Genomic DNA, 63,768 nt, shown 5'->3' on the forward strand with positions numbered 1-63,768 from the left:
TCACACAATTTCCCCAGAAATTGTAGCTTTTCTAGTTGTTACTGATATTTCGGATACGCAAAATACAGGAGATGTAGCGCAGGTAATGTAATTGTCCACAGAGGACACCGTCTAGGGAAAAAGTACTCTGGATGTCACAGATATTTTTAGGTTGTGCACACGTTAGACAGGAGATGTAGCGCAGGTTGCACTCAAAATATATATTGCTGCCAGATACAACTATAGTCCTTAAAGAGGACCTTTCATGGGTCCGAACATTTTAAGATAACTATCTAGACATGTGTAGAGCGTTGGCCCCTGTGGCCCCGTTACCTTCTCCCGCGCTGTATGGTAATTGCTACTATCAGTAAACCAGGGAGGAGGTTTCTCCCTGGCTGTAGCGCTGTCCAATAGCTACACAGAGCTCACATCTAAATAACATCCACATAACAGCGGCCCCTACTATTCTCCCCTAGCCTCAGTCATTTATTTGCCTTGCCACGTGCCACCGGTCACATGACCCCCTCTAAACCAATTGGTTGCAGATCGAGGTCGGGACACTGTAAGAAAAGCGCTCGGCGATCCGCTAGTGCGGCCTGGACCTCGGCGGGGCTCGTTCTTTCCTATCACGTGACACACACGCTCTGTCACATGAATCCGGCTGTCACCAGGAGTCTCAAGATGGCGGCTCATCTTTCCTGCGGCCGGGTGAATCTAAACGTTTTGAGGGAGGCGATGCGCATTGAGCTGCGGGAGTTCCTGGATAAATGTGCGGGGAGTAAGGTGCGGACCGTGCGTGTGTCTGATGGATGTAGCCATAGAGCCTCTTTTTTCCCTGTTCTGTTCTCTCTCGCTTCCTTCAGTCTCTGCCTATAGATCCAGAGCAGTAATAGCATAGAACTGGCCTCACATCCTCTGCTGCTTGTCAGATGGTCTGCGGCTCCTCATAATGTTTTCTTCTATTTCTGGAGCAGCCCTTAAAGGGGGCGGTTGAGCTAATCACAGAAGTGGATCCAAAAAGAAAAAAGTTAAAGGAAAGATTGATCGGTGTCGTTCCTTTAATATCTACTTTTGTGTTTGACTAGAAAACTGCTGGGTGTCATTCTAGCCTGACCTCAGCACATGAACCTCGTGACCTCTCCATTGGTAACCGTGGGGCCCCAGCATTGAGACCTCTACTAATCGCACATTCATGACAAATCTCATTTACATGTCGTAATATTTTTTGGACCAGTCATTGATAACTCTAGTTCACACTTCCCGTGTTCCCATTCACACGTCCGCAATTTCGGAACGGAATTGCGGACCCGTTCATTCACCCGCACTTCTGGGTTCTCATTTCCGTTCCCGAAAAAAAAAAAATAGAACATGTCCTATTCTTGTTTGCAATTGCTGACAAGAATAGGCATATTCTATTAGTTCTGGCAATGTGCGGTCCGCAAAATGCAGAACGCGTATTGCCGCTATCCGTGTTTTGCGGATCTGCAAAACACGCTACGGACGTGTGAATGGGGCCTTAGGCTCCTTTCACACTAGCGTTCGCTGGTCCGCTCGTGAGCTCTGTTTGAAGGGGCTCACGAGCGGACCCGAACGCAGCCGTCCAGCCCTGATGCAGTCTGAATGGAGCGGATCCGCTCAGACTGCATCAGTCTGGCGGCGTTCAGCCTCCGCTCCGCTCGCCTCCGCACGGACAGGCGGACAGCTGAACGCTGCTTGCCGCGTTCGGGTGTCCGCCTGGCCGTGCGGATCCGTGCGGATCCGTCCAGACTTACAATGTAAGTCAATGGGGACGGATCCGTTTGAAGATGCCACAATGTGGCTCAATCTTCAAGCGGATCCGTCCCCCATTGACTTTACATTGAAAGTCTGGACGGATCCGTCCGAGGCTATTTTCACACTTAGCTTTTTTTAGCTAATATAATGCAGACGGATCCGTTCTGAACGGAGCCTCCGTCTGCATTATTATGAGCGGATCCGCCCGAACGCTAGTGTGAAAGTAGCCTTATTGTGAACCAAAACCAGGTGCTGGTCAAATACACAACAGGTGCAGATCTTTCCATTATACCTGATCGTAGCGTTCCGTTTCGTGCTTCCGTTCCGCATCTCCGGATTTGCAGACCCATTCAAGTCAATGGGTCCGCATCCGTGATGCGGAGTGCCCGTGTATTGCGGATCCGCTCACGCGGTCTGCAATACGGCAACGGGACACCTACGGTCGTGTGCAGGAAGCCTAAGAAGTGATTCAGTTTGGGCATGTTTACACCGTGGAACTTTCATGCAGTTTTCAGGACGGACTTCACCCGCCTAAAAACTGTGCTCCAGTGATTTCAATGTAAAGTCTGTGCGGTGTGGGATTTCACTGCCTCAGAGTCACTGTACTTTCACACAATTTTAATTTAAGAGAGATTGGTGCAATTAGCAAATTTCTAAATCGCTTCATTTAAAAAATCTGCCTGTATTTACCTGCACAAAAGCTGTAAAATTATGGCCGCTAGGGGTCTGTCTTCTGCCTAATTTGCTGTCCACTGCTTGTTGTCAGGCAAGAGCCATCTCTAGTAATTGACACACAGGAGACAGCAGAGAGGAAGTGGGGACGTGTCAGAGCTAGCTGAGATCCAGAGCCTGTGTCTGCAGAACAGAGAAGCTCCCGTGTGTCCAAGTCTGATCTCTCCCTCCTTATCAGCTTTCTGAGTCCCCTAGAAGAAAACAAACATAGTGGGAAGTGAGGTCACTAAATACAGCACTGGCAGATTGCACAGAAGGGAGACACTCCCTGCTTGTGAGAGAAATGCATTTAGCTGTGCAAGTGAAACAGGGAATGATATGGCTGAGAAAGACATTAAGCCAGCCCCCCCCCGCCCCCCCCCCAAAAAAACTGTTCCTTCACAGTTATGAAGCACATCCAATTTGCATTTCAAGTCTTGCTGTGGGTTCATGCACATTAGCCTCATTGAATGTAGGTAAATTTGTTTGTGAATCTGCAGCGCCTCAGGCTGCAAATCCGCAGCGGAAAATTGACTGTTAGCCTCTGATTTTATTTCATGGATTCCTCTGATGTAAATATGCAGCGGCTTAGCATTCACTTGCCATTCCTGCACACGTCAGTGGCTGCGCAGCCCCCCACGATACTGTGCGGCCATTAACAATGCAGACCTGCATTGTGTAGTTGTAACCTTACTATACTATGCAGGATTGGGACTGTAAACCTCAGCTTTGGAATTGCATTCTGGTAGTTTAATGGCCCCAAATCAGGTGATGAGTTCCCTTTAACCCTTTTACTGCCAAGGATGTCTGTAATAAATATGATACTATACTGAAACACTGTTTCACACTAGCGCTTAATCCTCTAAATTCTGTCACTCACACTGTGGTACCGCAGTAGTATCGCCACAAGAACACAAACTGATATAACTGATGTGGTTCCGCGCGATAATATTCCCCACTCTTTTTACAACGCCATAAACAAATATGAGCACTATTTCAAATCTGTATCTGCATACCTGCTTCAATCTCAGTCTTTCTGTTGCACGTGCCAAACCTCTTGCTATATAAGTAGGTGTATATGAGAGTGGGATGAAGAGCCCTATGCTCTTACTACAGAGCGTGCTTGCTCCGGCCGGTGGCAATGCTTTAAGTTTAATTTGCTAGTATTGAGCGCAGTGTGACGTCACAGAACTATGTTATATTTTGCAATTTTGTTCTTTTCAGAAGTACCATAGAAGTGAATGGTGAGTCATACAGGCAGTGCCACCTCTTTATTCCCAGCCGTTGTGAGACAAGGGTCAGGAGACCTCCATTCTCTACATAGTTGTGGGTCCCATCTCTGGGACTCGCACCTATCAGACATTTATGGCATATCCTGTGGATACAGCCAATCCCCTCCCCTCCTTTGCAGCCTCCAGTGACCCCCTCCCCCCACTTCATGTTATTGCGCCCTTTACCAGTTGGAGAACATTTGTGTTCACTGATGATTTTGCATTTGAAAATACAATCATCTCTTGTGCCTAATCAGACCATTTGTAAACACTGTAACTCACATGTTGGGTATTTTGGGTCTGTTCAGGTCTAGTGATGATGTGTATGTAGACTTTTTTTTTTTTTTTGATGCAAAATTGCACAGAGGTGCCCTTGTGTATAAAGTGTTTGGCATTTTTATAACGTGCCAGGTGTTTAGTTGCTTAAAATATATGGGTATGATGGTGGGAGCAATACGATTTTTCTTTTATAATTTTAGGTTTTATTTGTGTTTGTCGAAAGTGAGAGAATTGTCTTGGAAGCAAAAGTGTTAAATGCTGTGTATATTTTCAAGGATGAAACACTGAGATTTAACACAAAATCATCTTTTGTCATATTAGAGACCCTATAGTGGTTCCCAAAATGAAGGGGTTGTACGGGAAAAATTATTTAGAAAGTTTAAAGATGGGTTTAAAAAAAATAAAAGAATGGATAGTCACCCTCACCAGTTCCCTGTTGCAATTGTTCCTGTGCTTACTATGTCCCTCAGGATTTGCCTGATCAGCCAGTCAATGGCTGAAGTGGGTCACTGCTGTGGCAATGATTTGGCTGCGTAGGCATCTTCAGGCTTTTCCTGTGTTGAGCCAATAACTGGGGATCAGCAGAGTCCCAATAAACATTGGCTTTGGGCCCTTTCCCCCAATGGACAATCCCTTGCCGAAATTGCCCTTTAACAGAGTTCTCCAGGCTCTAGATATTGATGATATGTCTTCAGGATAGTTCATCAATATCATTGGTTAGGTCTGACAACTGGCCAGCACCCCCACCAATTAACTGTTCTTAGCAGCTACTGGTACCAGAAATATCACGGTGGACGGAGACGGAAGCAGAAAGCTACGTGTGTTGGGTTTCTGCAGCTCAACTATCATCCAGTGTATGGGGCCACATCGAGTTTCTGCAGCTCAACTGTCATTTGATAGAACAGTCTGCTTCATTGGAGCTGAGCTGCAGGAACCCGGCATAGCCACTATATCGTGGATGTATTTTTTATTTTTTTTTATTTTTTTTTATTTTTTTTATTCCGGCTCCATCCATTGTTATTTCTGGTGCCAGAGGCTGCTGAGGACCTCCATTTAGTTGGGTGTTGGACTACCATGGATCTGATATTGATGACCTATCCTAGGAATAGGCCATCAATATCTAGAGCAGTGTTTCCCAACCAGTGTGCCTCCAGCTGTTGCAAAACTACAACTCCCAGCATGCCTGGACATCCTTTGGCTGTGCAGGCATGATGGGAGTTTTAGTTTTGCAACAGCTGGAGGCACACTGGTTGGGAAACACTGATCTAGAGCATGGACATCCCCTTTTAAAGGGGTGGTATCATCTTAAGCTTTTATGTCTCTAGGATATGCTATCAAACTCAGATAGGTGTGGGTCTCACCTCTATCTTCAGAACAGGCTCCAAAAAGTGAAGGAGAGCATACAGCGCTTTGACTGAATGCTCTCCATTAATTTCTATGGTAGTTCAGAAAATAGCCGACCGCTTGGCTATATAGAAATGAATGGAGCGTAGACTGCATAAGCGCTGCCACCGCTCCATTCACTTTTGTGGGACTGCCGGAGAAAGCTGAGCCAGCGTTCGGGTGGTTGCACATGCATGGCTGCTCTCCTCTCACTTCTGGGGTCTTGAGATAGGTGAGTGTCCAACCTCTTGGACTGACATTGGTGGCATATCCTACTTATATGCCACTAATGTCTAAGGGCTGTTTCACACGAGTGGATGCCGTGCGTGACATCCGCTCCGTGAATGACAGCCAAGACCCGATGCAGACTGCAGAGGCACGGAGCAGTAACATGACTGATAATGCTCCGTGCCTCTCTGTGAACTCTTTACTACGAAATTACAGTGAGATAAAGTTGTCACCGTGATTTCGATGTAAAGAGGTCACAGAGAGGCACGAAGCATCATCAGTCATGTTACTGCTCTGTGCCTCTGCAGTCTGCATCGGGTCTTGGCTGTTATTCACAGAGCGGATGTCACGCACGGCATCCGCTCGTGTGAAACAGCCCTAAGGCTTCTTTTGCATCTGCGTCTTAGGCTCAGTTAGGGACTTCCGTCACAGAAATAAAAGAGAAAAACGTCCCACATGTAGGACTTCTTTTTTTTTTTTCTCTGCTAAGTTCTCCAGAATGGAAATCAAACTGGTCCCATAATAGTCCGTGTCAGTTACATGGCGAATCCAGCACTTTTGTAATAGCACAGATGGTAATGTAGCCTAAAATGATACAACCCCTTTAAGTTTGCAAAATGATTGCACTTAAAATACTCCAACAACATTACTCATAATACGCATTTAAATAGATTTATAATGAGTGTACTATTGGACTAATTATTTTTTTCGTTCTGTGCAGGCTATTGTATGGGATGAGTATCTGACGGGCCCCTTTGGATTAATTGCCCAGTATTCGCTCTTAAAGGTATAGTTCATTTGTAGTTGCAGCCCAAATCCTAATCCTATTTTTGTACCGGTTTGTTAAAACTTGACTGTCACGTTTGTTTTTTAGGAACATGAAGTGGAAAAAATGTTCACGCTTAAGGGGGGCCCGTTACCATCATCTGATGTTAAAAACATCATATTTTTTGTCAGACCCAAGCTGGAACTAATGGACATAATTGCTGAGAACATTCGGAGGTATTTTTTATTCTTGATCTTCTATGTGTTGTTTTGCTTATGTAAAGTGTGTGAGTAGATGGGGAAGTGGGGTCCTGTAGTCCTGGCTATATGTCTGACGCATCTTCCATTAGAATCAATCTGGAGAATATGCCACTTAATCTACAGATTGCTACCTAGCCACATTTAAAACTCCTGTAGCTTGAACTGTTTTAAAGGCCATGGGCATTTTATTACTGAAATACATGGATTTTGGGCAAAACATATTTGTCATTGGGATTTATAAAAAATGCTTAACTATTTGTCTTCTGCAGCATTTATGTATCAAAGAACATGGCAAGCTGCAGAATGTTGCTCACAGTGAAATCTATCAGACAGGCTCTCTGACGGTCTGTAGCCCCTATCTCTGATCTCATGAATACTGTAAGCTGACATCTTTGCAGACAAATAAAATAAACTGATATCAAAGTAGATGTCGGCTTTATAAAACTTTAGTAGAGCCGAAAGGGGCTACAAACCAAGCCATCAGAGAGGTTGTCTGACCTATTTTATGGCAGCCTGCAATTTGTGAGAATACACACAGGCTGCAGAAGACAATCGGTTGGAAATTTTTAATGAAACCCAATTGCAAAGATGATTTTTAGACAAATGCATGGATTTCCGAAAAAATATATGTCCCCAATGGTGTCCATAGACTTTAAAGCGTACCTGAGTTTTCCCCAAAAAATAAAAAGTTTGCATAATGGCTGCGCTTCTTTGTACAATGTGAAGGAACTGGTGTCTGAGTTTTTTCATCCATATTTTTCCCTGTTTCAGCTGCACAGCTAAATGCATTTCACTCAGAAGCAGGGGGAGTATACCTGGGAAATCTGCCAGCACTGTCCTGCTGTGAAGTCCTTTCCCTTACTTCCTGTTATGTTTTTTTTCCAGCTCTGGCGCTCACAGAACAGATAAGGAGGGATAATCACACTTACAGAAAAGCAGGAAACTCCTGTGAATTCAGAAGCAATGTAGAAGCAGTTGTTTTATCAGTCTCCCAATCTCAGCTAGCTCTGACACGCGCCCTCTTCCTCTCAGCCGGCTCCTGAGTCTTTGTTTCCAGGGACAGATCTTGCCTGACAACAGGCAGTAGACTGCAAATTAGGTGGAAGTGGGACCCCTAGTGGCCATGACTTTACAGCTTCTTTTTCAGGTGGATGCAGGCATATTTTTTAAATGAAGTGATTTACAAAATTGCTAATTACACCATTCTTTATTAAATGAAATGAGAGTGCATTCTGAAGACTCCGTTTTGGTGCTTCTGTAGATGCACACATGATTCTATTCCTTATTTTAGGTCTAAATCAAACTATATTGGGAACTCATGTAATACAGATTACATGAATGGCCGACAGCTTTGTGAGGTGTATGGCCACCTGTAGTTTTAAATGTTACTTTCAGGTTTTAATATATCTGTGATAAAAGTCAAGACCGTAATCTGTAGAAATAAACACTTCCCAGGTTTTAACGAAATTAATGACAGAAGTAAACAGAAAAAAACTTGAATAGGTGGTTTGGTATAATAAATCAAGAGTGGCAGGCCACACTGTTAGAAAGTTAGAAAAAAACGCGACAATAAGTTGCGTGATAAAAGGGTACAACTACACTGTGACGTGTGTCACAGTAATGTCACGCAACATATTTTTTAATAATCGTCTATGGTGTCGCACTTTGACATGCGACATACTGCGACATGACAGTTGCACAAAAATCCAACTTGGATTGATTTTTCGGCAACTGTCGTCTTGCAGCATGTCATAGTGCAACACGATAGACTATCATTAAAAAAAAGAAATGTGCGTGACCTTACTGCGACAAATGTCATTGTGTAGCCCTAGCCTTATACAGGACGACCGCTTTAAAAAGACTCACATCTAATAGTGTTGTTCTTTCCAAAAGCAAATAGTTGCACTTGTTCTAGAATCCGGGTGTTGGTGGAGTTAAAGCCTGAGGACCCTCATTGTCTTTTGAATCCAAAGACAGTCCACAGGCACAGAGTTCCAAGAAGATCATGACTATTGGTTATCATCTTACATTAAATAGAGCTCAACATTTTACATTTACACTCATTGCTTCATGAATGGTAGAAGAACCTGCCCATGGTGTTTTCAGCCTCCATGTAGTATTTCTAGCAGTATCATACATGTTCATTTCTTCTGGATTACTTCTTTTTTTGGGGGGATTGTAAAAGGCTTGGGGCAATAGAGTTGTCACTATACCAGAATGTTGATTTGCAGAAAAAGTATTGCGATATTTGATACCAAGCAAAAAACAAAACAAAAGCAAAATGTCCACACATTGGCCAACATGGGGTCAATGTGTTTTTTTTTTTTTTGTTTGTTTTTTGTGAAGTATCGATTTGCTCATTATGTGAGGAGGTCCTTGGTGGGGTCATTAACTAAAGTAATAATACCCCGTCAACTACTCCTCACATAATGGCCAATATGGGGTTAATGTGAGGTACATGTTGAGATTACTTACTGTTAATGTGAGGCCCATGGTTTTATCAATTTGGACCTCTGTGTCTCGCATTAATAGTGAATAACCCCATCATGTACCTTACACTAACCCCATGTTGCCCATTATGTGAGGAGGTTATGGATGGGGTTACTATTAATGTGAGGCAAATGGTGTTATTCATTTTGAACCTCCATGTGTCTCATATGTAATAGTAAGTGATGCCATCATTAACCCTTATGTTGCCCGTTATGAGGTAGACTATGGGGTCACTGTTACTATTAATGTGAAGCACATGGAGGTACTAAAGTAATAAGACCATGTGCCTCACGTTAATACAGGCATACAGCATGGAGCAGATGCCTGTAAAAACTGCAAGAAAATTCCCCTGCAGCAAGATCCTCCTGGATGCTGAAGGATAAAGGACCCGTGGTGATGTCATCGCCATAATATCGGTCACAGGTGAATGTTACTAGTCACATGGCGATGACCTAATGAAAGGTCCGTTAACCTATGAGCATCCAGGACAGCGGTGAGTTTATCTCCCCCTCCCTTCCTCCCTCCATGTGCTTCAGGACGGTTATAATAAGAAAGAGGGAAGGTTGATATAGTTGCAGAAGTTATTTCTTCAATTCTCCTGTTAAGGGAATCTGTGAAGTCCCACAAGCCCTATTTAGTACAGTACTACACGAATAGTACTGCTGCTACTGACTACTACACTAGTTTGTATGTCTATACTCGCCCACAGTCCCCCGCTGTGCACCTGCAAAATGGCTCTGGGATACATTTGAGAGGACTCATGAGCCCATGTATATAATCGAGAGGAGTCCAAAGTCAGTTTGCGGGCGCACAGCAGGGAAAACGTGTTTGAGTATGGGAATACAAATTAGTGATCCAAGCTCAGTGGCAGCAGCACCATTCATGTCGCACTTCACTTACTAGGGCTTGTGGGACCTGATGGATTCCCTTAAACAGTTCAGTTTCTTTACATAACATAGTGCTGATATTTTTGAAAAATTAGTCATTTTAATATTCTGGTTAGTGAACTCATGTATTTTTTCTTTTTTTCTTTCTTTAATAGAGAAGATAAAGGTCGCTTTACTCAACGGGATTTCCACATTTTATTTGTGCCTCGTCGTAGCCTGCTGTGTGAGCAGAGACTTAAGGAACTGGGTGTTCTTGGCTCTTTTCATCATCGTGAGGAATACCGCCTAAATCTGATCCCTTTTGATGGTGACCTGTTGTCCATGGAATCTGAAAATGCTTTTAAGGTACAGTCTGGCTCTGCTGAGGAAGATGAATGTGAAGTCTTGGCTGACATGATTAAACAGGGACCAATGACAGTTGTCTTATATGAACTAGTATCACTTAGTCCACACCAGCCATTATATAATAGAGTAAGGCGGTGGTCAGCAAGGCACGGATGATTTGAAGTTGACCATTATTGCGGTCTGGTTGAAGGATCACTAATCTCCCAGACTTAAAGCCCTTTTTGAATGGCTGGTTGAATATTTGCCTTTCTGACTACATTTGCAATGCGAAGGGCTGGATCACTAAATCGGTATGAATTAAGCTGCAGTTCTGATTGTTGTTCCCATTATACTCAGACCTTGGTATTTTAAAATGCATTAATTAAATGCTGTTTTGCTGCTTTCCAACAGGAATGCTACCTGGAGAATGATCAGACAACACTTTATCATGTAGCTAAAGGACTCACCACTTTGCAGGCCTTGTATGGGACCATTCCTCAGATTTGTGGGAAAGGAGAATGTGCGAGGGTAAGTGTGGATGGCATGTTCATATATAAGTAAGTTATTTGCTTACTATTTGGGTAAAGTTAAATCTTAAAGGGGTTTATCATATATATATTTTTTTAAATCGCTTGTCTGGAGGACTTTCTTCCCTTTCTGTGTTGGACAGCACCTCACATGAAACAGTCAAACATCTGAATCTCCCAGGATGCTTTTTCAATATGCTCTTGTTAACTCTTTCCTCCCCTGCAGAGAAAATAGCCCTCCATAGTTTCCTTCTCCACTGTGTAGAATGAAAATATATATATATGTGTGTGTGTGTTATAAGGGAAAATAATAGCATTCTGAATACAGAATGCATAGTAAAATAGCGCTGGAGGGGTTAAAAAAAATTAAATAAAACTCTCCTTAATCCACTTGCTCACGCAGCCCGGCATCTCTCCTGTCTTTCTTTGCTGATTGCAGGACCTGTGGTGACGTCACTCCGGTCATCACATGATCCATCACATGATCTTTTACCATGGTGATGGATCATGTGATGACCGGAGTGATTGCTGATTGCAGGACCTGTGGTGACATCACTCCGGTCATCACATGATCCATCACCATGGTAAAAGATCATGTGATGGATCATGTGATGACCGGAGTGACGTCACCACAGGTCCTGCAATCAGCAAAGAAAGAGACAGGAGAGATGCCGGGCTGCGTGAGCAAGTGGATTAAGGAGAGTTTTATTTAATTTTTTTTAACCCCTCCAGCGCTATTTTACTATGCATTCTGTATTCAGAATGCTATTATTTTCCCTTATAACCATGTTATAAGGGAAAATAATAATAATCGGGTCTCCATCCCAATCGTCTCCTAGCAACTGTGCGTGAAAATCGCACTGCATCCGCACTTGCTTGCGATTTTCACGCAACCCCATTCATTTCTATGGGGCCTGCGTTACGGGAAAAACGCACAAAATAGAGCATGCGATTTTGACGCATTGCACCTGCGCGGGATACTCGCCCGTGTGAAAGGGGCCTTAGAAAGAAAGGTAGGCCTTCCATCAAGAGTATTACAGTCCCTATCCTGGTAGAAAATAAGAAAAACATCACAAAAATCTGCTAGTAGTCACTACAGATGCCAGTAACTGGGGTGGTCATGCGGCAGACCTGATGGTTCAAGGAGTTTGGAACAACTCCATGGCGACTGCCTTGTGAAATCAAAAGGAACTTTTGGCAGTTTTCGAGGTTCTTCTAGCACTCTATTCAAAGATGCCTCTTCGCCATGTCAAAATCGTATCCAACAACACAACCACAGTTGCATACATAAACAGACAAGGGGGCACTCGGAACAAGTTTCTAGCCGCAATCACAAAGAGGGTTTTTCTATGGGCAGAAAAACATCTGACTTCCTTATCAGCAGTCCATTTAAAGGGAAGCAAGAATCTCGTGGCCGATTTCTTAAGCAGGCAGACAATAAAGGAAGGAGTTTGGGCCCCAAGTCCCGATGTATTGCACCTGATCACAGCAAATAGAGGCGTAGAGATTTTGTTCTGTCCCCCACAGGATCAGGCAGAAATTCTAGATGCCCTATCTCGCCCATGGCCAAAGGGGCTGCCATACACGCCCCCTTCCCCCTTTCAGCTGAACTCCGAGAAGCCTAATGAAAGTGGCGGAAGAACAGGCGCAGGTAATTATTATCGCTCCTTATTGGCCAAGAAGAGCCTGGTTTTCCCTGCTTCTCAACCTATCAGGAGGGGAATACTGGACTCTCCCAGCACTTCCAGATCTTTTATTTCAGGGTCCGATTTACCAGCCCAAAGTCTCTCAACTCAAATTGACGGCTTGGAGATTGAACGCCTAGCTTTAAAAGGAAAGGGTCTCTCGGATCCTGTAATCTCCACTGTACTCAAAAGCCGTGACATCAAAGATTTTTCTTAGGACCTGGAAGGCCTTTCTTGCCTTTACGAAGAGCAAAAACTGTCAAAATTCCCTTCCAAATGTACCAATTATTTTGGATTTCCTATAGTTGAGGTTGAACAAGGGTCTCAAACCCTCTACCCTCAAAGTGCAGAGTATTTTTCTGGATGCAAAATTGGCAAAACAACCTTTTAGTCGAGAATTTCTGAGAATCAGAATCTCACCAAGAAGTCGAGAAGTCAGAATCTCACCAACCGTATGCTCTACCATTCCAACATGGGACTTAAATTTTATTCTTTGTCTTTATGGAGTCGCCTTTTCAAACCTATTGATAGTATCTCCATTAAGCTTTTATCCCTTAAGACCTCCTTATAGCCATAACTGCTAGAAGGGTGGGTGAGATCCAGGCCTTCTCTTGTCGTACACCGTATCTTAAAATTTTAGATGACCGTATAATCCTTAAGCATTGCCCTGCATTCCTTCCAAAAGTAGTTTAAAAATTCTATTGTAATCTGGAAGTTGTTCTGCCGTCCTTCTGTGATTCTCCTACCACGGACCAAGAAAGGAAGTTCCACAATCTGGATGTAAGATGTTGCCTACTATGTTATCTGGCGAGAACAAAGCAGAGCAGACAGTCGGACCACCTCTTTATCAAATTCCAGGGTCCTAATAAGGGTCTAGCAGCCAGGACGTTTACGATCGCTTGGTGGATAAGAGATGCTATCTTGCTTTGTTATAGCAACAAGAATCTTGTTTCCCCAGCAGAACTCATGGCCCACTCGACTGGCTATGTAAGCCTCCTGGGCAGAAAACGCCGCTATATCAATTGAACAGATCTACAAAGCGTCTGCCTGGGATAATCCTATGACCTTTTTTAAGCACTACAGGTTGGATGTGATCCATAATCAGGACTTTGGGCGTAGAATTCTTTCTACAGTAGTCCATCCCTGAAATATGTTAATTCAACTATTAATCCTCCTGTTAGTGCCGTTGGGGAGGCGCCGGGGAAAAGGGTTAACTACTCTTACCGGAAATTGGATTTTCCATTGGCCTCCCCAACGGCACTGGGCATCCTTGTTTGTTTTTGGTAAAAGTATATTTACCTTGGTGGATTGTATTATGTTGAATTAATAATAATTTTTGTTGCATCATTTTCCATGTCCTTGGTTATTAACTGGCTTAGGTAAGGAGAGGAGACCTTCTTAATCTGGAGCTCCAGTGTTGTTTTCTGTCCAGGGGGCGGGGATACCCTCCTGTCAGTGCGTTGGGGAGGCTAATGGAAAATCCAGTTACCGGTAAAAGTAATTAACCCGTTCCCGACAATTGCCTGCTGAATTGGCTAGTGTAAAGAGACCTTAAATGAAGAGAATACATACCTTCCTTTATTGGCAGAGGATTGGTTGGTAGCAATGGAATCTCCATTTATGTCTCTCCCTCTACTAATAGACTAATCCAGTTATATATTCAGCATCATAGCCATCTATTCCCTACTCGACTTAAAAAAAAATGGGTCTCCTTTCACTCTAATTGTCATAGATGTCTGGAACCTGAAGCTAATTTCTGGCACTTATTGTTCGACTGTACTTATCTGCACTCCTTCTGGATGGAGGTTACTAGCCTTTGTTTGGAAATTACATCTCAGCCTGTCCCATGAGTTCCTGAGATTTGCTTGTTAGGTGTTTTAGATCTCATATGAAAATGTTGTGTTCAAAAACAGAGAATTGTTTCAGAAATTGTGGGGCACATGGTGCTCCTCTCCTTTTTAAAGGGGTTGTCCAGGTTCAGAGTTGAACCCAGACATGACCCCTTCACCCAGACAGTGCCTTTTGAGATGAGCATCGGAGTATCTCATGCTCCGATGCTCTCCCTTGCCCTGGGCTAGGGCTTTTTTGTTTACAAACTTGCACTATTAGGCTGAGTGTCCACTTGGCAGTATCCCCGGTGACGTCACCGGCACTAATGGGCAGGCTTTAGCGCTTCCCTAGCCTGTTTTACAGGCTAAGGCAGCGCTAAAGCCCAACCATTAGTGCCTGTGACGTCACCAGGAACACTGCTAGGCGGGAGCCTCTGCCTAGCAGAAACCCAGTACGTCACTGGATCTGCTGAAAAAGCCCTTGCCCTGTGCCATTCATTGCAGGACGAGGGAGAGCATCGGAGCATGAAATGCTCCAATGCTCATCTCAGAGGGGCTGCCTGGGTGAAGAAGGTTTAGCTCTGAACCTTTTTAACTGTATTCTCCCCGAAGGTTTTGAATTTTTTTAGTACTCCGTTTGGTAAATATCTGTACCCTGATAGTAATACGTATGAATTACCACTAATGATATCAGGATATTGTAGAATACTGACTGGTTTCATGTATGTTCCATACTTTGACTGTTTGACATTCTTTCCGCCATGTAAGAAGTTCATAACCTGCATGGGTCTGTACTTCTGTGAGGCGTAGTTTCTCTTCTTTTTATATGGGGAAGGCGGCCATAGACATATACATTAGATTCTCAGCAAATCTCACCAACATTGTCTAGATGTGCCAATGGATTTCTAGTCTGTATGATTGCCTTTAAAATAGTAACCCGGCGCCTTTGAGACCTCTCTGTGCGTTTACCACCCGATGGTGCCAGAATAGACTCTTGATTACCAAAATAATTCGATAGTTTGGATGGATTCGGATATAATTGTTAGAGATGTCTGTCAGTCACTAGTCTCCTGTAAAAAATGGCCGTCAATTAGCAGTCAGCTGTCAGTGTACGGCTTTACTTTTTCTCGTTAATCACATTCTGCATGACTGCACCTATGTGTGCTTTAATGGGGTTTTCCAAGATTTTACTACTGATAGGTCATCAGTATCTGATTATTGGGGGCCTGACACCCGGCACCCCTGCCAATGAGCTGTTTGACAAGGCACGGCGCTCCTGTGAGTGCCGTTACCTTATCTGTGCTTACCGAGCACAGCACAGTACATTGTATAGCTACTGTGTTTGATATTGTGCTCAGCCCCATCAAAGTGAATGGGGTGTCGGACCCCCACCGATCAGATACTGATGACCCATCCTGAGGATCGGTCATCAGTAGTAAAATCCTGGAAAACCCCTTTAAGCTGCTGCCTGCTCCAATGTTTTCTGAAATAATAATGATATTGTAGCCATATTATATACTATAGCTAGCTGTCCTCCATAAATGCAGCAACCTGTGAGTCACTTGGGCATCTTATCCTGTAGTAACAAACGGGTAACTACTAGATGAAGGGAATGTATGCTGTATTTTTACTGTTACTATTTCATTGAATGTTATCTACATAACTTCTTTGTATGTTCTAGCATGTCGCCAATATGATGATCAGGATGAAGCGAGAATTGGGTGGAAGCAACAACCAGATAACGCCAGTGTTTGACACACTTTTGTTGCTGGATCGTAATGTTGACTTGTTGACACCACTAGCAACCCAGCTCACATATGAGGGACTTATCGATGAAGTCTATGGAATTCAAAATAGTGAGTGTGTATAGGTACTTTTGGGCAGGTTACACTGTAGACATCAGGCTTCCATCCTATTATAATCTAGGAGTTAAGCAGTAGTAATTCCAGCAGAAGAGCATTAAGCCGGTGACTGTATATTGCAGATGGTCCAAATCTCTCTTTTATGTAATCACAACAGGCAATGTGAAACTTCCCCCAGAAAAATTTGCCCCCAAGAAACAGGGGGAGAGTGGGAAAGATCTCCCTACAGAACCGAAGAAACTGCTGCTGAACTCTGCTGAGGAGCTATATGCCGAGATCAGGGACAAAAACTTCAACGCTGTAGGCTCAGTACTAAGTAAGAAGGCCAAAATTATATCTGCAGCTTTTGAGGTAAAGTAGGACCGGTGTCTTGCCTAACAACAAACTGTATGTCCATATTCTGTGAAGTTAGGTTAGGATTACGGCTGTGGTTCAGTTTGTCTTTTAGCCACAGTTAGATGATCCCTATTGAAAAAAAAAAAAATTATTATATATATATATATATATATATATATATATATATATATATATATATATATATATATATATATATAATATAAATTTTTTTTTTTTTTTTTTTTTTTATTTGCTTTCTGAATTCAAAATTAAGTAAGATTTTAAATAGTCTCCATTCAAAAATGTCCTGCCGTTTTGCTGCTGGTGAGGCTGTGCAGTTGCTTTACATAGCTGGCTGTGCAGCAGCTTCTGACGTGGATCCAACAGACCAACACTACTCCTTGATTCTGTGAGCTCAGGGACAGTGTCATGTAATATCCTTCTTCCTTCACACAGTATTAAAGATAACAGATTGGGGGGAGTGGGGCGCGAGGTCTGAATAGGTACAGATCATGCAGTAAACCCCTTGGTAAAATCTCCATGGGGAGTGCCTTGTTAATCACTCTGGAGCATACTGCACTAGGGAAAGATACTGGTGCACTGCTCACACTGGGTGCTCCAGTGTAATACTTTAGCAGTCATTTATCTCCCTGTTCTATTGCAGTAACATGCTGGTATTGTTTATGAGCTAGTTGGAGGGGAAGGGGGAGAGTACAATAGACCTTGGCCTTAAAGGGGTATTTTGGTTAGATTAAGTGCTCTGCTATCTCCGGAACTCCCATAGAAATTAATGGAATGGCCACACTCTTGCCCAGCCGGCTGCTCTTTTCATTTCAGCGGGCTCACACGGGTACTGTGCCTCCCGTTCTCCTGATCGGTGGGGATACCAGCGGTAGGACCCCCACCAAACTAATAGGGGATGACTTAATCTAACTGGAATACCCCTTTAAATGTAAAGTGGGTCTTCACTGATATCCATTCAGCTTGGGCATTATGTCTGTAGGTGGCTATACGCATTATATGAACATGATCCTGTAAGTACTGTACAATAGACCCACGATCAGATATGATCAGATATTGACAGTTTGGCTCGGGGTACCAAAGTTGAACCATGATATGCAGCTGACACACAGACTGACCAGAGTCATGTGAAAGTAGTCAGGAGCAGACAACCATCGAATGTGTAAGGGTGTGCCCCATCTCTCTCCTGATGGCAAATGTTTGGGGAAGGGGGAGAAGAAGGGTTGGTCAGGTGTGTGCTGGAGGGTCGGGACAAATAACTCGGTATGCTCATTTAGCTGTGTGCAGTCTATAGTGTGCGGCCAGCTTTTAGGTGTTTGAATGTTGCAAATTTCATGTAAGACAACTTGGTCTCGGTTATTTTAGGTTTGCTGGTCTTTTTGTGTGACTTGATGACAAGGTTAACTCCATCTCCTCTTATCCAGTTTAACTACTTACCCTGAACAAAAGACTTGTCTGTAAAAGGTGATAATGAGATTGGGTGCCCTGCGGAAAAGAGCCAGGCATCATTACCCACCTCATGCCAGGACTTGCCCAACATTGAGCATTCTGCATGTGATTGCCAGTTGTGTTTTTTTTCAACCTCTTAAATACTGAAATCATGGAAGTGTTTGTTGCTTGGATCAGTTTATGTATGGAACATTTATACCACTATGATAAATTCGCATCATTTGCTGTTCCTATATTGATTTCTTTAAAGAAATACAGTTTAATCAGAAAAGTTATTTAATTTGCTCTTTTTAGTTTCTCAACATTTTCAGTAGCCTTACTATTAAACAAATTCAGTATTTTATATTTTATTTTTTTTCAAATGAAGGGGAGACACAACGCCAAGACGGTGGGTGAAATCAAGCAATTCGTCTCACAACTGCCGCATATGCAAGCTGAACGGGCATCGTTAGCAAATCACACATCCATTGCTGAACTCATAAAGGATATAACTAGTAAGATAATAGTAGTAATCCCTTATTGTTCAATATTAATTAAGGCGGTTGTGCGGTGTTGTGAAACGGATGACCTATCATCTGTTGGAATAGGTTGCACGGCATGTAGATTGTAGCAACAATGCTACGAAATGGTCAAGCAGGGTGTTTTGTATCGTTATTTACATAGAACAAATCTGTCCAATCCACACACGGACTTTGGATAACTTTATTGGCATTAAGGGGAATTTCCAACATTTGGCAAGCCTAGTACAGTATAAATTGCTGCTGCCATGCAGACCGTTTCATAGTGCTAGATCTCAGCGATGATGGTTGTATTCAACACGTGATTGCGGCAGCCAGTCGCCCACACCAGTGATTTAATCTCTGAAGTCTATTAAAGGGAACCTGTCACCGGGATTTTGGGTATAGACATGGGTTGCTAGATGGCCGCTAGCACATCCGCAATACAGTCCCCATAGCTCTGTGTGCTTTTATTGTGTAAAAAAACCAGATTTGATACATATGGAAATTAACCTGAGATGAGTCGGAGCTTGAAAATATGACTCCTCTCTGGTCACACAAGTAAGATATGACTCTTATGTTACTTTGCATAAAAGGCGGGAAGTACAAAAATGCATAATACTTATTGAATTCGTCTGCAAATGAAATTAAAAGTGTAATTTATATGTTTAGGGTAACACAATGAACATTTAGAAACGCTCAGAGGGTAGCCTAGTAGAGGTGACAAGTTCCCTTTAAAGGGGTTGTCCCACTTTGCTTTTTTAATCTTATCAGCAGTAGATGTCCTGATAACTTCCTGGTTCTCAGGCAGTTGAGTGAAGGCCACGCCTCCTCATGACTCACCCTGCGTGCTCGTTCATGTGTATGAGGTCATCCACATGGAGCCGTATGTGAGGTCCCGCCCCCCCCCCAGTATAATAAACATTGAGTGCGGCCCCCCCCCCCCAGTATAATATACATTTAGTGCGCCCCCCCCCCCCCAGTATAATATACATTCAGTGCGGCCGCCCCCCCCCCAGTATAATATACATTCAGTGCGGCCACCCCCCCCCCAGTATAATATACATTCAGTGCGGCCACCCCCCCCCCCAGTATAATATACATTCAGTGCGGCCACCCCCCCCAGTATAATATACATTCAGTGCGGCCACCCCCCCCCCAGTATAATATACATTCAGTGCGGCCACCCCCAGTATAATATACATTGGTGGCGCAGTGGGAAGTGCCAATGAGGGTTAAAAAAATAAATAAAAAATTAACTCACCTCCTCCAATTGTTCGCGCAGCTGCCGGTCTCCTGTTCTATCTTTAGGACCTGTGAAAGGACCTTTGGTGACATCACTGTGGTCATCACATGGTACATCATATGATCCATCACCATGGTAATGGACCATGTGATTAGCTCAGTGACGTCACCAAAGGTCCTTTCACAGGTCCTAAAGATAGAACAGGAGACCGGCAGCTGCGCGAACAATTGGAGGAGGTGAGTTAATTTTTTATTTATTTTTTTAACCCTCATTGGCACTTCCCACTGCGCCACCAATGTATATTATACTGGGGGGGTCCGCACTGAATGTATATTATACTGGGGGGGGGGTGGCCGCACTGAATGTATATTATACTGGGGGGGGGGGGGTGGCCGCACTGAATGTATATTATACTGGGGGGGGGGGGTGGCCGCACTGAATGTATATTATACTGGGGGGGGGGGGGCGCACTGCGCCACCAATGTTAATACAAATGCAGGAGGTGGGTGCCGGAGTGAAATAGCCGGCACCCGACCTCTATGATAGGGGGCTGCGATCAGCGGCAGTTAACCCCTAAGGTCCCGCTCCCTGTCATAGAGGTCGGGTGCCGGCTATTTGATTCCGGCACCCGCCTGCTGTATTTGCGCATGCGCGGGCGTGCGCGTACTTGTAGGAATGGAGAGGCGGCCCGAGTACTTGTTCAGCCGTTGTGCGCAGGCGCGGCACAGCGATGCGGCCGGACGAAAGAGGCCGTATCCATGGGATACAGAAAACAACAAAGGAATCGCTTTACATGATTTTTTGAATGAAAGGTAGCTTTTGGATAATAACATGGATAGGAAGATATGTTGTGTGGGGGTAAATAGATTAGATAAAACCTATTTTATGAAGTGGGACAACCCCTTTAAGCACAGATTGGCAGGGGAACATATGCAGTTTATGCTGGCCATTTCAAAAAGGTTCCTATTTAATGTACCCATTGATGCCCAGCTTTTATAGATGTATGATGTGTCCAATCACTTTGTATTAAATAACCCCAATCTAGCTGGATATATCCATCAAAAATACTTCCAAACTGGCAGGAAAACTGTACCTGCCAATGTTCAGCATCTCCAATAACACCTTTTATTCTGCATGTTGTCTAGTGACTTTTACTGTATATTATACTATATCTTTCTCTTCAGCTTCAGAAGCATTTTTTGATAATTTAACAGTGGAGCAAGAATTCATGTCTGGCTTTGACACTGATAAGGTTAGTATTATACTATAGATGTACAGTACTTATTTGCTATCAATATATAATTCTATTTCCCCAGTCGTGTCCATGACCGCACACTCGGAGACTGACTTCCTCTGATAGGACAGGAAAAAACACAGAGGTTAAAAACCCCAACCCTTCCCCTCATCGCCAGTGTTTTTTCCTGTCCTGCCAGGGTTCAGAACAGTTCATGAGGAAATATATGGGGGTCTGGGGGAAAGGCAGAGGTCTGTGTTTCCGGTGCCGGATAACGTACAGAAGCTGATTAAAGCAGAATGGGATAAACCTGAAACCGGTTCCTTCATTCCTCGGGATATTAAGAGGCGGTATCCGTTTGACGAATCAGAGTGCACAGTATGGGAGTCCATTCCTAGAGTCGATGCTCCTGTGGCCAAGGTCGCCAAACGAACGGTCTTTCCTTTCTAAAGATGCCACACAGTTGAAGGACCCTATAGACAGGAAGACTGAGAGCCTTCTTAAGGAGACATAGGAAACCACGGCAGCCCTTTTGAAACCGGGTGTAGCTGTGACATGTGTGGCCCGTACCTTTAAAAGTATGGCTGGAGCACCTAGAGTTACATTTAGTTAATAAAACTTAGAGGTAACAGATCTTGGACAGCCTTCCCCTACTAAAGATGGCCACTAACTTCCTAGCAGACGCCTCAGCGGAGTATGTAAAACTATCTGTCCGTATGGTGGTCCTGTCTAATACAATTAGAAGAGTCCTTTGGCTGAAAGCCTGGTCGGGGGATATGACGTCCAAGAACAAGTTGATTTCCCTACCGTTCCATGGCCAGTATGTCTTTGGTCCCGACTTGGATAGAATCTTAGAAAACACCACTAATCGCAAAAAAAGTTTTCCTGAAGACAGATCTCAGAAAACAGATAGGACTTTTTTCGTAACAAAACACAACTTTAGGATACTAAAACAGATGAAAATCGGGGAGGTGGAGCTATACAAAAGGGGGGAAAGGGATCCTTTCCCTTCCTCCTCCAAGCAATGACGCTATTAGGGTTGGGGAAGACTCTGCTCCTTCATAGATACCTGAGAGTGTGTCATTGCAGACCCTTTTATCGTCAACATTATAAGAGAAGGTTATGCGATAGAGCTAGAATCTCTCTCCCCCCCCCCCACAAAAATTCACCTTAACCCGGCTCCTTTTATCTCAAATGTCTCTTCTGCTCGACGGCATAAGAGTTATTATGCCTAGGGGCAATAGAATGTGTTGTCCACTGGGAAGTAGGAAGGGGTCACTATTCCCGTTTAATTTTTAGTTAAAAAAAAAAAAAAAAAAAAGCGGCAAGTTCAGGACTATAATAAATTTGAAGCCGCTGAACAAACATATCTGCTGGAAACGGTGAGGACTGCAGTAAAACTCATCAAGAAGGGGGCTATGATGGCCACGACGCACCTCAAGGATGCTTACTTCCACATCCCGATCCATCCTCAATCCAGGAAGTATCTAAGATTCGCAGTACAGCTAGAAGGAAGGGTCCATCATGATCAGTTCAACTTCCTTCCTTTTGGAATATAGTCTGCCCCTCGCATCTTCTCCAAAGTCATGGCAGAGGTAGTAGCCTCCTTAAGCCGGAAGGGGATACTAATAGTTCCATATCTGCACGATCTGTTAGTCGTAGCAGAAGGTACAGATCTACTTCAGTCACCTATTTAGTTGATCCTTTCTCATCTTCAGGATCTCGGCTGGATAGTCAAATGGGAGAAGTCTAACCTCCTTCCAGCCAATACCACATGAGACCCCTGCAGGACCTGGTCCTCAGGAAATGGAACAGGTCACAGCTAACCCTGGACCAGAAGATGTATCTAACCAGGGAAGTAAAAATCTCTTTACAGTGGTGGCTCACAGATAAGAATCTACAGACCCGGCATCTTCTGGAATCCGGAAGATGTTTTCTCCTGGGGCAGTGGCACACTGGTCGAAAATTCCTTCCAGGGGACTTGGTCCGAACCTCAGAGGGGGATGTCATCCAATTAGAGCTTTGGGCAATATGGGAAGGCTTAAAAGAAACACAGACCCAGTCAAGAAACCGTGGAGGAACAAGGCACGGTCATCTTCAGAATCTCTCAAGACAGATATTTTCGGGGGCAGAGAAGAATCTAAAATCTCTTGCAGCGGTTCACCTAAAAGGGCTCCCTCAATCTAAGGGCAAATTTTCTCAGTCAGCAGAGACTAGATCCAGGCGACTGGTCTCTTTCTCAGACAGCCTTTCGGAGGATCCAGGTTCAATGGGGCAGTCCGGGTCAGGATTTGTTTGCCTCAAAGAAAAACCACAAAGTTCCTCATTACTTCTCCCTCAACCCAAGGGATCCCTGCGTGGCGGTAGATGCCTTCACTAAGGATTGGACGTCTGGTCTCCTCTATGCCTTTCTGCCAATTCCGATGATTCCAAAGGTCCTGCAGAAATTCCAGACAGACGTGTACCCTAATTCTGGTGGTCCCCTTTTGGCCAAGAAGGGGTTGGTTCGGTCTTCTGAGATCCCTCAGCCGGGAGGATCCAATCCTGTTTGCCCTGATGGAGGACCTCCTAACACAGGGCCCAATAAACCATCCGAACCCCAGGCTTCTCAAACTATAAGCCTGGTTACTGAGCAGTCCATCCTACTAGGTCTGGGTTCATCTCAGAGTGGTGGGTACCCTTATGCTCAGCAGAAAGTCCAATACCTGTAGGGCATATCTTAAGGTGTGGAAACAGTTCGCCTCTTGGAGTGGGGACAGGTTTAACCAGTACTCTCCCAATATCCCTTTCATTCTGGATTTCCTTCAGGATGGGCTGGATATGGGTCTCTCACCAAACACTCTAAGGGTACAGGTGTCTGCCCTAGGTGTCCTCTACAACACTAGTCTTCATGATGTCCCCTGGATTTCTAGATTTTTGAAGGCTGCAGATAGGCTAAGACCTAGAATTAAGAATTTGGTAGCTCCGTGGAACCTGAATAGCATCCACCTTTCACAGTTGTTTCGATACCAAAATTTTGATTTGGGGGAGGGCACACTGCGCCACCAATGATAATTAACCTTTAATACAGATACAGGAGGCGGGTACCGCCGACACCTGCCTCCTGTATTTGTATTAAAGGTTAATTATCATTGGTGGCACCGTGGCCAGGCACCTGCTATGCTGGCTGCTTGACTCTGGGGAGGACACTCTGGAGAAGGAGGCTACTGTTCGCCGAGCTCACTAGCTCAGACGGCACAGCAGTGTATTCACTCCCCCATCCCGCCTCCTGCTTTAATAGCCGCACATTCATTGGTGGCAGTGGTGCTGGCAGCTTCAGAGCCCACTCACTTCATTGGGCTCAGTGCGGCCGCGTCATAGGAGGGGGGGACTCCCTCCCTCCTTCTCCACTGTCTGCGTGAGCGCCTTAAGAGGAGAGTCTAGTATTGGAAAAAAAAATGAACATCCTGATACCGAATCGATACTGGCATAAAAGTATCGATTGGGTATGGAAAGTTCGATACCCGAAACAACCCTGTTTCACAGGTCCCAAGATATTGTCATTCCCTCGTTCTGTGCCAATCCCAGAAATGAGCAGTAAGCAAAATTCCATAACTTATGATGTAAGAAGGGCAGTTGTTCGTTATATAGATGCTACCAGAGAATGGAGGATAGACCAAAAATCTATTTGCTCAGTTTTTTTGTCCCTAATAGAGGTAGGAAAGCAGCTAAGAGCTCCATATCCCGTTGGATAAGGAGTGCTATTACAGAAGCATATAGAGCCTCTGGTAAAGAGGCTCCTCCTTCTCTCAGCCTATTCAGTAAGAGCAGTATCCACCTCCTAGGCCGAAGGGGCCTCTGCCTCTCTGGAGCAGATTTCCAGGGCGGCCACTTGGAAGAGGGCCCATACTTTAACTAAACCTTATAGGCTGGATGTATTTGCCAATGAGGATATGTCCTTTGGAAGCAAGGTCCTGGGTGCTGTAGTCCCCCCCCCCCCCCCCCCCCTGAATTGTTTCACTTTGTTAGTTCTCAAAGTGTGCTGTCATGGAGACGACTGGGGAAAGAGTATTACACTCACCGGTAATCCGGTTTCCTGGAAGTCTCCATGACAGCACATATTTCCCACCATTCTATATCCTATAATCTTCTTGGTTCTACCCTTATCCTGGTTTCCGTTAAAGGGGAAGGGGTGGGGTTTTTACTGTGTGTGTGTGTGTGTGTGTGTGTGTATAAAAATAATATATATAATGGCAGCACAGCCTGCAAACAAATATGGGTGCACAGCCCGCAGGGAAAAGCCAATCCCACAAATACAGGTTGAAAAAAGGGCAGAACTGCCTTTTTTTTTTTTCTTAATATAATATATAATTATTCATTATTTTAATAGATTAATCCATACATAGAGGATTGTATTGCGAAAAAAGAACCCTTAATACAGATCTTAAGACTGGTCTGCCTTCAATCTGTGTGCAACACGGGTCTCAAGCAAAAGGTGCTGGACTTCTACAAGAAAGAGATTTTACAGGTAAGGAAAGTTTGTGTTGTATGAGTCTTTACCCCTCAGAATATGTATATATCATTTTACCATTGGTTCTGGATCAGTCGCCCATTCCCTCCTTTTTGACTGAAAGAATAGCTCTGGGTTTTCCCGTAAAAATGACTACAACGCGCAGGCATAGACTTGCTTGAATGTATTCAGATATTGTAAGTTGTTATAAACAAGCATCACATCCAGCATTGTGACAAGAGCAACTATCATCTGTTCTCAGCCAATTGGCAATGCTTGTTGGTAGAGAACCGATGACCGAAAGCAGCTCAACGTTCTCCTTATAAATTTCCTTTTATGATAATCTATTTTTTTTTTTTTTTTTAGAATTTATAGTGTTTGTTTTTGTTTTTTTATCATCACAGGCAGAATTAAAATTGCAGGTAACACCTCTGTATAGATAACACCGGATCCACCATTCAAAATAGGTGATATCACAGCTTATTAGCTCCCTCCTGACCTGCACAGGACACAGTGGACGCCTAGAAAACTCGCATATAAGTCAGTGGGGTCCCCGCCTGTCCATTTTGTCTATGGCCCATGTAGCTGCTCTCAAGACAGGAAGCCTTAGTGGCCAGTGTATAAATTGCAGGATTTAAGAATTTTTTTTTTATTTTTTATATAAATATTGACATGGAAAATGAAAAATAAATAAAATCACAAATGTAAAAAAAATAATTTTTACCATAAAACTTCATTTAAGCCATAGGTAATTTTCTGATTACACATTCCCTTTAAACTGTACCTGGACTGTGTACTTGTATCAAAGATTTTGATCAGTGGGGGTCTAAGTTCTGAGACCCCCAATATTTGCTAGAACAAGAAGAGAGAAGCTCTGACACAGAGCACTTGCTCTTCACTGCAGGAGACTCATGACAGACTCATGGGGAGATTTATCAAGATTGGATGTTCCCATACACCAGTCTTGATCTCCCTATGCTGGAGTAAGATGCACATAATTTTTTAAGGAGCAGATGCCTGTAAATTAGGTGCATCTGTTGCACTGCTTGCTCCAGAAACTCAAGTCTACACTAGCTAGGAGCTGACGCAGACTTGAGCTATAACTTTTTTCTGTTTCTGGCATAAGTTGTAGTAAATCCGGTGGGCCAAGCTAAGCCCCACCCTTTCTGCTTAAGCACGACCCTTGCAACCTTTGAAAAATGGAAAGAACCTCTAAAAGTCACAAATTATGGTGACTCATTATGCCACAATAGTGGCATAAACCCTTTGAGAAATCCCCCCCTCCCCATAGACTCTAATTGAGCCTGCCTCATACAGTGAGGGGACTGAGTGTGCTATGTGAGCCCTTCTCTGTCCTCATTCTAGCAATCAGTGGGGGTCTCTGCACGCTGACCTACACTGATCAAAACCTTTAATACGTAACTATGACATATCAATATATTTTACAGTGTAGTACAGTGACACTTGAGGCTGCATGCTAGGCACTGTGTATATAGCTTCGTCTCCCATGAATGTTGGTACCATAGGCAAAGTCCACTCTCTCCATTTTGGTGCACCTAAATGACTTTTAGTCAAAGCTGTGATTGAATTATTATTGTCCTTATTTGGACCTGGTGGGTCGCCACTCTTTAGGGTTTATACTTGATCCTCAGAACAACAAAAAAGCAAAGTCAAACTAACTAGTAAACTGAGAACTTTTATCACCCCTTAGTTTAAACAATGAAATTCTCAATGACCATGAAGAGCTGACATTTCTATCTCTTGAAGAACCAGATTTAATTATTTTTTTCCCTAAAATTGTTTACATTCTAAAATGCAGTGTACTGTTTGCTTGGCAGACTTATGGTTATGAGCACATACTGACCCTGCACAATCTGGAAAAGGCTGGGCTTTTAAAAGCACAATCGGGCAGTAGAAATAATTACCCAACCATCAGGAAAACCCTGCGCCTCTGGATGGACGATGTCAATGAGCAGGTGAATACCAGTAAAAATACCATTAAAATGAATGTATTCAGAACAAAACTATTTTGGACTTCAGATACTCAAGGCTCTGCATATACCTCACACTCAGGTGGACTTGTTCTCTCATCTGCTCTTAGAAATACGCTTCAACTTTGCTTATCCTTCTTATGTACAGCCAGCTATTCATCTTAGTGTTTTTTTTATATATATATGAGTCTTTGCACTTTTGCAGAAATGGGTGCACTTAGAAAACCACTGCTGATGACTATGTGCATATCTCTCCATCACCTTCATTCCTTAAGCTGACCCTACACACAAAATTGTTTTCAGCAAAATGCTTGTTTGGCCAACAGCCATCTCTCCCGATCCTGTCGGTTCAGCCAAGCATGCATATGTAGTGAATGGGAGGGGGAGAAAGCTACCTCCAGAGTCCTCTGACAGCGGCTTATCTCCTTTCTAACTAGATGATCGACCATTTTGCCCAATACTTATCTCACCAGACATCAGCTGTTAGAGGAGAGTCTGGAGGCCCCATGCACTTCAGATGTTCAGGCAACCAGCTGTAATCGGCATATTTGGTTGATACACATCTAATCTGTATGACCAGTTTTACTAGCTGGATAATAAGTGTCTTATTTTTATTCAGATATTTCTTCATTTTCTTTTGTAAAAATACAGTCAAACATCCAATAAATCATACAGTGGTACATTTCAGTCAATAATAAGTGTCTAATTTTGTACGTCCACCCCTAAATAAATGAAAGGTGACTGCCCAACTTTTTGTGGGATATTTACCTCTAATCTATTTCATTAGATTAACTAATTTCCACAGTTAGATAAGTGATAAACTAAGGCCGTGCAGAACAGCCATTCTGTCTTCACTTTGCTTATACATTTGCAGAGCGTAGCTTACTTTTTTGTTCCCTCAAAGCTATTACCAGAGAGCATCACTAGTCATTGTGGCCATGATATCTAACATTGAGGATTATTTGTGTAAAATGTTAGAGAGAATGAGCATCTCTGACATTTGTTCCCTCTGCTTTCACCCACCTAGAATCCTAATGACATCTCCTATGTGTACAGTGGCTATGCTCCTCTCAGTGTTCGTCTGGCACAGGTTCTGGTCCGTCCAGGTTGGAGAAGTATTGAAGAGGTTCTTAAAATCCTTCCTGGTCCTCAATTTGAAGAACGGCAGTCCCTACCGGCTGGGCTTCTGAAGAAACGTAAGTGAACTGTTTAGAGAGATAGATAGAGATATATATATATATATATATATATATTATAGCGATATATCAGTACGGACATACCTAAAAGTACACATATGTCTGCTTAGAGTAAGAATCCATAAGTTAAATGGTACCTGTACTTCCAACAAACTTTGCACAAATCAGTACTACTAGTAAATCTAAAAAAACTCCACCTCACCCCTCCCCTGTCCATAGACTTCTATAGGCAGCATGTAATCTGATCCATCAATGAGCTGGCAGCCTGTCTTGTCTCTCAAGACAGATTGAGCAGACAATGTTAGTTTTGGGGGTGAGGGGAGAAAGAAGCATATTATGCTGAAAAGCTGTATTACTAAGTTCCTTATATTAAAGGGGTTCCTGTGATTTACATATTGATGGCCAATGACCAAGCGCAGCCTCTATCAAATGGATCGTGCTTCGTAAGCTGCGAGGAGGCCATGACGCTCACTAGAGCTCAGGTGTGTACCATGGCTTCCGATCATATAGGACATCCAATATGTAATTCCCAGAGAGTCCCTTTAACTTGTACTATTGATGTATACAACACATTCAATCAGTTCATTCGCATTTAAAGGGAACCTGTCACCTCTACTATGCTACCCTCACTGAGCATTGCGGATATGCTAGCGGCCATCTAGCAGCCCATGTCCTCAGCTCTATACACAAAATCCAGGTGACAGGTTCCCTTTAATTTCCCCTGTCTGGGACAAGGAATACGATGAGTCAAACCTTCCACCATTGCAGGTTGGTAAAGCAGCCACCACACTTCACTCATGTTGGAGCTGCTGATTTCAACCAACAATGTGTGCTGACAAGAATATGAGACTGGTGACCATTTATAGAAGACTAACAATAGCTGATGTGAAAAATGCACCCATATGATAAACCATCCTTGGCCCCCCAGTAAAAAACAACAAAAAAAAAACCCTGAGCACTACACTGCTACCCTGAGCATCAGTACTGTAAAATAAATAAATGCATTCATAAGTACTCATGGTACAATCCAGGGAAAATCATTAAAAAAATGTGCACATCTCCTCAAACCAACAGCACAAGGTACATGTATAACCCTAGTGCTATATCAAAATCACACGTCCCAGTACATATATATTGGTATGGCTATACACAGGAGAATGATTCAGTTTAGGTAAGGCTACTTTCACACTGCAGTTTCTGGGTCCGCCTGTGAGATCCGTTTCAGGGCTCTCACAAGCGGCCCCAAATGGATTAGTTTAGCCCCAATGCATTCTGAATGGATAAGGATCCTGTTCAGAATGCATCAGTTTGGCTGCGTTCAGCCTCCATTCCGCTCTGGAGGCGGACACCAAAACGCTGCTTGCAGGTGTGAAAGTAGCCTTAAATAGTATTGATTGAACCAACAACCTTAGAGCACTATCCTGTTACTAACCGTTTTTTACTATACAAGACCTATAAAACATATCAAGATGTTGTAATATTTGTGAATTTCTCGGGTTGTGTGTATATGTACATTATGTTTAGTGTGGAATTTGATCATTGTTTAAAAAGATCTATTCACGCTTCCAGGTCAACAAGGGGAGAACAAGGTGATGCTGATCTTTTTCCTTGGTGGAGTGACCTTTGCAGAAATTGCTGCCTTGCGTTTCCTTTCTCAACTGGAGGATGGTGGAACAGAATACATAATTGGTACTACCAAACTGATCAATGGAACTACATGGATTAAATCTCTAATGGAAAAGCTTGAGCCACCACCTTTTTAAATCCAAGTCCCATTATCTGGGAAATGCAACAGGACATTCCACTAAAACAAAGTGCTAAAATTTGGAAATGGTTCCAAAGTATGATGCAAAAGTTCTTAGGTGGTAGGAGAAGTGGATTACACATGATTCCATGCTTGCATGATTCCATGCTGTAAATAACCTGTAACTTGTCTACAGCCTACAGTGAAACTTAGAAACAAAGATATTGTGATGGTGTACATGTACAGTGCTGGTCAGGTGGTTAAAGATGAAGCCCGCTCTGGAGCGTGCGTGTCATTACCGTCTGGTATTTTACACAGCAGAAACCCAGAGCTAATGTATATGATTGGCAAACTGACCACAGATATTTAAACCCTCCGATGCAGTGGATAGTTGTGACCACTGCATCAGATGGCACTTTTTCTGGGAGCACTACACTCCTTGGGCCTGAACAGCTCCCCCAGAGCATTGATCGGGGAGCCATTGGTTTGCTTTGGTAGCCTCAGTCCCTCTGAAGGATCCGAGGCTACCACAGCGATATTTCCTAGGAACATAATGGAACTGCCATAGGCTGTAATGGTATTTCATTGCACTCTATGGGAGAAGCGATCAGATGATCGGATGTTAAAATAAAAAAGGTAATTTGCACTGCCAAGTCACAAAACACCAAACTGTTTAAATATAAACCTATTTATCCTATACTGCGAATGCTGTACTGGAAAACAAAATCAAAATGGCCACTTTTCACATCCCAAAAACTGTAATAAAAAGTTATCAAAAAGTGACCTACACTCCAAAATGGTAAACGGTGCAGACTGCCTCGTAAAATATAAGCCTTAACACAGATGTAACTGTAAAAAAATTATACACCAGAAAAACTATATAAATGTGGTATCGCTGTAATTGTACTGACCTGGCAAATGAAGGGAACAGGTCAATTTTACAGCGTAGGAAATTTAATAAAAATAAAACTATGGCAGAATTGAATTTTTTTTTTTTTTTTCCCCACCCCATTTGGAATTTTTTTTTTCTAGCATCCCACTACATCGTCTGCAATATTAAATGGTGCCATTAGAAAGTACAACTTGTCCCACAAAAGAAAAGCTCTCATATGTGAACAGAAAAATAAAAAAGTTATGCCTCCTCCAGTCATGAAAGGGTTAAAGGACATGAAGACCGAAGACATTTAAAAAGTGCCTATCCGTTTAAATAAACCTTCAGAATAAATTCTCATGCAAGTACTTGAGTAATAACAGTATTTTTGACTCCTAAGGTATGGCAATTTTGGGCGCAGTGTCACGGTCGCAGCAAACATGCAAGTCTGACCCAATTCTTTTCTATCTCTGCCCTGCTACACTGCAATACTTGGGCTTGAGGCAAGTGTCGCTCCTAAAATTGCATGTAGCCATACCCTAACTTTTCTGCACTTTTCCAATTCTGTAGACTTATCTCAAATTGTTATAGGGGTTATCCAGATATTGATGACTTATCCTCAGGATAGGTAATCCGGAAAGCTGTCGGGAGTAGTGTTGAGCGTACTTGTGTTTTAAGTTCGGCGTCCAAGGTTTGGGTTATCTAAGAATTCTGTTATGGATTCCGCTACCATGGACCACAAGATATCGTCTGTGGTAGCGGATTCCATAACGGAATTCTTAGATAATCCGAATCCTAACCTTGGACACTGAACTTGAAAACACAAGTTCACTCATCCCTAGTCAGGAGCCTACATCGCTCACCAGAGCTCCTGTGGGTGAAACAGCTGAGATGCAGGGACTTGGACCCCCACCGATGTGATAATGATGACCTATCCTGAGGAGAAGTCATCATTATCTTTTCCAGGATATCCCCTTTAAGATAACTGGGTGGCCACTACCTGCTATATTTTTGCACATGCAAGAGCACCGCACCTTGTCCACTAGTCCAAGTATGCATCTGCTTCTGATAAACTAGCTGATGGTTGTGGTTAGTCTCCTGAGTGAGCGCTTTATGCCCCTTTCATTAGTTATGACATTAGAAATAAGATTTTACAGTGGAAAGCCTATATAGCACTCCTCTCAATCACACTCTGGTCATTACTAGAAGTAAATCTGTTCAGCAGAACTGTCTCTTTCCCCTCACATTTTTCAGTGAGTGCAGAGTTTCTGAACAGCTGTAATAGCTGCAATAATAGTAATGAGCGAGCATGAGAAAAAGCCTTTTTCTTAACAAAACATCAAAGTTTTTAACATTGCATACACTATAGATTCATGGAAAATACATATTAGATACCTTTTGTAAGGCAAATCCATAGTACATGCCATAAATGTCTGATAGGTGGGGGCCAAGTTCACCCATTTTGCAATACTAGGTGGGCAGCAATGAAAGCAAAATGAGTCACAGGACTGCTCTGTTGGGCTGAATTCACACGTCCGTGGAACACGGTCCATGAGATACCGGACTGACTTCCTGCTTAGAGCAGGACCGCACGGCGTCATTGGTTGCTATGACGCCGTGCCGCTGCTGCTGTACAGAAATACACAAGTGTATTATTGTACGGTACTGTGAATTCAGCCTTACTGAGAGTTGAGGACCCCAGGGTTGGGACTCTCACCTGTCAGACATTTATGGCACATCCGTGGATAAGATATAAATGTCTTCAGTCATAATATTCTTTCATTATTCTTAGGCCTTACGCACACGACTGTAGGTATTTTGTGGTCTGCAAATTGTGGATCCACAAAACACTGATACCGTCCGTGTTGCATCCACATTGTTTAAGTGGATCTGTGGTCTGCATTTTGTGGCCAAGTATAGGATATGTTCAGTCTTTTTGCGGATTTCAAAATGGTCGGATGTGGTCGTGTGCATGAGGCCTTAATTGGTAATTCTGTTATTTAGCCGGTCTCACAGGTACCTGTGAGTACTCCTCATGTGACCAGCCATTATCTGTAATACTCGGTGTATGTGAAATATCTGTAGAGCTTATTATAAAATCTGTACAGTCAGTGTGGAGTGGATTATTTTAATTTCATTAATATTTTCTTGTGCTGATGACTGTAATGATTCATTTTTCCTGCATGCCTGAAAGTATGAAAACATCTTAGGGCTATGTTCCCATCTGCATTGGGTGCTCCATTCAGGACGTCCATCACACATGTGAACAGCGGAGAGAAGTCCTGCATGCGGAACTTTGTTGTGAGGGAAAAAAAAGAGCTTTCTTCCAGATGGAAACTGAATGGATCCTGTTGTAGTCAATAGATCTGTTTGACTCAAGTTCTGTCGGTTATGTGCTGAATCTGGCACTTCTGTTATTTATTTTTTTTGTTCTGGTCCAGAAGACTGGAAATATAGGACATTGGTGTCAAAGAGTTCTCTTACTACTTTTTAGCTCCAAGCAAGTAACCGAGACAGTAGGCGCGCACAGCCCCTCTGCAAAATCCACATGTAAATATGCTTGCTGAAATTTCAGTGATGGACAGCTGTGGTTTACTAAAACAAGCAGTTCTATGGAAAACTGTACTGGTTTTGAATGCCATGATCTTTTCCAGTGGTTAGAATGGGGGGGGGGGGGGGAACAATAAAACCATGATGCATAGGGCTTGCTGTAGGGTATCGAAAATGCGTAAGATAGTAACCGCAATATTAACAGTGATTGTATTCACGCTGCCTCTGCAATCAAAGGAAATAATAGTATTGTTACCTAGATGTGGCATCTGAGGGGTTAATTGCCACGGATTGCAGCGCCCTGTCATAGAGGCCAGGTGCCAGCTATGTGATTCTGTAGCCGGCACCCGCCTCTTGTATTTGTATTAATGGGTTAGTCTGCAACGTGTGTGAGTACCTTTTACGCCTTTTTCACATGAACCATACGGATTGTCTCAGGATTTGTTCAGGAAAAAAATGATGGCTTTAGATGCAATAAAAAAAGAAAAATCTGTGATTACGTTCAGTGTCTGCGTTTTTTCCTTCCGGATTGCGTGTGTTTTTCACGCACGTCACAGACTGAAGAATAACAATCTACATCTCCTCGCAACCTTCGCATTGCATCTGGATATCTTCCGGTTTTCATGCAAGCTCCATTCACTTCTATGGAGCCAGGAATGTGAGAACAACGCACAATATAGAACCGGGATTAGCAACCTCTAGCACAGCTGTTCTTAAATTACAATTCCCAGGATCCTTCTTTCACTTCCATTGGAGTTAAAAGAACAGATGAGTAAGAGTACATGCTGGGAGTTGTAGTCCCCTGCAGCGCCGAAAACACACATTTTTTTATTTATTTTTTTTACACTCCAAAAACTGGCCTGGCTCCTTTAGTAAATGTCCCCCAGTACAAGAAAATCCTTATGGTATTATAATTGCATTTACATGAAGCTGTTAATTAACATTAGAACATGTGTTATAATGAGCTTTGCAATAAACTCTCACACATGCAAAGTGTTAATATCGGGCATCTTCAGACCTGCCTAATCCCTCTGCAACTGCAGTGTTATGACTCGCCAGATTATGGATTTAGGAGTCAGAAATGTGACTGATCCGGTCAGTATTTTTCATCCGTTTGTAAATGATAAAGCTGACCCTAAACACACAAAAATAAAATAGAAAAATGTTGGGTCACATTTACAAAGGCGTTTTCACACTGGCCTTTGTTTCCTCTTGCACTGCTGGAGGATTAGCATAATTTGGGATAATCTACGGCAGCTGTGCGTCTGGTGGAAAAACTAGTTTTTCGTCAACATGTATGCCTGTTTCTAGGTATATTTTAGTAAATTTGCTGGCACGCCAATGCTCCACCCTCTTCCCACCCAACTGTCGAAAAACTTTTCAACACTGGTGACTTAATATTCTCGCACGGCCGGTGAAAAAGGCGAATATTTATACGATTAAAATAGTCACAAGTCTCTTGATAAATGAACCCTGTCCCTTTTCAGTACAGCTATTAGCTGGTGCTCCGATGTCCTCAGTGCTGCCTCCTGTTGAGATGTATGAAGGCAGAAAGGACGCGGGTGCCAAAATTCCACTGTATAAACCGTTACGTAAACAGTCCCTAAGGACGGTGCGGAAAATCTGCATGAAATCAACATCAAAACGGCAGCATTTATTGCAGTTTTGGTGTGTTTTTATGTGCAGTTTTTGTTGCAGATTTTGAACCCCATTGAAGTGTATAGAGAAAACCACTCTACAGAAGGTGCGGAATGGCCCAAACAATTGACATACTGTGGGTTTCAAAATTCGCACAGCAGGTCAATTTCGGCACCAAAGGAAAAAAGCTAAGTGTACATGAAATTTGTCTAATCTCATATACTTTGCTGGTACTGTATTACACTGCAGGGTTTTTTCCCGCACCATGTGAAGGCACCCTTGTGGGGGAAGTTTAGTTAAGATTTTAGTTTTGATCTATTTTGTGGTGCCATAAGAAGCACCAAAAGAGAATCTGAAAACCAGTTCACGTGTAATCTTCTCCAAAAAACTGCCACATACTGTAGGTCTAGCCCCTCCTTCACATGTTCCTCCTACTTTTTGTTTTCTTACAAAAAGAGGTGAGCGCATGATAAAAAAATAAGCAAAAAGTATTCAATTTTCGTGTAATATAGGCTTGTGCAAAAATGTATTTATTTATTTTGCCACTATTCTGGTGCAGAGGCTTGATAAATGATCTCCTATTTTTTTTTTATGGAACACATGAATGTGAGAAGAAAAAGTAGGAAGAGCTTCAACCTTGTGTCAAGTTCAACTTGTTACATTTCTGAAAATTTTGGGGGTCATTTACAGCAAGCAGTATGCCATTTTTTGGTGTATATAAAGTCACAAAACCCCTTTTGGTGAAAAAAGATAGGAAGGCACTCATAGGGTAATAAGTTCAATAACAAATATATGAAAATAGGACATCAATGGTTGTGCTCACCTTATAGTGTTGTGCATACGTAGGCACAACACTCGTGGGACAGGGGGTCGGTGCAGCCGGTATCTTCTCAGTCTTCGTAGGTGGAGTGGCCAAGTCTCCAGAGGAATGATATGTAGCGCAATAGGAAAAGTTTTGGGCACTAGAATAGTACACCAATTGATACCTTCTGGCGCAAAGACACGACCTCAGTAGATAAATAAATGGTCTTTATTGATGAGTGACAATGCGTTTCGGAGTCAGTACACTCCTTTTTCAAGTCTGTGGGGTCCGTGCTGGGGCTTGAAGCGCGGCCTTCAAGCCCCAGCACGGACCCCACAGACTTGAAAAGGGAGTGTACTGACTCCGAAACGCGTTGTCACTCATCAATAAAGACCATTTATTTATCTTCAAGACCCCTTTTTGCGAATTTTTATTATTTTGTCACAAGTGTTTGTTTTTTCCACGGCCTGAGCCTCGTCACAGATTAGGCGCTTTCTCCGCCAGCAAAGGGTGTAAAAAGCCGGTCTTTGTAAATGACCCCATTGTTTCCCCTTAGGGCTGATTCACACAACTGTGCTCAGTCCAGAAAAACCTGGTTCATGCGTCTGCCGCATCTCCCACACTGACGGTGGCTCCCTTGAGCCAAACTGACTGCATCATAGTACTTTGTCGGCGGGTCTTGATGTAGTCACCTGAGGAACCCACCTAATCGTCATGATGTAGTCACCTGAGGAACCCACTCATGCACCTCAGTAATGCCTCGGACTGGCACTGTTTTTATCAGGATACAGAGCTGACGGTATGTTATTCCCTTCAATTGAAATAAGGAGCTACCTTCCTTACTGATTTCACTTTGCCATCCTCCAAGCTTTAGTAATATGACCTGCATGGTGCAGAGATGCACATTGTGGCTATGTTATTTGCTCTTGACCCGCTGCACATTACGTGTCTCTCTCTGGAGGAGCAATTATCACTAACAAGCTCCCGGAAATGCTTGATGATGCTCTCCTCCTATGTGAGGCCTGGCTGCCAGAGAGGCTGTAATGTAATCATCAGAGCTGCAGATTCTATTATCAGGCTATTTGCTTCCAGTTGATACTATGCCATGCTTTTTTTTTTTTACTCAGAGATTTGATTTGGGGGTGGATGAGTCCACCAGACATGGCTTTTACCTGTAACTGAAGCGGTTCTGGTAGCGCTGTGTTTATTTACTGATGTTCATCTTGATATCTACTGACACGAATAACAACACTGTGGTTCTTATGTAAATTATTTCTTATACACCTAAACCACTTCTGGTTTTCCTAGGCAGTTTTCACAGTTTTTGAGTGGCTTTTTGCCACACTTTTTGAGGTAAAATCTCCAGCTCCAGATGTTGGCTCAAGATCAGAATAGCAATCCATTTATTTGGCCAAATAAGTTTGCACTTACAAGAAATTTGACTTGGCAGTTGCTTGACAGACACAAACAAAACCGTACAAGGACAGACCGTATGGATAGTGCAGGACAAGGACGGTATGTGAGTTTTAGTGGCAATAAACAGGGACAAGTGATCGTTTTCAGTTCTATGCTGTAATGCTTTCAAGCCATAGCATTAAGTAAGGCAACTGCCTGAGGGAAAAAGCTGTTCCTGTGCCTGGAAGTTTTAGTAGCCCCTGGGCGCTATCTCACTCCTGAAGGCATAGGCTGGAAGATGGAGTGAGCAGGGTGAGAGGGGTCCGAGGCAATCTTAGCCGCTCTCTTTCTACACCTGCTAGCGTGAAGCTCCTGCAGGGAAGGTAAGCTACAGCCAATTATCCTTGGGAAATATGAATCGTTTTTGTTAATTAGGTGACTTTTTGCCTTTCTGGCTTCAAAAAATGTAGCTTTCTAGAGCTGTTATTTACAATATTTTACAACACATTTGTTTTTTGGCTTAAAAATGTTGCACGTTCCCTTTTTGTGACTTTTTGAAGCCCTGTGCGACAATATTTTATTGCAAGGGTGTTTTTGTGCTGCGCTCAACACATAGGAGTGTGGAGGGGATGCCAAGGCTTCAGCCCCGACAAATTTACCGACATTTACACCTGGAAACAGGCAAAAATGTTGGTGAAAAGCTACTTCAGACAGGGGCTGGTCTAATTTTTCAGCCAGGCATACGGACTGCTAAAAGTGGGTCTAATTTATGACATGGCACACTCCTCGTCATACATTAGGTGCCAGCAAAGCCAGCACAAAAGGGGAGTAAAAAAGCAACATCAAAATCTGGTCTTTGTAAGTGATATTCACTGTGTGGGGGGAAAAAAAAACACAAAAAAAATAACACCAGCAACTATGGGTACCAAAAAAATGCTTGCACTTAGGTCTCATGCACTCCAACGTATTTTTCGTCCGGATCCGATCTGCATTTTTTGCGGGTCAGATGCCGACCTATTCACTTCAATGGGGCCACAAAAGATGCGGACAGCATGTGCAAGTTCCCCCTCAAAATAGATGGGAAAAATAAGCCTGGTCAGGAGTGGAGTAGAAATAAGACTGTGTATGTATACCTTAAATACATTAGAAATAAGGCACAAGCAATGACAACTCCAACATTAGTCTCAAAATAAGAATTGCGTAGACTAACAAGGACCAAGTGCCACCTAAACAGGCGCAAAATCAGTTGGTAAATGAGACTTTAAATGAGACTGGTAGAGTCTGAAACAGCTTTTTACTCCTGAAAACAGACGCAGACACTATATGTGTCTAAGCACTCTAAAGCTTTATTCAAACCATGCAGAATCCGCCTTCCAATTGTTGTTGATGGGAAACTGCACTACTGCCCATACCCCGGCAGAAACCGCATCAGGTGTCATCTCATTGATAGACATATAGGCCAGCACTGGACACTTTAGGGCAGGAATGGGCAAACTGCGGCCCTCCAGCTGTTGTAAAACTACAAATCCTATCATGCCCTGCTGTAGGCTGATAGCTGTAGGCAGACTGGGCATACTGGGAGTTGTAGTTTTATAACAGCTGGAGAGCCGCAGTTTGCCCATCCCTGCTTTAGGGCAATGCCACATGGTCAGGTTTCCTGATGCAGTTTTGGAAGCCAAAACCAGGAGAGAAAGTATAAAGGACAGATACAAACTCTCAGGCACTTTTACTAAAGAGTGTTTTATCCCCTTTTTATAAAAAAAATCTTGTTTTAGACAGCCTTATGTATTATTAATGTTTTTGGCGCCTTTACCACTGAAATTATGCCTCATTTGCCTTTTTTTTTTTCTTTCTTTTTTTTTTTAGACCTATTTATATAGGTGTGCCGTCAATTTGTTGCAAAATTTCTACTCCACAGCTGGCGTACTTTTCTTTGTCTGTTTTGAGTGACGAGTTGCGCAACATTTTGCCGAAAAAGTGGCACTGTCATGGAGACGAGCGCCTACTTTCAGCTCACTTGTGCAACATTTTCATGAGCATACTAATTAGACAAGTCTTAGTGAATATGAACCTATCGTACTGAAAAAGAACCACTAGAGGTCAGACTGATGCCAATACGCCTAGTCTAATTTTTGAAGTGCTGTGAGACTTTATTTTTATTTTTTTTGCAACATTCAGATTGCAAAAGTATTCACCCTCCTTGACTTTTTTCATATTTTGGTGCCTCACAACCTGGAATTAACAGGGATTGTTTAAGGATTTGCATCATTTAATTTACAGAACATGTTCACAACTTTGAAGATATTTGTTTTTATTTTATTTGGAAGCAAACAACAAATAGGATAAAATAACATAAAAAGTCAATGTGCATAACTATTCACCCCCCTAAAGTCAATTATTTGTAGAGCCACCTTTTGTGTCAATCACAGCTCCAAGTCGCTTTGGCTAAGTCTCTGTGAGCTTGCCACATCTTACCACTGGGATTTTTGCCAATTCCTCCTTGCAAAACTGCTCCAGCTCCTTCAAGTTGGATGGTTTGCGCTTGTGAACAGCAATCTTTAAGTCTGACCACAGATATTTTTTTTTTTATTGGATTGAGATCTGGGCTTTGACTAGGCCATTCCAACACATTTACATGGTTCCCCTTAAACCACTCAAGTGTTGCTTTAGCAATGTGTTTGGGGTCATTTTCCTGCTGGAAGGTGATCCTCCGTCCTAGCCTCAAATCACGCACAGAGTGGTACAGGTTTTGCTCAAGAATATCCCTGTATTTAGCACCATCCATCTTTCCCTCAACTCTGACCAGTTTCCCAGTCCCGGCTGCTGAAAAACATCCCCACAGCATGATGCAGCCACCACCATGTTTCACTGTGGGGATGGTGTTCTTAGGGTGATGTATTGCGTTTGCGCCAGACATAGCGTTTTCTTTGATGGCCGAAAAGTTAAATTTTAGTCTCATTAGACCAGAGCACCTTCCTCCATACATTTTGGGAGTCTCCCACATGCCTTTTCGCAAACTCACAACGTGCCTTTTGGTTTTTTAGCTGAAAGTAATGGCTTTCTTCTGGCCACTCTGCCATAAAGACCAACTCTATGGAGCATACGGCTTATTGTCATCCTATGTACAGGCTTTTTTATAACCTAACCTTGACTTGTACTTCTCAACAACATTGTCCCTTACTTGTTTGGAGAGTTCCTTGGTCTTCATGGCAGTGTTTGGTTAGTTATGCCTCTTGCTTAGGTGTTGCAGCCTCTGGGGCCTTTTAAAAAAGGTGTAATATGTAATGACAGATCATGTGACACTTAGATTGCACACAGGTGGACATCATTTCACTAATTATGTGACTTCTGAAGGTAATTGGTTGCACCAGAGCTTTTTATGGGCTTCCTAACAAAGGGGGTGAATACATACGCACATGCCAATTTTCTGTTTACTATTTCTAAACAATAGTTTTATTTATATATTTTTCTAATTTCACTTCACCAACTATTGTGTTCTGATCCATCACATATAATTCAGATTAACAAAACAATGATTTTAAGGCTTTAATGTAACAAAATACAAAAAAAGTCAAGGGGGGGGTGAATACTTTTGCAAGGCACTGTATTTGTATAGAAACATAGAATGTGTCGGCAGATAAGAACCATTTGGCCCATCTAGTCTGCCCAATATATCTGAATCCTATGAATAGTCCCTGGCCCTATCTTATATGAAGGATAGCCTTATGCCTATCCCATGCATGCTTAAACTCCTTCACTGTATTTGCCGCTACCACTTCTGCAGGAAGGCTATTCCATGCATCCACTACTCTCTCAGTAAAGTAATACTTCCTTATATTACTTTTAAACCTTTGCCCCTCTAATTTAAAACTGTGTCCTCTTGTGGTAGTTTTTCTTCTTTTAAATATGCTCTCCTCCTTTACCGAGTTGATTCCCTTTATGTATTTAAAAGTTTCTATCATATCCCCTCGGTCTCTTCTTTCTTCCAAGCTATACATATTAAGGTCTTTTGACCTTTCCTGGTAAGTTTTATCCTGCAATCCATGGACCAGTTTAGTAGCTCTTCTCTGAACTCTCTCTAGAGTATCTATATCCTTCTGGAGATATGGCCTCCAGTACTGCGCACAATACTCCAAGTGAGGTCTCACCAGTGTTCTGTACAGCGGCATAAGCACTTCACTCTTTCTACTGCTTATACCTCTCCCTATACATCCAAGCATTCTGCTGGCATTTCGTGCTGCTTTATTACATTGTCTTCCCACCTTTAAGTCTTCTGAAATAATTACTCCTAAATCCCTTTCCTCAGATACTGAGGTCAGGACTGTGTCAAATATTCTATATTCTGCCCTTGGGTTTTTACGCCCCAGGTGCATTATCTTGCACTTATCCACATTAAATTTCAGTTGCCAGAGTTCTGACCATTCTTCTAGTTTTCCTAAATCCTTTTCCATTTGGCGTTTCCCTCCAGGAACATCAACCCTGTTACATATCTTTGTGTCATCAGCAAAAAGACAAACCTTACCATCGAGGCCTTTTGCAATATCACTTATGAAGATATTAAACAAAATTGGTCCCAGTACAGATCCCTGTGGAATCCCACTGGTAACATGACCTTGTTTTGAATGTTCTCCATTGACTACAACCCTCTGTTGTCTGTCACTCAGCCACTGCCAAATCCACTCAACAATATGGGAGTCCATGCTCAATGACTGCAGTTTATTGATAAGTCTTCTATGTGGGACAGTGTCAAAAGCCTTACTAAAATCTAGATATGCGATGTCTACTGCACCTCCACCGTCTATTATTTTAGTCACCCAGTCAAAAAAATCTATAAGATTTGTTTGACATGATCTCCCTGAAGTAAACCCATGCTGTTTTTCATCTTGCAATCCATGGGATTTTAGATGTTCCACAATCCTATCCTTTAATAGGGTTTCCATTAATTTGCCTACTATTGATGTCAGACTCACTGGTCTATAGTTGCTTGATTCCTCCTTACTACCTTTCTTGTGAATGGGCACGACATTTGCCAATTTCCAATCTTCCGGGACGACTCCTGTTACTAATGATTGGTTAAATAAATCTGTTAACGGTTTTGCCAGCTCACCACTAAGCTCTTTTAATAATTTTGGGTGTATCTCATCAGGCCCCTGTGACTTATTTGTCTTCACTTTAGACAGCAAACTTAGAACATCTTCCTCTGTAAAGACACATGCATCAAACGATTTAATAGTCATCCTTTCTAGTGGAGGTCCTTCTCCTTCTTTTTCTTTTGTAAAAACTGAACAGAAGTATTCATTAAGGCAGTCGGCTAGCCCTTTATTCTCTTCTACATACCTTCCGTCCTTTATTTTTAATTTAGTTATTCCTTGTTTTAATTTCCTTTTTTCATTTATATATCTGAAGAATGTCTTATCCCCTTTTTTCATAGACTGAGCTAGTTTTTCTTCTGCCTGAGCTTTAGAAGTTCTTATAACTTGCTTGGCCTCTTTCTGCCTAATCTTGTAGATTTCCTTATCTTCATTGCTCTGGGTTTTTTTATAATTACAAAATGCTAGCTTTTTTATTTTTAATGATTTGGGCCACTTCTGCCGAGTACCACAGTGGTCTCTTCCTTTTTTTGCTTTTACTGGCAAGTCTAATGCAATTTTCTGTTGCCTTCAATAATGCACCTTTTAAGTAGTCCCATTTCTCCTGGACTCCATGTAATCCGTTCCAGTCTGATAAGGACTCATTTATGACTAATTTCATTTTTGAAAAGTCAGTTTTTCTAAAATCTAAAACTTTTGTTTTTGTGTGGTGGGACTCAAAAGTAAAGAAAATACAATAAAACAAGTTAAGCAGGTCAAAGTTAAGACCGGAGCATTGTCAGTATAAACAAATATACATCTAAGTTGCAATCTCCAATGACACATTGTTACATGGACAAAGACCTACATATATCACTAAAGGTGGCATTGTTGCCAGCGAAAGAAAAAAAAGGAGGTCTTAAGAGATTCCACCGTGGAGGCAGGTAGAAAAATGTTTAAGGCATCTGTTTTGGTGTAGTTTACGTTAAAATTGCTCAGTTGGCCAAAATGTTCAAATCTAATCAAGTTGAAGAAGGCGATAAATAACGTGGGTTGCTTATATATATTAGGACAACGTCGGTGTACAATGCTAACTTGTAGTGTCGGGGGCCAATTTGAATTACAGTAACATCTGTGGACTTGCATAAGGCCACTGCCAGATGTTCCAACTATAACGTACAGCAGAGGGGAGAGTGGACAACCTCGACGTGTGCAATTTGACACTGAAAAAGCACAGAAGGAGAGTCATTTACTCTTACCTGGGCTGACGAGCAGTGATAGAATTTTTCCCAGTAAGACAGGCCCTACCCCTCTTCGAGAGAGACTGGAGAAAAGTACAGTGCACTTGGTTGAAGGCTTTCTCTGCGTTGACCGAGACCAAGCAAGCAGATATCTTATTAGCCTGGATATGTGACAAGAGTAAGAGTTTTTTTTGGTAGTATTATCTTTAGCCTTGTGACCTTTTGACAAAGCCCATTTGGGCAATATGTATAATTCTAGGGAATAAGGTTGCAAGCAGGTAGGCAATTATTTTAGCGATCAGTTTAACATCAGAATTAATGAGAGAAATGGGCCTGTAATTGCCACAGATTGTTGCATCTTTCCCGGGTTTCGGAAGAAATGTAATAGTGGCGGAAAGCATCTCAGGGGTAAAGGGGGAAGTGTGAGGCAGAATTAAATACTTTAGTCAGAAAAGGGGAGAGCTGATCAGAGAATGTTTTGTAGAATTGGTTCAGGAAACCATCAGGTCCAGGACTTTTTCCGGAGAGAGACTCTTTTATGGCCGCTATTACTTCGGGTTCTGAGAAGACTGCATCGAGCAGTGACATTTCTTCTGCAGTCAGGGAGGGCAGGGAAGTGTCAGCTAGATAAGAATCAACTTTATGTTGAAAATCGGAAGGATACATGTCTGCTAATGGGCCTTTTAGGTAGTAGAGAGTATTATAATAATCCCTAAAAGTGTCAGCAATATCAGGGGTATAATATTTGGAAGAGCCAGATGGGAACTTAATGACAGGGATAAAGGTATTAACAGGCTATGGGTGTAAGAATCTAGTTAGTGCCCTACCACTTTTATTAGAGAACTCGTGAAAGAAGCGTTTAGTGAGGTCTGATTCTTGTCTAGTAGAGCCTTAAGAGAGTTTCTGGCCTCCCATAGCTATCATAGGGTCTTGGGATCGCGCAGTCGCTTATGGACATCCTCTAGTTCTTTAATCTGGCGTAAGAGCTTCTCGATAGCGCGAGAACGCTCTTTTTTTAAGGCAAGTACCTTGTTGGCGAGCTTCTTCAGATAACCCCGGAGAGACCACACCTGATCCTGGTTGGGAAGATAAAAGTTAGCTAAAGTGAACAATTTCCCGTTAATTTGAAGCCTCAAAAAAAACATATTGTCCCTGAGGGTCGGATAAAGTGGCGACTACAATCGCTTGAAGGGATTTGTGAATTCCAACACTAACTCCCTTCGATTTGCCTTCTGGATTAGTACCATGAATCCACTGAGTATAATGTTTGATGTAGTGTAGGAAGGTGGTTGGTTTTGAAATGGCAGAGAGACATGGCATTTGTGCATATAGTGGAGGATTTGGTATAGTTTCTCAGGAGTATTGAAGCCCTGAACATTCAGAGAGCAAAGCTTTACAGTAGACAAAAAAAAAAAAAAAAAAAGAGAGAAGCTAGAAAAAGGAGACTAAGGAAGAAAGAGAATGGAGCAGAGATTAGAGGCTGAAAATAAGAGAAATACAAATGGAGAAAGAACTTGGAACTAAGTTCTGTAGCTTCTGACTAATAAATACAGAGGCAAAGAGATATAAAAGTATAAACGTCAAATATGACATGCCCTGGGTGGAGACCTAACTGGAACATGGAGTAACCCATAACTCCCATGTCCAGCCCTAAACCCTTAATAGAAAACCACCTAAACATGAGGAAAGACAATTTCCCACAGCAGGTAAAGGAGTAAGAGGAGAGAAGAAGGGATAGAGATAAAGTGGGGGATTGCTGGGGACTGACGGCTGTCTCCGAATGGTACTCATTAAGGGTACATAGTAGCTGACGAGGCTGATCCATGCCAGCAATATGAATGGTCATTCCAGAGGAGGATACGGTCAGCAGAAGGTGTGGGGCAGAGGGTACAGAGTACAGGATGCAGCAGGGGGACATATTCCCCAATAAGCCACCAAACAAAGAAAAATAAGAACTCTAGAACTGTACAAAGCAAACCCAAAATAAGCAAAATAGAAAATACATCACTGTGAATGTCCCTGGTGCCTCAGCAGGGCCAGAGGAAAGATCAGCTCAGGGCCCTGCCATGGAGGGGAAACAGCCAATACGTTGAAGTAGCAATATTTGTGCTACGAGGTACGAGTACGCCTCTCACCAACAGCAGATCACCGACCATGAGGGCACAATAAACAGAAGTGCGCAAGCATTTTTTTATTGTGGAGAGACCGCCATAACATAGCAGGTGATAACTAAATGAAGACATGCTACTCCAATACTGAACAGACATTACAGCCAAACCTCAGTTTGACACGCAGCCATTCTGAAAGCGGGCCATGTGCCTGTTGGAGCGTAGCCTTCCTATATGTTCGAGTCTATAACAGAAGATGGTGGAAGCTCTCTCACACTGAACACAGGAGGGAAGGGAAACAGTAACTGGCTTGGAAACTAGGGAAGAAACAGGTCACCTCCTAGACAACCCTAATCCTGGCCCTGATTACCTATCAATATGAATAGACCTTAAATGTAGGAATATTCATAAGCAGTATACCTAGGCCCTGATTTCCCTGTAAGGCCCTGGAATAAGTATAGGACCAGAGACAACCCATTCCTCCCCAGATGGACGAATGGAAGTCTCTGTCTCGGGCCCAGATATAACAACAGGGAATATAACAAATACAAACAAACGCGACACTTAACTTCAGTAGAGATGGAATAACCGGAACACCAGAGACGACCTCACACCAGCTCAGCCAAACCAAAATGAAGTTATCTACCGCATGGTCAGACTATAAAGGGTAGAAGTGATGACCACTGAGCAACAGCTGAGAAAAAGGAAGTGGTAATTAACCCTATCAACACTGAATAAAGAGAAATCAAGGAGACTGTTAGATTCTTTCACGCTCAGCCAGTCTCTCTGATCTCCTGACACCAGTCACCTGAGGGACCGTGACAATTTCAGATTAATGGAACAGATTTTCAGTTGCAGAAGAAAGCCAGGGGATGTAATAAAAAGTACGTAACAGCAATATAAAGACACAGTAGGGGTCATTTACAAAGACTGGCTTTTTACGCCAGTCTTTAACACCCCCATATATCCCCACCGCCGGCGCTGCCAGAGGATTTTCCTAAATTATGATGAGGCATCGGTCTTGTCATAAATTAGATGTACCTCTTGCAGTCCGTGAACCTGGAGTAGTTTTTATTCCTGTTTTATGCATGTTTTCTGGCATAAATTATAGTAAATGTGCTGGAGCCGGAGTCCTGGCCCCAGCCCGGTCCCCAACATGCCCAAGTGGCGAGGACGGTGTAAAAACACCCAGCCCGTGAAATATTGTCACACGGGAGTTAAAAAAAATGCAGCAACACAGGGTTTTGAAACTTTTTGTACAAATGTTAGTAAATGACCCTCAGTATTTTCTTAATAAGATCCTAATTGTTTTGCAAGATCTAACAAAGAAGTTTAAGATGGAATACAGTAATCTCTCAAGATACAATGGCCTCAGGATACAATATTTTCAACATACAATGGTCTTTTCTGACCCATTGTAAGTTTAACTAGACTCAACATAAAATGCCAGACTCTGATCCAACCAATCAAGGTCACTTCTCTGGTAAAATAGCTATATTGGTTGCTAGTTATCAGCTATTCCTGACAGTTATATGTAAGGACTGTCTTAGTTATCTTTTTATTTTCCATAAATATTAATTTCATCTTCTTTTGGATGACATTTTGGGCCTTTGGAACCGATTACTCAAGTTACAATGGTTTCAACATACAATGTTCATTCTGGAACCAATCAATATTGTAACTTGAGGGACCAATGTATAAGGGCAGGAGTTGCTGGCAGAGGGCAGCAACATATAAATGTATGGTGCATATTGGTCCCTATATTTATCCTTTAGTGAATGCTATCTTTATGTACATACAGTCATGTGAAAAAATTAGGACACCCTTTGAAAGCATGTGGTTTTTTGTAACATTTTTAATAAAAGGTTATTTCATCTCCGTTTCAACAATACAGAGAGATTAAAGTAATCCAACTAAACAAAGAAAACTTAAGAAAAGTCTTTTCAAGATCTTCTGTAAATGTCATTCTACAAAAATGCCTATTCTAACTGAGGAAAAAGATAGGACACCCTTGCCCCTAATAGCGAGTGTTACCTCCTTTGGCTGAAATAACTGCAGTGAGACGGTTCTTGTAGCCATCTACCAGTCTTCGACATCGGTCTGAGGAAATTTTACCCCACTCCTCAATGCAGAACTTTTTCAGCTGTGAGATGTTTGAGGGGTTTCTTGCACGTACAGCCCTTTTCAAGTCACCCCACAGCATCTCAATGGGATTCAAATCTGGACTTTGACTTGGCCATTCCAGGACTCTCCATTTCTTCTTTTTCAGCCAATCTTTGGTTGATTTACTAGTATGTTTTGGGTCATTGTCATGTTGCATGGTCCAGTTCCGCTTCAGCTTTAATTTTCTAACTGATGGTCTCACATGTTCTTCAAGCACCTTCTGATACACAGTAGAATTCATCGTGGATTCTATGATGGTGAGCTGACCAGGTCCTGCTGCAGCAAAGCAGCCCCAAACCATGACACTTCCACCTCCATGCTTCACAGTTGGTATGAGGTTCTTTTCTTGGAATGCTGTGTTTGGTTTACGCCAAACATGTCCTCTGCTGTTGTGTCCAAATAATTCAATTTTGGACTCATCTGTCCAAAGAACATTATTCCAGAAGTCCTGGTCTTTGTCAACTTTATCTCTGGCAAATGTCAGTCTGGCCTCAATGTTTCTCTTGGAAAGCAAAGGTTTCCTCCTTGCACACCTCCCATGCAAGTTAAACTTGTACAGTCTCTTTCTGATTGTAGAGGCATGTACTTCTACATCAACAGTAGCCAGAGCCTGCTGTAGTTCTCGAGATGACACTTTAGGGTTTTTGGAGACCTCTTTTAGCATCTTGCGGTCTGCTCTTGGGGTGAACTTGCTGGGGCGACCAGTCCTGGGCATGTTGGCAGTTGTTTTGAAAGCCCTCCACTTGTAGACTATCTTCCGGACAGTGGAATGGCTGATTTCAAAATCTTTTGAGATCTTTTTAAATCCCTTCCCAGACTCATAGGCTGCTACAATCTTTTTTCTGAAGTCCTCTGACAGCTCTTTTGCTCTCACCATGGTGCTCACTCTCACTTCAACAGTCAGGAGCACACCAAACTAAATGTCTGAGGTTTAAATAGGGCAAGCCTCATTCAACATGCAGAGTAACGATCTACTAATTATGTGCACCTGGTGTGATATACCTGTGTGAGATCTGAGCCAATTTAAGAGGGAATACATGTGAGGGTGTCCTATCTTTTTCCTCAGTTAGAATAGGCATTTTTGTAGAATGACATTTACAGAAGATCTTGAAAAGACTTTTCTTCAGTTTTCTTTGTTTAGTTGGATTACTTTAATCTCTCTGTATTGTTGAAACGGAGATGAAATAACCTTTTATTAAAAATGTTACAAAAAACCACATGCTTTCAAAGGGTGTCCTAATTTTTTCACATGACTGTACATACGTGAACAAAGCCTTTGCTTGCAGCTGTGACCACTAAGACTGCTGTTGGGGACTCACTATACAAGCCTGGGGGTACTACAGGGGGACACTATAACTACTGGGGGGCAATACAGGGGGCATTATAACTACTGGGGGGGCAATACAGGGGGCATTATAACTATGTGTGCACTATAGAGGGCATTATAACTACTGGGGGCTCCAGAGGGGGGGGGGGGGGGGGTCTTATGGAAGGGCTCTATTACTACTAGGGGCACTTTAAGGGATCTTATTTACTACTTGTGGGGCATTTAGGGGGTTCTTATTACTACTGGGGGCACCTTGGGGATCTTTATCTCTACTATGGGGCATTATTACTACTGCTGGTACTGTGGGGGACATTATTATTATTGCGGGCACTACTACTAAGAGGGGGGCACTATTAGTTATGAGGGCACTCTGGAAGAGAATTGTAATTGATGGGACTTTTGGAAGCTCTTTTACTATGGGGGGGATCTGTGTGGTAATGTTGATTCTTCACTATAGTATGTGGAGGCATTAGGGTGCACAGCTGGCACAGTATTGGGGGTAGCAGCTGAATAACACTGTTGGGGCACCAGGAGGGGGATGAAGGAAAGTGAGAAATCTAGTATATCTGTGCAGCAAACTGCAGAGACAGGACATGGCTGAAAGATGTTGATGTTGTCATGGTGGTTTGCTCCCAATAGAGATTAGGAAAGACGACGTCTACATTAGAGAAGACACCACTGGATATAATGCATATACTCTGTACTCTCCTGTATGTTTGGTAGTGCTGGATATAATGTCCATCCAAATATGCCATATTAGCACTGGAAAGAGGGAGTGGGTTGGTTGGATTTAGGTGGCGCACAATGGTATTTTTATAGTTACCACACAGTTTACGAGCCTGTCTGTTTGTTTTAAAATGCCAGGGCTGAATTTCAGTCCCAGTCTGACTCTGATGGTACCCACTTGTACTGATCTGTTTTGACTTTGGTCACCTCTTTAAAAATTAAGGGGAATAAAAAAAAAACAACATTTTTAAGTATGCACTAGTTTTCCTCAGTTGTAATTTATGGTGTTATATTTGTATCCTATAAATCTCCTAAATATACTTTCCAGTATGACTCTGCTGAGTGGTATAAAGAGATTTGGTTTTCATAAGAGCTTCTAGATCAAACTGCCTATGTCATCTGTAGTAATTGGTCTCTGACCACACCTAGTCCATTAACTGTACAGACAGAATACACGATCATTATTGTGGGATTAGCAAGGAGGAAGAGGATCAGACTGCATTACCCCTGCCAGCCCTGGACACAGAACAGCAGGGAGTACAAGTCAGGCAGACCCAGGAGAAGAAGTCTGTAAGGTAAGGACTACTACATAGTAATAATGTTATATTACCTCTGCTGGAAAACTTATGGTGTGTCTCACTCTCATCAACTTTTTAGTAGTAAGAAGTCAGACTCTTGTATTAGCTCAATATTTACTATATGTAGCTGATCTTTATCTATTATACACTTTATTTTGCATGTTTAAATGGGAAACCGTGCTGCTTTATTTTACTTTTAATAACAAAGCATGCAGATTTTAAAAAGTAAAATTTGTATCCATCATTATCTATCATTTAATTTATCTGTCGTCTCAAAATATCTATATATATATTTATAATCTCATTGTCAGCTCATTTATTTATCATCTCATTATTTATCTACTTCTATCTATCTATCTATCTATCTATCTATCTATCATCTCATTGTCTAGCATCTAATTATCTATCAGCTCATCTATCTATCATTTAATTTATCTACCATCTATCATCTTATTTATCTCTTTATCTACCAATATCTATCTATTTATCTATCTATCTCTCAATCATCATAATCTATCTACTCATATCTATCATCTCATTATTTATCTATCATCTATCTAGCAATCTTCTAATTATCTCATTAGCTATAATCTCATCTATTAATCTATTTTCCATCTTTCTATCTATAGATCTATTTTAGATGTTCTTTTGATAAATTTCTTGCAGCATTTGCTCCTTTATCCCTGCACAGTAAGTGCATTAGGAGCAATTATAGCATTAAAAATTAATATCTGTGCCCTTACTTCTGTGTTTATTACCTTCTGATGTCAATAAACCTTCAACACAACAAAGAACATTGCCAGAAAGCCAGTAATACTGTAGATATTTTGGTCAGCACTCCAGCCCAAGGACAACAAACAAACCCCTCATATGGCTATATAATAATGATTGCATTTACACAGACCATATGAATCTACAGTGAGCATTGGCTCCTGGACACTTTGAACCACTGATCTGGGTTGGTACCATGTACACTTGGTGTGACTGGTTTTGGGTTAATGGTGCAGTTTGCTGACTCTGGTTTGTTCCTTTAGGCTCTGCTCTCCATATGGCTCCCAGGGATTCATTCGCTGTCCACTACCTGCGGGTGCTGAAAGAGATGCTGGCGTTCGTGCTGTTCAGCTACACGGTGCTCATCGGGGCTCTGTTTGTGGCTGGATGGACAACTTACCTTCTAGTCCTTAAATGACCACCTTCAATGAGACAATATGATGCACTTTATTATGCGTACAGATGTATCCAGCTCCTGCGCAGCACAATCCTTAATGAAGTGAAATGTATTTACCTGCTTCATGTTTGCCCTTCTACTGGACACTGTAATATAGGATGTCATGATCAGATGAATAATGTGGCAAGCTAAATACAAGTGGAGATTATAGTTTTTAGAAGACTATTCATCTTGTAAAGTGCTTCAACGTTCATACATAACAAGGGTTATACCCATCTCAGACATTGATGGCATATTGCTAGAATATATCTCAGGACTGAGCTGGATTTCATGTCCTGTAATATTATTCATCTGAATCCACCTTCATATCATCAAAGATCTACATTTCTGTCATTAACATGTTGTTGTGACTTGTGAATTGTATAAGGGGTATTATATAAAGGTGGCAATAGATGCAGTGGGTGCACATATAAATTATAATACTGTACAATACTGGGATTATATATTTTTATGTATTCATCTTGTCACACAATATATAGAATTTACAGAAGTAAAAAATCTGTGTGGATCATTTTCACTAACAGACACCATCAAAATGTAGCCATTCGCAAGACATACTATTATTACCATTCTAACACTGCAGTATTTGTAGCTGTGGCTTGTGGCTACTTTGAAGAATATTTTGACATAAACTAAAATGAAGCCTTTATCCGCTCATAGATTCTCAGCAAAGAAGGAGGAATGCGCGACTGAAATGGCGTTGATACTGATAGTATCATTATATTAGTAATTGTTACTGTAGCAATTTCTTTTCTGCATTCTGCAAATTTTTGCTTTAGAAAATAAAGAATTGCCATTAGTTGAACACTACAATCAACCTAATCTTGAAGTCATACACTACAAATATCAATTGATGAAATTTAGAAAGGTGAACGTGATGACAATTTCAAGGGGGCAAAATCTGATATTAGCTGGGGGTAAGATCAGGAGGAAATATTATTTTACTAAAAGAGTGGTTGAAGCTTGGAACAAACTTCCAGTAGATGTGGTTGGGAAATCTACAGTAAGTGAGTTCAAACATGCCCGGGATAAAGAGACGTCTATCCGAAGATAAAAATAATGAATTCTAAAAGGGCAGAATAGATGGGCCAGGTGGTCTATTTCTGCTGACAATCCTCTGTTTCTATGTATTAGCTTCATGTTCTTAAAGGGCTTCTGTCACCCCACTAAAGTCATTTTTTTGGGGGGGCTAGTTAAATTCCTTATACTGCGATATATGAAAATATAATGGTGTTACTTACTTTCCTTCAGCAGTTTCTTATAAAAACAAACTTTTATAATATGTAAATTAGTTCTCTACCAGCAAGTAGGGCGTCTACTTGCTGGTAGCCGCCGCAAAAAACCACCCCCTTGTCGTGTTGATTGACAGGGCCAGACGCGATCTCCTCCTCCGGCCAGCCCTGTCAGCTTTTCAAAAATGGCGCGCCTGTGTTCATTCGGCGCAGGCGCTCTGAGATGAGGAGGCTCGCCTCCTCAGCACTCCCTCAGTGCGCCTGCGCCGATGAGCCTCCTCATCTCAGAGCGCTTGCGCCGAATGAACACAGGCGCGCGATTTTTGAAAAGCTGACAGGGCCGGCCGGAGGAGGAGATCGCGGCTGGCCCTGTCAATCAACACGACGAGGGGGCGTTTTTTTTGCGGGGGCTACCAGCAAGTAGACGCCCTACTTGCTGGTAGAGACCTAATTTACATATTATAAAAGTTCATTTTTTATAAGAAACTGCTGAAGGAAAGTAAGTAACACCATTATATTTTCATATATCGCAGTATAAGGAATTTAACTAGCCCCCCCAAAAAAATGACTTTAGTGGGGTGACAGAAGCCCTTTAAATCTGACTATTCAACAGTGTCTTTGGTTGTTTAGTAATTTCTTTTAGCATAAAAAAGGATATATGAAAAAGTGCATCATACTGTATATGTTAATAGGGGAGATATATCAGCACTGGTACAAATAAAAAGTAAAGGGGTGGTCCATAGCAACCAATTTTTAGGAACCCTTTTGAAAAAGAAGAAATCTGGTTGATGTGCGCCACTGTTTCATTTTCTATTCACCATATCATTTGCCATGCCCTCTTATGGGAAAAAGAAAGTACTGTGCCAAAGAAAAAGGTAACACAGTGTACCATTGCCACAAGTCTTCAGTTGGCCAAATTCAGACCCAATTCTGCTGACACTGTCTACATTGTAATTTAAAGTGGTTGTCCAGGAGTTTAAGAAATTAAGTTAGGAATGTTGAAATCCTGCACTGGTCAAGGGCTTACACCCCCGGTCCCCACTGGTTTTTATTTTCCTGCAGTGGTGACGTGACCAAGTCACTGCTAAAGCTAATCACTGGTCTCAGTGGTGATACTACCATTTAAAGTTTGAGACAGCTGAGGCCAGTGATTGGCTTCAGTGGATGTATGGGACATCACCACAGCAGGAAAACAAACAGACTGGCAGGACAAGAGCGTCAGTGCTGGAGAGGCAGAAGATTTAAAAGGGTTTTCTGGGAATAAAATATTGAGGACCTATCCTCCGGATAGGGTCTGACTCCAAGCACTAACCAGGCATAGCACTGTTCATTGTATAGTGGCTGCCAGTGACGTAAGTACCGGGAAAGCAGGGGAAGCGGCTGCTTCTGGGCCCGGGCTGACAAGGGGCCCGGCAACGTGACCGTTTCTTCTTGGTGTCTTATTATGTGATCATTCATCTTACTAATAACGTTTTTTGGGCCGGGCCCCTTCACAGCAGCAGCAGCGGTGCAGCCGCAACCCCCCTACCCGGGCCCCTTCACAGCAGCAGCGGCGCCACCCGCCCTGATTTCACTGCCTGCCAATACAGGAATCAGGCCAGTACAAGCCAGCAGTGTGCAGGCTGTATTCGACCCGCCCACAGTACTGACCTGACTGAGCGGCTGTGGCAGGCGGGACAAACATTGCGACAACCAGGAGCAGCAGCACCACAGAGCAGATTGGTGACCGGTCACTGGGCTGGCCTGGCAAGGTATGTGACAACAGGATGGGGCCATGTGGCAGGCAGGCACTATAGATGGTGGGCATGTGGCAGGGACTATAGATGGGGGGGGGGCATATGGCAGGCACTGTAGATGGTGGGTGTAACAGATCACCTGGCACCCCGACTGAGTACCTCCGTTGCTGGATGCTCCTAGCGTTTCCTGAGGTCTCCAAGCACTCTGGCAGACACCACCATCACCGAACCGAAGAAGCAGATAAATCCTCTTCAAACATATGAATGCTGTAGACAGTGGAATAGGAAACCATACGAATAGGTTTACGCTACTAGCAGTCAAACTGGAACAGCATACCATAAATCCTCCCCCAAGAATGAGACGACACTTCACCTTGAAGGTTAAAACAGGAACTGCCTGTACTTCACGTACAGCCTCTTTTATTCACAATCTAGGATAAACCAAAAAGAAGGAAAAACTGGAACTGCAAATAGTATTTGCTTTTGGGCGCTGTTCGGCTGAATATATAACGCAGGAGGTGAATAAAAAGAAAAAAGTTATTTATTTGTCTACGCGTTTCGAGGGAATTACGGCACAGAATGAGGGCAGTTACAAATGCCGGTCTAGGTGATGCTTATGCTGTAAAATAATCACTCACAACCAAACCACATTTATGTCAAACCGTAATAAAACATCCTTCCCCATAAAACAACACATGACGTGCCAGTCTTCCTATGTCATATATCTAATCGAGTGCAGTTGCGGTTTGCAGTATGTGGGGCGCACAACACAGGAGTTACATTGTCGACTTAATCAACATAGATACAATATACGACGCCTATACCAGAAACACGGTCTGTCAAGACACTGCGCGACAACCACAGAAAAACAAAAACACCCAATAAAAATAACTCCTATAGAATATATACCTGATAACCCATTTAATCGGTTTGATATCCTACAAAAACGTGAAGTCTTCTGGATATATCAACTTGACACGCTAACGCCCCATGGTCTTAATGAACTGAGTTAAACAGTAATCTAATCAAATAACATATGTCACTACCTATGTCTTATAGAATTTTATACATTATATATTTTTTGTATGATAGTACTTTTACCTATATTTGCCTGCTATGCTAATTTCCTCTTACTATGTGCATTTTGAATTTTCTTACCATTCATCCATTCCCCTTCCCCATAACGTCTTGTATAGCGTTCCATCCACTAGCATACCAGACCGAACGGCATCTCCAAGGACCCGCCCCGTCAGCCCACGTGCCAAAATAGTGGGGGCATGTCCCACCACTTCGCATGGTATAGTATAGTATAGCGCTTCTGTTACCTAGCAACACTCAACTTTCCCCCTTAGCGTTACTTCATAAGTGGGGGCGTGGCATAATGACCCGTCCTGTAGCATCGCCTCCCCCTGCCGCTCTTTATTTACATCCACTACTTGTGCATATCCCTCACTCCAGTGACCACTGGACGTTTGTACTGATTGTCTCTAAGTTTCTTCATTCGTATAGTACCGATTACTGCACCTCCTGTTTATTTATTTATATGTATATCAACCCCGCCCGTAGCCCCGCCCCCTTAGCGCTTCTATTACCTCTATTACTTAGCAAAAACCTCCCCTCGAGTGTGACGTCACAAAAGTGGGCGTGGCTTAGCGTCCCATCCTTAAGCATTACCTCCCCCTGCTTCTCTCTATTTATATTCACCACTGGTGCATATTTTTCACTCCAGTGACTACCGTATGCCCATATGAAGTGGTTTTAAGTTTGTTTTTATCAATATTAGACTGATCTTTTTTACTTATGTTTGTCTATATGCTTATATGTGTATATTAACTCCGCCCATAGCCCCGCCCCCTAAATCGAGTTTGGGCGCCAAAAACAAGTGTATAAATAAATGCATACTGTCCTTTACTGTATCATTGATTGTCCTGAGGAAGAGGGTTAAATTCCCTCGAAACACGTAGACAAATAAATAACTTTTTTCTTTTTATTCACCTCCTGCGTTATATATTCAGCCGAACAGCGCCCAAAAGCAAATACTATTTGCAGTTCCAGTTTTTCCTTCTTTTTGGTTTATCCTACTTCGTTTTCGCACTTAATTCTTAAATGCGCCCTGGAACTTAGGCTGCAGCAAGGCACCCTTGGCCGCTGGTCCATTTACCAGCCAGGCTCGTCAAAGGCGTTGTGACTCTTCACAACAGAATCTGGTAAGCGCATTACTTTTTCATTACTGTTATTATTATATACTGTTCTACACAATTGGCGCTGCCTTTCTCTTCTCTCCTTCGCTTTACGTTATTCACAATCTACCAACATAGTACTGCCCACAGGGTTTTGAAATACAACCAATCAATATATTACAACACATACAATGTAAGTACAGCAACCAATCGTTCCCGCCCCTAGGGGACCAGAAGGGAGACTGCGACACAGGACAGACACAACACATCCCCACAATGCATCATGCTTTCCTCCTCTCTGCCCTGGAGACAAACGAGGAGCAATCCAATTATCTCTCAGGACAAAGGGAAATCGCCAATACACATGTGGAGACAACAGGACAGATATCGCTATTTAAACACACAATGGGACAATAGAAACACACCCAGCATATTCCTCCCCTCTGTCTATCTACTCAACTATCTCCCAAGCTGACAAGTTACACTTATTATACATTGTTACAACTTTGTGAGTTTACATTGTCCATACATATAACTTACATCAATTTAACCAGTATAACTTGGGGACAAACCTATCCAAAATTCACTTGAATAGGTTCAGGGGTTTAAAAGTTAGTATGTGCCATAATCCTGAGGCAAGAGGCTTTTAAACAGGCCTCTCCAAAACCCAGTGGCGAGGTTGGTTTCGCCACAGTGGGCAAAGTATGTCACTGGACGGGGGTGTGTGGCAGTGGCAGACACTATAGATGAAGGGCCATGTGGCAGGCACTGCAGATGGTTGTCATGTGGAAGGCACTGTAGATGGTGGTCATGTGGAAGGCACTGTAGATGGGGGCATGTGACAGGCACGCCGGACTATAGATGGTGGTCATGTGGCAGGCACTATAGAAGGGGGGGCATGTGGCAGGGGGAATGTGGCATGCACTGTAGATGGGGGCATGTGACAGGCACTATAGAGATGGTGGTCATGTGGAAGGCAGTGTAGATGGGCAGCATGTGGCAGGCACAGTATATAGGGGGCATAGGGCATGCATTGTCTTTTCAGATCTGTGGCACACACTTAGTACATTGAGGCATGTAGACATATTTAAAAGGGGCATACGGCCATCTAGTTCTCCTGTAATTTTTACGAAAATGAGGGTGAGGAAGGACATGGTCTGCCTGCCCTACCAGAGGCTTTATGGAAGAACTTAGAACTGCTGAGTTAGCTGATTTGCATGGTGGGTAGAGAGGTGGTGGTCAGGGACTGCGCTGACAAGGGCAAGGCAAGGGGGGCACACAGGCAGCGGACATTGTCACTCATTGTTCTAACGTCCCTAACAGAATTAATGTACAGCAAGAATCTGAACCATGTCTGTGCCTCCCTGAGTCCCTGGCTCTTTCAGCACAGCCCCTGACCCTTATCTGTGCCCCTCTGGGGCTTGTCTGTGTGTACTAGCCTGTGTGTCCCCGTTACAAACATTTGCTGTGGGGCCCAGTCACTTCTAGCTACATCCCTGGTGGCTGTGCTTGATATTACAGCCAAGGATCATCTACTAGAACAGGACTGAGCTGCACATAGGCCATGTGACCAATAAATGTGACGTCAGTGGCCTAGGAAGAGGCCACAGCTCTCCCTGGAGCAGAATGTCCTCTTCAAAGAGCTGATCCACGGATGTTCTGGAGTCGGACCCCCACTGATCAGATATTGATGAGCTATCCTGACTATAGGCAATCAATATCAAACTTCCAGTAAACCCCTATAACAGGTGAGTAATAGTTATTGCAGTGATAGTAAAATCTAATTCCCACACAGCTTCTCCTAATTGAAAGTCTATAGGTTGATGTTCTAAGATCAACCAATTGAACTTCTAATTCTCTGCCATAGCCCTGCTCTGTGTTCAGACTGCCTTTACTATTGACAGTATATTAAAGTGTGCACATAATACAATAAAAAATAGGTACCCTATACGTTAATATTTTAAGTTTTTACTTTTTAGATATTCCATTAACCAAGTTTACATTTAGGGAAGTCTTTCACCACCGTTGATGACTCCAAAGCCCACAGAAGAACAGTGGCGGATCCAGAGCCTGGTCTCGGGAGGGGCACTTTCAGATTATTTTCTGTCCACCGCCACAAAACAATGGTGCTTATAGAACAGACTACACAGTGTAGGCTATATGTGTATAACAAACATATTCCACATGAACACTTACAGTCACTTGGCCCTTGGGGATCTCGGACGCCACTTCCACACTTTGGCCGGGGGCTCGGCGGAGCTGATGTGTTTTATCCTAATGAGAAAGATTTCATAATAAGTATTTGGAGAAGGGGCAGAGGGAGAGCAGAGCAGGGAGAGGCTGGTGCCGCTACTAGGGGGTCATACCATGGGGGAGTAATAAAGCCCACCATAATGCCCCCCCCAGTAGTAATAATTCTCCTTATAATGTGACAGTGCAAAAAATACCCCCTTGTAATGCCCCCAGTTGAGCTAATGTCCCCATAGTGCCCCCATAATGTGCCAGTATAAAATACCCCTATATAGTCCCCCTAGTAAATGACCCCATAGTGCTCCACACCCTCCTTCCTCCTAGTGCCCCCCATAATGTACCAGTATAAAATGCTCCAGTAGATGCCCTCAGTGTCCCCCATAATTTGCAAGTATAAAATACCCCTTCTTAGTGCCCCCCGTAGATGACCCCATAGTACTCCTCTCCCCCCTTCCCCATAGTACCCACCATAATGTGTCCCAGTATAAAATTGTACTGTACAGAGAGCCCATATAAAATACCCCTTCTTTGTGGCCTCAGTAGATGCCCCTATAGTGCCCCCAATCATGTGCCAGTAATAATAGCCCCCCTGTGCCAGTAATAGCAGCCCCCCTGTGCCGGTAATAGCAGCCCCCAGTAATAACAGTCCCCCCTGTGCCAGTAATAACAGCCCCCAGTAATAAGAGCCCCTCTGTGCCAGTAATAACAGCCCATCTGAGCCAGTAATAAGAGCCTCCAGTAATAAGAGCCCCCCTTTGCCAGTAATAACAGCCCCCCTTTACCAGTAATAACAGCCCCCCCTTTGCTAGTAATAAGAGACCCCCCTTTGCCAGAAATAAGAGCCCCCCCTTTGCCAATAAGAGCCCCCCCTTTGCCAGAAATAGCCCCCCCTTTGCCAGAAATAGCCCCCCCCCTTTGCCAGAAATAGCCCCCCCCCTTTGCCAGAAATAGCCCCCCCTTTGCCAGTAATAGCCCCCCCTTTGCCAGTAATAGCCCCCCCTTTGCCAGTAATAACCGCCCCCAGGTGCCAGTAAAAGTATTGTATATAATGGAAAAAAAAAACACACATACTTACCTCCATGTCAGCGATGCGATGCAGGCCTCTTCTGGCCTGTGTCCCACGCTGTATGGCTCAGGCAGCGCGATGACGTCATCGCGCCGCCTGCGCCGGCCTCTGATAGGCTGCAGGCACTAGGCCGGCAGCCTATCAGAGGAAGGGAAAGGGACACGCCTCTCCCTTCCCTGCCGCAGCACAGGCAGGCATCTGTATCGCTGTCCTGAGGACGTCGATACAGATGCCTGGAGATGAGCGCTTCCACAATGGAAGCGCTCATCTCCCTGTGCCCAGCCGCCGCCGCCCCGCCGCCAGCTCGGGGGGGGGGGGCAATTGCCCCGTTGCCCCCCCCCCCTGGATCCGCCACTGCAGAAGAGAGCAGACGGCACAGGCGCAAACAGATGGGTGATATCGGAGGGAGGTGTAGAGAATATGAAGAGGGGAGAAGCAGGCTTTGATTCTAATGTGAGTGGCTGGGCTCCGATACCCAAGGGTACTGTCCCTTGGGCTCTTTTCTTTTTAGGGGGAACAAAGATCGATATATCAACAAAAAGGTATGCACCAGGAGCGGTTTATAACGGAAAAAGGTACTGGCAGACTCCCTTTAAGATTTTGTTAGTAGAATTCTAAAAAATTAATGGAGTTCTATAGGAACTTCAACCCAGAATGAGGACGACACAGATCAGTCTTTAGAGTATTTTATGTTAGAGATGTCTAATAAAGACTTGGTTTCACAAAATGTAGTTCCCATGTTCACCGCATATTTTCACCAATTTGGGATGCAAACTGTAAATGCAAGAATGTATGTGTTTTTATTTAGTAAAGAAAGTATTATCTGTATGTAAACTGTGGTCAAAATGAGGTCCTAACTGCTCATGGATGATGGACATTTTGGATCTGACTAGCGTGAAGATACAAGGCATTATGGTTTCCACTGTGATACAAGTTTAACCCAAATTTTGAAGGTTACTGCCACTAAATTAACAAATCAGCCTTTTAAGCATCTGATGTTCTAGTTAAGCAGCTGTCACGATCGGTGGGGGGGATCCACACTGAACACTGGAGGGGAGGGGAACAGTAACTGGGCCTGGAAACTAGGGAAGAAACAGGTCACCTCCTAGACAGCCCTGACTACCTATCAATATGAATAGACCTTAAATGTAGGAATATTCATAAGCAGGATACCTAGGCCCTGATTTCCCTATAAGGACCAGAGACAACCCATCCCTCCCCAGATGGCCGAATGGAAGTCTCTGTCTCAGGCCCAGATACAACAACAGGGAATATAACAAATACAAACAAACGTGACACTTAACTTCTGTAGAGGTGGAAGAACAGGAACACCAGAGAGGATCCCAAATGAAGCTATCAACCGCATAGTCAGAAGGGTGGGGTGAGACTATAAAGGGTAGAAGTGATGACCACTGAGCAACAGCTGAGAAAAAGTGGTCATTAACCCTATCAACACTGAATCAAGAAGAAATCAAGGAGGCTGTTAGATTCCTCCACGCTCAGCCAATCTCCTTGATTTCCTGACATCAGTCACCCGAGGGACTGTGACAGCAGCATTTTGTATAGGAGCCACAATACAAAGCTGTCTGGAAGTACAAAAAATCCCCTGTGAGAATAATAATTACATACAAATGAAGGCACTAAAAAAGCACATGGAGTTCTAAAGATGGATTTTCAGGAAGTTTGAAATGGATGGCCTATGCTCAGGATATGTCAATATCTGATAGGTAGGGGTTCTGACACCCAACACCAATCAGTTGTTTGAAGTGGCACAGTGCAATATATTATATAGCGGCTGTGCTTGGTATTGCAGCCCAGGCCCCTTCACTTGAATGGGACTGAGCTGCAAATAGGCCATGTGACCTATAAACATGACAGCACATTAGGCCATGGAAGAGGCTATGGTGCTCACTGGAGCACGGCGTCTCTTAAAAAAAGCTGATCAGCAGGCTGGCCAGGAATTGGATCCCCACTGATCAGAAATCCCCTTTAACTTAAAATAAGAAGCATATATTTCTCAGAAGTGTAGCTTGTAGCTTCTGAGATCCTGTGCAAATCATTAACAGGACCTCTATCCCTCATGCTTTATTTATAGTACGGGTGTTCTTATGTGGAAGAGTGACCTTATTGACCACCCATACGCCTTTTTACTGTGGTCACTAAGGGGCTTTAGGCTGGGCCGCTGCTTTTTTACGGCGGCCCAGTCTAAGCACTGCACGGGTCCCCCGTGCAGTGGGGAGCGGGGGCCCGGCTCTCACATGAGAGACGCCACCCTGCTCTAACAGCCCGGACTGGCAGTGCCGGTACGGCTATTTAACACTTTACATGCCGCGGGGGAATAGTGCCAGCCAGCGATTTTTCTGATATGCCAATTAAGCTTAAAGGTGCCCAGAGGGGTGTTATTCCTCTCGTCTAGAGCCCAGTAACGCCCCCCTGCAGTGCCCAGCCGCCTTTCTTCAAAGCCCAGCACCCCTCCTCAGAAATAAATTCACTCCCACATCCTTGCCGAATGGCGCCGCCCCCTCCGCTACATCATTTCATTTATTCACCCCACGATCCTTGCGTCCTCCTTTCTTGCCCTCCGAAATCTTGTGCAGCCGCAGTATCGCTGCCTGCCTGCGCCTGTACGATACTCCGGCTCCTGAGGGCAACAGCACTCTGATTAAGTCAATGGGCTCAGCGCATGCCTAATGACGCTATTTAGTCTGTTGCCCTCAGGAGCCGGAGTATCGTACTGGCGCAGGCAGTCAGCGATACTGCGGCTGCGCGAGATTTCAATTTTTTGGGTTGTTTGTTTTTTATAACAAAGCATTTTTTTTTTTTAAAAAAAAGGTTTTTTAGTGTCTCCACATTCTGAAAGCCGTAGTTTTATGATTTTTTGGGCGACTGTCTTATGTAGGGGCAAAAAAAATTGGGATGAGATGACGGTTTGATTGGTACTATTATAGGGTGCATATGACATTTTGATCGCTTGCTATTACACTTTTTGTGATGTATGGTGATTAAAAAATGACTTACACCATTTTAATTTTTTTACGGTATTCACCTTAGGGGTTAGATCATATGATATTTTTATAGAGCAGGTTATTACGGAGGCGGCGATACCTAATAGGTCAACTTTTTTTTTATTTATGTAAGTTTTACACAATGA

At 43.0% G+C, this 63,768-nt stretch overlaps 1 protein-coding gene across 1 annotated transcript; it reads left to right on the forward strand.

The window, feature by feature from the left end:
- Window positions 1–611: 611 nt before the first annotated feature.
- On the forward strand, window positions 612–31,425 carry VPS33A (VPS33A core subunit of CORVET and HOPS complexes). Its single transcript, XM_044275729.1, has 13 exons — window positions 612–762; window positions 6,346–6,411; window positions 6,499–6,626; window positions 10,183–10,372; window positions 10,763–10,879; window positions 16,074–16,248; window positions 16,412–16,605; window positions 18,428–18,554; window positions 20,988–21,055; window positions 25,407–25,544; window positions 27,365–27,502; window positions 28,545–28,713; window positions 30,283–31,425. Exons 1-13 carry the CDS (start codon window positions 631–633, stop codon window positions 30,474–30,476), a joined length of 1,836 nt encoding a protein of 611 aa, XP_044131664.1. The 5' UTR covers window positions 612–630; the 3' UTR covers window positions 30,477–31,425.
- Window positions 31,426–63,768: the final 32,343 nt, after the last annotated feature.

Source organism: Bufo gargarizans, chromosome 1 (genome assembly GCF_014858855.1).
Source record: "Bufo gargarizans isolate SCDJY-AF-19 chromosome 1, ASM1485885v1, whole genome shotgun sequence".
Taxonomy (NCBI): Eukaryota; Metazoa; Chordata; class Amphibia; order Anura; family Bufonidae; genus Bufo; species Bufo gargarizans.

Excerpts from the sequence above, each read along its gene's own strand:
- VPS33A (XM_044275729.1), top strand. The coding sequence starts at position 631 with ATGAATCCGGCTGTCACCAGGAGTCTCAAGATGGCGGCTCATCTTTCC. Across the intron at positions 6,412-6,498 it reads CCCAGTATTCGCTCTTAAAG|GAACATGAAGTGGAAAAAAT; the intron begins GTATAGTTCATT and ends TTTGTTTTTTAG. Across the intron at positions 10,373-10,762 it reads AATCTGAAAATGCTTTTAAG|GAATGCTACCTGGAGAATGA; the intron begins GTACAGTCTGGC and ends GCTTTCCAACAG.